Source organism: Biomphalaria glabrata, chromosome 10 (genome assembly GCF_947242115.1).
Source record: "Biomphalaria glabrata chromosome 10, xgBioGlab47.1, whole genome shotgun sequence".
Classification (NCBI taxonomy): Eukaryota; Metazoa; Mollusca; class Gastropoda; family Planorbidae; genus Biomphalaria; species Biomphalaria glabrata.
Genome location: NC_074720.1, coordinates 27,875,103 through 27,925,858, shown reverse-complemented (window position 1 = coordinate 27,925,858; position 50,756 = coordinate 27,875,103). Strand labels below are relative to the sequence as shown.

General features: G+C 36.4%; 1 protein-coding gene across 4 annotated transcripts; it reads left to right on the top strand.

Moving 5' to 3' along the window:
- Positions 1–872: 872 nt before the first annotated feature.
- Positions 873–36,017, top strand: LOC106061521 (adenosine deaminase AGSA-like). 4 transcript variants are annotated; one of them, XM_056044232.1, is made up of 13 exons: positions 877–1,119; positions 15,053–15,270; positions 19,575–19,704; positions 21,199–21,345; positions 24,099–24,165; positions 24,546–24,642; positions 25,650–25,763; positions 27,086–27,213; positions 30,832–31,037; positions 31,543–31,700; positions 32,635–32,837; positions 33,325–33,403; positions 35,889–36,017. In XM_056044232.1, exons 2-13 carry the CDS (start codon positions 15,061–15,063, stop codon positions 35,904–35,906), a joined length of 1,557 nt encoding a protein of 518 aa, XP_055900207.1. In that variant the 5' UTR covers positions 877–1,119; positions 15,053–15,060; the 3' UTR covers positions 35,907–36,017. The 4 variants fall into 4 exon arrangements, with proteins under 4 accessions (XP_055900206.1, XP_055900205.1, XP_055900208.1 ...); XM_056044231.1 differs by having other exon boundaries at positions 873–1,119; positions 15,016–15,270; positions 33,325–36,017; XM_056044230.1 differs by having other exon boundaries at positions 874–1,119; positions 33,325–36,017.
- Positions 36,018–50,756: the final 14,739 nt, after the last annotated feature.

The window sequence follows — 50,756 nt, the reverse complement described above, 5'->3', positions numbered from 1 at the left end:
AGATGCCAGACATTAAAAATGTTCAAGAAAATAAAGTTTATAAGATTACTATTCGTTCTAAATTAGGTTTAACTAAAAATGCATACTAATTAGTTTGTTCTCTTTAAAAAACTGCTTGCATAACTGATTTTAAAAATTAGATTTTTCGCTTTCAGGAAAAAAAATAGTAGCCGTTGCATCAGAACTTTGAATGGTCTAAAATATTGTGATGTTGGATTTTCAATATCTTTTCTAGTTTACGAGATCTAAACGGGACGGACGGACAGACATTTCGCACAAAACTAATAGCGTCTTTTCCCCTTTAGGGGGCCGCTAAAAATTAACCGATTGGCTAAACAATTAGTCGTAATTAATTAATTGTTTTATACTGGCTTAGTTTTTGAAAAAGGGAGTCAAAACATACAAACTCTAATAGGGTTTAAAAAGAATTATAACCTCCCTTAATAGTAATATTATTTTTAAAAAAAAAAAAAACTACTGGCACAAGACATGTTAATTGCAAGTCAATAAAAAATTAATTACATTATTGATGGATGTAAACATTTCACTCAGTGTGATGTTTTTTAAAATAATAAAAGTATTACTTATATTTCACTTGTTGTTATTTAATTGTTATATATTTTTTTTTAATTTGACAAAGTCAATACCGAAAATCCAAAATGTTCTTGTCACGTGTGAATCCACCCAATGCTTACCTCTAGGTTCGTCTCAGCAAACAAGTCAAACTGTCGCCATAAATCAAGGAGAAGTTTATTTACGGGTAACCACTGACTTGACCTCACAGAGAAAGACGTAACCAACAATCATCCACCTTTAGGTCACATCCTGGAGAGGTAAACATTCGACACTCTAGACTGTCACATCCATGGCTTGAGTTCTCCTTGTCTATCAACCGAGATCTAAAGTGTTTTGCTAAGAGAGACGTCTTTTGAGTATTCCCGATTCTTTAAATAGAAAAACAAAACACTACAGGGCTATTCTTACCTGTCCGCTGCAATATTAAATGCCTTGGCCTACAAAAAAAAAGTATTTCAAACATTTTTGTCAATTCAAGCAGGAGTCTTTATAAATATCTGGTTCATATTTGAGATTTCTTACGTCCGTAACAAAGTTAACTAGGTAAGTTTTAAAGTAATACATTTGAAATTATAGACACAAATTAAGTAAATGAGTGTTAACATGTAAAATATATGTCAGCTTTTAGTTAAGGAAGTGATCCGTTCCGAAATGGAACAAATCGATAAGGCAAAGTGGAGATTTTGTTAGACATGGCTGAATAGTTATATTGGTGTATCCGGTGACCAAAATATAAAGGAGGAGAGGATAAGCTGGTTTTTGTTTTTAAAGGAATAGGATCAGTATTTGATCATTATTTGATCATTATTTGCGTGTAATTTTTAGCACTGCACACTCAACGCATTGATGCTGTTTCGTTTAACGCATCAAATAGTTTCGCTCTGGAGGAAGCATTAGACCTTCATTCATCCTAGGACTTACAATTGATTTCGAAACAAATGGGCTTGTAACTAGCAGCAAGAAAGTAAATCTGATACAAACATCAACTGCTGCTCATCAAGATAGTGTTAAGACTATGGCTCAATTCTTTTTTGTTTACTTTGCAACGGTGAAGTTTAATTTAGTTTCCTTGACCTAGTTTATCACAAAAATCTCCAATAAATTGTATTTGTTATGTTTAAACGTTCATAAACTCAACGCAAATTTTATCACCTAATTTTCCAAAGTACTACTTGTTAAAAAGAAAAGAAAAGCCAAAACAAAAACAAAAGAAAAAAAAAACATCAACAAGAAAATATTTAAAAAATACTTTTAAACAAATAGTTTGGATCAGTCGTGTAATTAAATTTTTAATACATCTAGAGTATTCTAGACAAACAATAGAAAAAGCATTTATAAAAAAAACAACAACTTATGACTCAAGCCTTTTCAGGCTTCTAAGGCCAACACGTTAACCACTTGGCTAGCGGAGATTCTAGAGTTATAATTGTAAGCAAGATGGTCTGTGATCACATATGACTCTAACAGCCCTGATTGTCTCTTGTATGACTACTGGTAAAGAAATAATGTATGATTCTCAACAGGTAGACAACGAACTTATAAATTACAGACTTACTTTAAAAAAAAATTTACATCCTGGGCGCATACATGACCTACGGTAATCATCTAACGTATACATGACCTATGCTAATCATCTAACGTAGACATGACCTATGCTAATCATCTAACGTATACATGACCTATGCTAATCATCTAACGTATACATGACCTATGCTAATCATCTAACGTAGACATGACCTATGGTCTTACATGTATTACAAATCACTGCCTATGAAATACAATTTGTTTATTGTTAGATCTGTATACACAAATAAAGATGTTAAGTAAACCGCTAATAAATAATGCACTTCAAACACAAGATAACTAACAAAGTATTTTCCCCTCAGATCTTACCCGAATCTAGGAAAATCGGATCTTTTCTGTCTTAGAAAAGTAATGATCTTTAGTTTTCAAAGTTTAGAAATAATGCAATAGCGTTTTGCGAATTTTAAATAGAAATCAAAGAATTATTTTCTATATCGAATTAATTCACGTCTGTTGATTGAAGTCTTATATCTACCTGCTCCTGGGAAAGCCTACTCGGATCAAGCATCACTATAAATGGACAGGATATAAACGCAGTGGACAAATTCACATATCTTGGCAGCACACTCTCCAGAAATGGAAAAATCGATAGTGAAATCGACCTGCGTATAGCCAAGGCCAGTGCATCCTATGGCAGACTGTCTATAAATGTCTGGAACAGACGTGGTATCACCACAAACACAAAGCTAGGGGTCTATAGAGCCGTCATCCTCCCTACATTGCTCTATGCCTCAGAAACATGGACAGTGTACAGTAAACATGCAAAGAAACTAAACCACTTCCACATGACATGTCTGAGAAAAATACTAAATATCAAACGGCAATACAAAATACCAGATACCGTAGTCCTTCAAAGAGCGGGTCTGCAAACATCCACACAATCCTGATGCAGTCCCAGCTGCGATGGGCAGGTCACGTCTACAGAATGGAAGACCACCGCATCCCTAAACGACTCTTGTATGGCCAACTAAGCGAAGGAAAGCGCTCGCAAGGTGGTCAAAGAAAGCGCTTCAGGGACACCCTCAAAGATTCTCTGAATGCGTTCAGAGGCACATGACAGAGCATCATGGCGTCGCGCTGTGAAAACTGGCGCACAGGTTGCTGAGGAAAAAAGAACAACGCTGGCAGAAGAAAAACGCTAGAAAAGAAAAGCAAGACAAACGACACTAGCTCCAGCTGGAATAACCTGCCCAGTGTGCGTTCGAACATTCCGGGCTCACATAGGTCTCACCAGCCACATGAGGAGGCATAAAACCCCAGTGCAAAGCCCTCAGCCCCCTGGATGACAAAGTGGTCATCATCGAACCACGATGGACGAACTATATATATATACATTTCAATAGATTGATTACAAAAATCTTTCTAAATTATGTATCTAAAAAACTGCAAAATAATAATTATGTGACGAGAATGCTCTTATTTTCGATTTTTAATTACTAGATCTAGATCTAAACCATACGCTTTATATATTATATCTAGACAGGAAATCGGAAACACATTCTTATCCGCGATTGATCGATTCACAGACATATATATATATATATATATAGATTTTTTATGTAGGTAACTCTTATTCAAGCACTAAGGGGAGTCGCCCCAATCAATCTTTTCTGTCTTAGAAAAGTAATGATCTTTAGTTTTCAAAGTTTAGAAATAATGCAAAATCATTTCTGGGATTTCCTTTAGAATGGGCTATTAATCACAGAACTAAATATTCACGCAAATATCTGAAACAAAGCCATTTCCTGTTAGTTTCCATTAAGATAATGTTTTAAAAATCCTAGATCGAAATAATTCATGTCTGTTGATTTGAATCATCTTATGTACATTTAAATAGATTGATTACCTAGATCTTTCTAGATTATGTATCTAGAAATTACAAAATAAATGAGACTAGAGTTGGCCCACTCTTATTTTTGATGTTCAATTACTAGATCTAGATCTAAAAATTAAATTATATTTTACATAGATTAGGGTTGAAAAAACAACAACAAAAAATAACTTTACTTCTTATAACTACTTAACAAAACAATGCCTTGTTTCAACTTTAAAAAAAAAATTCACATTTTTTTGTGTTAAAAGATCTCCATATATAGTAGAGTCACTATTGCGGAACAGTTTGCTGCTACGTTTAGTTTTAAATTTTTTGCTCCGTAATGGTTAGACCTATGGAAAAACTAAAAGTATCTAGACATTGCCCATCCGTTTTCCGATAAAAGTAGACGCATTGTTAAGTTTTTCAACAGATATTTAAATTTTACATTCAAATCGACTGAGATGTGGTCAGTCACAATTACGGAACAGGATTTTTAAAGAATTCACAATTGCTGAACACGGTAAAAATGTTTGAACAGAGCCTATATAAGGCACGTATTTTATTAGTCTTGTCTAATACTTGACCTCCTTGTAACACACACATTGTAACCTTTAGATTCTTTACCTCTTCTTTAATTGTAATTGACGCAACACTACCCTGACATTTTACTTACAAGGTTTTATTTTCACTATTCTTTAATTCTTTTTTGTAATATTAATATAATATATATGATATTTGATATTATGATTTGTCCTCTTTTTGATGGACGTCTGGTAATCATAAATTCTATATTAAGCCTATATGTAATATTATTCTCTAATTGTTTTTAAATTTATGTATACTAATACAAACTCATATTTAAATTCCGATAATCCAAATCACTATCTAAATATTAAGCTAAATGCGCAGGTCAAATAAATAACATCTATAGTGTTCCACAATTGTTATTATAATTAAAAAGGTAAAAACTGGGTGAACACCTCCATTTTTTTTTTTAATTCAATTCCTGGTAGATGGCTATGAAATGACGTTTTTTTCACATCCATTTATAAACCGAAAATTAGGTGTATCATGCAGGTGATGTGTCATTATCATTTTAAAAAGCCTTAAGGTCTGGCCTATGCCTTTCTCCTGGTACGTGAATAATAATGGAGGATTCCACACCTGTCAACTTTAACCTGGAGTCAAAATTAATTTTCTGCTGTGAAAAGAAAACCCTTATATTGGAAATGTAGAGAAATGGACCATGCGCACTACCGTTACAGTAGTTTAGGAGAAATTTTCAAAATAAAGTAGATTTTAACTACTTTCGACGAGCTATTCCGCAAACATGCTTGATCTGCAATAGTGGCTCTATTCTATAAGTCTCTGATCTAAACATTATATTATATGTTACATAGGTCATGATAGGTTAGGGTTGAAGAAAAACCTTTACTTCTTAAAACTACTTTACAAAACTTTAAAAAATAACGCCTTGTCTCGCTTTTTGAAGTTTTTCAATTTTTTTTTGGTAGTGTTCAAAGATCTCCATGCCCAGTCTAGATATAAGATATATATTAGTCTGTGGTACAAGATGAAACTCCATGCCCAGTCTAGATATTAGATATATATTAGTCTGTTAGTACAAGATGAAACTCCATGCCCAGTCTAGATATAAGATATATATTAGTCTGTGGTACAAGATGAAACTTTCTTACGTTTTGAAGCACTAGTTAAACTTTTTTTTTTGTGTGCGTACATTTCTCCTTGGCGCGAAACTTGCTTTGCAGACTTTGTATAAAATATTTTTTTTTTGTCCTATGCAGCCGACATTGACTAATTACGTGCTTTTGTGTGTGCAAATATAAAAAAAGAAAGAATAAATGTCGGTATAACTTGATTATTTGGTGTGTTGATGGTGGAAGTAAAAAAAAAAGATAATTTTCTAAATCGTATCTTACACTCGAATATACTGGCTCACAAAAGGGTTGATGAACGGTGGACATTTTTTGTAGGTATAAAAAAAAAATAATGGTGGGGGTGCGGTGAAAGTATTATATGAGGATTATGCTTAGAGGGTTTTAAAGAATTACGCTTAGAGGGTTTTAAAGAATTACGCTTAGAGGGTTTTAAAGAATTACGCTTAGAGGGTTTTAAAGAATTACGCTTAGAGGGTTTTAAAGAATTACGCTTAGAGGGTTTTAAAGAATTACGCTTAGAGGGTTTTAAAGAGTTACGCTTAGAGGGTTTTAAAAAGTAAAAAGTGCCCAGGCCAAACAATGTCATAGAGTCTATACATATTTGGATATAAAAACTGTAAAGCAAAAGAATAGTCCATATTTGGATATAAAAACTGTAAAGCAAAAGAATAGTCCAACAGTGTAATTCAGACTATTTGTTAAGGTGGAGAGTTAGGTTTCGATGTTATAAGTAAAAAAAAAAAGCAAAATAAACTATATAGTCTGGGAAATATTTAAACTCAAATATGGGTGTAAAGATCTCTCCAGATTCAAGACATTCTTTTGCATTTGAAAACAACAACGACCACCTACGTCATTAAGTCGTGTCTCTTGAAAAGGTTTGGAGGGGGGGGGGAGACTCAAAGTTTTAAAAACGCTGATCAATTGCAAATCCCAAGTCGTCCATTAGAAGTACAATAATGTAAACACACACACACCATGATACCGACACCTCCCCATTTCTCATCTTGATAGTCGAAAAACAAAACAAAAACATATTTACCTCGATTTGAACCCACACCTTCTAGATTCAGTGTTAACTCAAAATAACATCAGACAATCGTGAATCAATAAGCTACACTCTTAATCAAAATGACCATCCGTAGTCTTATTTCACCATGTGGACGAGTCCAGGTTTTGCTAGAACTGGGCCAGAGGCAGTTTGTTTGATCTACCAGACACTTGAATACAAGAGTAACATCTGCACTAGGAGCAAACAGAAACTGTTTGTTTTATTATTAATTTGAAATGTGTCTTTAGTAAACATTGGCCTAGCGCTGTCTGCATCATTACATTTGTAAACATTGGCCTAGCGCTGTCTGCATCATTACATTTGTAAACATTGGCCTAGCGCTGTCTGCATCATTACATTTGTAAACATTGGCCTAGTGCTGTCTGCATCTTTACATTTGTAAACATTGGCCTAGTGCTGTCTGCATCATTACATTTGTAAACATTGGCCTAGCGCTGTCTGCATCATTACATTTGTAAACATTGGCCTAGCGCTGTCTGCATCATTACATTTGTAAACATTGGCCTAGCGCTGTCTGCATCATTACATTTGTAAACATTGGCCTAGTGCTGTCTGCATCTTTACATTTGTAAACATTGGCCTAGCGCTGTCTGCATCATTACATTTGTAAACATTGGCCTAGTGCTGTCTGCATCTTTACATTTGTAAACATTGGCCTAGTGCTGTCTGCATCATTACATTTGTAAACATTGGCCTAGTACTGTCTGCATCTTTACATTTGTAAACATTGGCCTAGTGCTGTCTGCATCATTACATTTGTAAACATTGGCCTAGTGCTGTCTGCATCATTACATTTGTAAACATTGGCCTAGTGCTGTCTGCATCTTTACATTTGTAAACATTGGCAGAGTGCTGTCTGCATCTTTATATTTGTAAACATTGGCAGAGTGCTGTCTGCATCTTTACATTTGTAAACATTGGCCTAGTCCTGTCTGCATCTTTACATTTGTAAACATTGGCCTAGTGCTGTCTGCATCTTTACATTTGTAAACATTGGCCTAGTGATGTCTGCATCTTTACATTTGTAAACATTGGCCTAGTGCTGTCTGCATCTTTACATTTGTAAACATTGGCAGAGTGCTGTCTGCATCTTTACATTTGTAAACATTGGCCTAGTGCTGTCTGCATCTTTACATTTGTAAACATTGGCCTAGTGCTGTCTGCATCTTTACATTTGTAAACATTGGCCTAGTGCTGTCTGCATCTTTACATTTGTAAACATTGAAGTTGTACTTTCCATAAACTTTGTCAATTTTGTTTTTCTACAAAGCTTTTATAAACTCCCTGTCTGTTTGTCAGTCTGTTTGTCAGTCTGGTCAAAAGTTTGAACACGTTATTTCTACATTCTCGGATGATGTTGAAACTTTGCACTCAACTATTCACTGGCTTAGGAGATTCATGGATCAATACACACTAAAAATCAATAAATCAACTAATTACTGGTTACTAATTATTTTGTTCTATACTAATTAATCCGTCATTATTCAGAAATATATCAGCATAGTCCCCTTAAATGATTGTACACTTTATTTCTTCCACATCTATTTGTGATAGTCAATGTGATTGTTTTGTCAGCCCCGTCCTGTTAGTGTAACCCAGTAACCCACATTGCTGGCAGGTCGATAGAATGTGCTAATTAACAGATAGGGGGGATAATTGAATTCCTTTTAGGCCTATATATATGGACGATCTAACATGAATAAAACAGCATTTAAACAGACAAGAAAGTGTTAGTCTCTACTAACCTACTATGACATGGTGTCCAACTAGATAAGAGCTGTACAGATCTGACAACGTTCAACACACCATTTGGTAGATATACGTTTGTACGACTACCCTTTGGACTAAACTCTTCTGCGGAAGTATTTGCAAAACGATTTCAACAAATGTTTGAAAATATTCAAGGTGTTGAAACCTACATGGACGAAATATTGATAGCTGGTAGAACTACAAAAGAACATGACGAGAAACTTCAGAAAGTCCTTGCCATAGCAAGAAAAGAAGGGATTAAATTGAAACTATCAAAATGCAGCCTTAGCGTAAAAGAAGTAACATTTGTTGGACACGTCATTACAGATAGTGGAATCAAGCCTGACAATTCCAAGATTGAAGCAATACACTCTATGCCATGCCCTTCAAACCGCAAAGAACTAGAAAGATTTCTGGGCATGATAAATTATCTTGGCAAATTCATACAAAATCTGTCTGATGTTACTGCCCCCTTGAGGGAGCTACTTAAACAAGATAATGAATGGATGTGGTTGGAACAACATCAGAATGCCGTTGATTACTTAAAAAGCATGATCACAACTGCCCCTGTTCTAGCTTTTTAATGATGTTTCACAACCAGTCAAGTTGTCAGTAAATGCTTCACAAGAGGGACTTGGAGCTGTGTTAATTCAAAATGAGAGGCCAGTGGCTTACGCATCAAGATCTCTTGCAGACTGTGAAAAACGTTATGCACAAATAGAAAAAGAAATGCTTGCAATAGTGTTTGGAGTTGAACATTTCCATTATTATGTGTATGGGCGTCAAATAACAGTTGAAACAGATCACACACCATTAGAAGTGATCATCAAAAAGCCTTTGTCATCCACACCACCAAGACTTCAGAGAATGCTTCTTCGTCTTATGAAGTATGAAATCCTGCTGAAATATAAGCCAGGAAAAGAAATGTCTATTTCAGATACACTTTCACGAGCATCGCTGCCAGTAAAACATCCATCAAGTGATGACTGGGACGCACAAGTTCATCTTATTGCCTGCCTGTGTCAGATGAAAATATGAAACATTTTCAGCACGAGACTGCAAACGATGCCATTCTAAGACTGTTAAAAGATCAAATTTTGATAGGATGGCCAAACTCAAGAAATAAAATTCCTCAAGAAATACTAGCTTACTATGGATTTAAAGAAGAGCTTAGTGAAAGCAATGGTCTACTTTTAAAAGGAGAAAGAATAATAGTATCAAAAGCATTACAAAAAGAAATGTTGCAAAGACTCCATCAAGGTCACCTTGGACGTGATAGATGTCTGGGTACAGCCAAGGAGGTGTTCTTCTGGCCTGGAATGTCAAAACAAATTATAGAGATGGTATCTAGTGGTGCAGTATGCAATGAACACCAGAAGTCCAAGAAGGAGCCAATGTTACCACATGATACACCTCAACTTCCCTGGGAAAAGATTGGAGCTGACCTTTTCGAGCATTTTGGTAAGAACTATTTACTTCTTGTTGACTACTACAGTAGATTCTTTGAGATTAATCTCATTCCAACACTTAAAGCTTCAGTTACAATTTGCTCGTCATGGCATCCCCAAAGAAGTAATTACTGATAATGGACCTAAGTTCAGTTGCGAAGAGTTTCTCAAATTCTCTAAAAGCTGGGGTTTTCGACATATTACTTCGTCCCAGATTTCCACAGTTCAATGGGATGGCTGAACGCGCAATACAGACAGTAAAGAAAATTATGAATAAAGCTAAAACATCTGGTAAAGACCCATATTTAGCCATTCTACAGTTCAGAAATGCCCCAAGTCCAGATGGACCTTCACCAGCAAGGCTGCTCATGGGCAGACGTATGAGAACTAATCTTCCGACAACAAATACTTATCTCAGACCACAAGTTCCAGACCAGAAAGAAATGGCAGATGTATGGAGGAAGAGAAAAAATGGTCAAAGAAAATATTATGACAGAACGGCTAGACGCACTGAAAGACAACAGTTTCATCCTGGAAACAAGGTCTTTATGCAAAAGTATCCTGGAAGTCAATGGAAGCCACCCACTGTCATCTCAGAAGCTTCAACGCCAAGATCACATTTTGTACAGACACCTGAAGGGGCCACATACAGAAGAAATAGAAAAATGTTAAGAAAGACATTTTCTAGACCACACGAAACTCCAGATGTATTTGTATGGGACAATTCTGATACATCCTACGAAACGCAAGTTACAGAACCTGAGTCTGCGATAGCTAGTACAGCACCTGTTGAAACACAATACGGCCCAGCCCCAGTAGTTACACGCTATGGCAGACCAGTAAGACCACCAAAACGCTTTTCTGATGTAGATATTTAGACATTCATTATGTCAAATGCAGCCTATTGTGTAAAAGGCTTTTTGATGTTTTCTTACATTATATATTATAATGTTATATTATATAAATATTTAAACACAACTGTAAATCATTATCTGTAGCTTGTAAACATAATAGCAATGTTATAATTTTATAATGTAAATGTTTTCACTTTGAATAGTTACATTGAAATGTCTATTGATTATCTATGTTAGATGTCAATATTTAGTACCATGATGTAGATATAGTTTTATAGATGTTTTATCATTGAATGTTTGTAAGAAGGGAGATGTGATAGTAAATGTTATTGTTTTGTCAGGCCCGTAATGTTATTGTAACCCAGTAACCCACATTGCTGGCATGTCGATAGAATGTGCTAATTAACAGATAAGGGGGATAATTGAATTCCTTTTGCGCCTATATATATGGACGATCTAACATGAATAAAACAGCATTTAAACAGACAAGAAAGTGTTTGTTAGTCTCTACTAGCCTACTATTAAACTATTCTCAGATCAAGTTAAAACTTTAAACAATTATTTATTGCACCTAACATAAATCTATTAGACAATTAACAAATTAGTTATTTAATTATTGGTCTTTAATCATTTTGTTTGAGATCGAAAATTAGGAATAACTTCTACATTCTTGAGTGATATCGTTGTAAGTGCGGAGTTATTTCCCTTAGATAAACTTTGTTATTTAAAAAATATTTTCTTCTATTTTGTTTGCAATGAACGTGTGTCCGGTAACACACACACACATGTATTTGATTCTATGGAGCAAACACACACACACATGTATTTGATTCTATGGAGCAAACACACACACACATGTATTTTATTCTATGGAGCAAACACACACACACATGTATTTGATTCTATGCAGCAAACACACACACACATGTATTTTATTCTATGGAGCAAACACACACACACACATGTATTTGATTCTATGTAACAAAGACACACACATGTATTTGATTCTATGGAGCAAACACACACACACATGTATTTGATTCTATGCAGCAAACACACACACACACACATGTATTTGATTCTATGGAGCAAACACACACACACATGTATTTGATTCTATGGAGCAAACACACACACACACATGTATTTGATTCTATGGAGCAAACACACACACACATGTATTTGATTCTATGGAGCAAACACACACACACACATGTATTTGATTCTATGGAGCAAACACACACACACATGTATTTGATTCTATGGAGCAAACACACACACACACATGTATTTGATTCTATGGAGCAAACACACACACACACACACATGTATTTGATTCTATGGAGCAAACACACACACACATGTATTTGATTCTATGGAGCAAACACACACACAAACATGTATTTGATTCTATGGAGAAAACACACACACAAATGTATTTGATTCTATGGAGCAAACACACACACATGTATTTGATTCTATGGAGCAAACACACACACACACACATGTATTTGATTCTATGGAGCAAACACACACACACACACATGTATTTGATTCTATGGAGCAAACGCACACACAAATGTATTTTATTCTATGGAGCAAACACACACACATGTATTTGATTCTATGGAGCAAACACACACACACATGTATTTGATTCTATGGAGCAAACACACACACACACACGTATTTGATTCTATGGAGCAAACACACACACACATGTATTTGATTCTATGGAGCAAACACACACACACACATGTATTTGATTCTATGGAGCAAACACACACACACACATGTATTTGATTCTATGGAGCAAACACACATACACATGTATTTGATTCTATGGAGCAAACACACACACACACATGTATTTGATTCTATGGAGCAAACACACACACACACACATGTATTTGATTCTATGGAGCAAACACACACACACACATGTATTTGATTCTATGGAGCAAACACACACACACATGTATTTGATTCTATGGAGCAAACACACACACACACACATGTATTTGATTCTATGAAGCAAACACACACACACACACATGTATTTGATTCTATGGAGCAAACACACACACACACACATGTATTTGATTCTATGGAGCAAACACACACACATGTATTTGATTCTATGGAGCAAACACACACACACATGTATTTGATTCTATGGAGTAAACACACACACACACACATGTATTTGATTCTATGGAGCAAACACACACACACATGTATTTGATTCTTTGGAGCAAACACACACACACACATGTATTTGATTCTATGGAGCAAACACACACACACACATGTATTTGATTCTATGGAGCAAACACACACACACATGTATTTGATTCTATGGAGCAAACACACACACACACAAATGTATTTTATTCTATGGAGCAAACACACACACATGTATTTGATTCTATGGAGCAAACACACACACACATGTATTTGATTCTATGGAGCAAACACACACACACACATGTATATGATTCTATGGAGCAAACACACACACAAATGTATTTTATTCTATGGAGCAAACACACACACACACACATGTATTTGATTCTATGGAGCAAACACACACACACATGTATTTGATTCTATGGAGCAAACACACACACACACATGTATTTGATTCTATGGAGCAAACACACACACACACATGTATTTTATTCTATGGAGCAAACACACACACACATGTATTTTATTCTATGGAGCAAACACACACACACATGTATTTGATTCTATGGAGCAAACACACACACACACATGTATTTTATTCTATGGAGCAAACACACACACACATGTATTTTATTCTATGTAGCAAACACACACACACACACACATGGATTTGATTCTATGGAGCAAACACACAAATGTATTGATTACTTCACAAGTTTTGTGTGACTCTTCTCGTGTTTGGACAATTCTAATGATTGGCTGTCATGTTGTCTACACGCTTGGTTAAATACATCTTCACAGTCTCGAGACTTGAGGGAGTTACTTGTTTATATAGAGTACAGCACAATTGTGAAATGAACAAAGAAGTAAGTCAGTATTAGAAACTACATTACGAATAATGAAATGAATAACTCAAACAAGATTAATATTTTACAATAGAACCACACAACAATGAATTCAAATAGATCTGTCAATCCAATCCATTAATTTATGTACGTTAAATAAATCAGGTAAATCCTTGAATGAACGAACTGGGCCGCATGCTTGCGTCTCCTTATGTAGTCCTTCAAAAGATGTATGAGTGTCTTATAGAGCTGAAGGCCAAGAGTGTCATGTAACAATCTTTTTGTTTCCTCTGTCTAGACATGTTCATTGCCTTCTATTTGTTGCAGGTTTCCGCGCAGTGCCAACTATTTTGTAATGTAACATTTTTGTCTTTGTGTTGTATAGTTCCAATAAACTCATGCCACAGTAAACTCAAATCATAATATACTCATATCACAATAAACCCATATCACAATAAACCCATATCACAATAAACCCATATCACAATAAACCCATATCACAATAAACCCATATCACAATAAACCCATATCACAATAAACCCATATCACAATAAACCCATATCACAATAAACTCATATCACAATAAACCCATATCACAATAAACTAATGTCACAATAAACCAGTGGCGTATCTAGAAATTTGGGGGGTTAGGAGCCTTGTATTTTGACATTTGACATCATAGCATGAGTTAATGGCAAACTACTTAATGTAAAAACAAATTTCGGACACTCATTTATGGGCCCTCCTCAAGAGGGGATTAGGGTTAGGAGTTAGATTTTAAAATTTGGACCCTCCCCCCCCCAACCTTAGCTACTGTACTGATAAACTCAAGTCACAATAAATTCATGTCACAATAAACTCATGTCACAATAAACTCATGTCACAATAAACTCATGTCACAATAAACTCATGTCACAATAAACTCATGTCACAATAAACTCATGTCACAATAAACTCATGTCACAATAAACTCATGTCACAATAAACTCATGTCACAATAAACTCATGTCACAATAAACTCATGTCACAATAAACTCATGTCACAATAAACTCAAGTCACAATAAACTCATGTCACAATAAACTCATGTCACAATAAACTCATGTCACAATAAACTCAAGTCACAATAAACTCATGTCACAATAAACTCATGTCACAATAAACTCATGTCACAATAAACTCATGTCACAATAAACTCCACAGGTCGACTAGAAGTTATTGTCAGATTTATTTTTCACAGCTAGTGAAATGCTGACTTCTGCTATCTTCATGAACATCTTCCAGACTCTAGTGGTCAGCTTTATACTACTGTCCACTCTCTCGATAGCACTGCCTCAGAATAAATTGGAATACATGAGGATGAGGGCAGAGTTGATAAATACCGATGAAAACATGAGGATAGGTTCGAATCTCGTCCTCACAGCATCGGAACATTTCGTCAATGAAATATTTATGAAGGTATTTTCAAGTTGAGCATGATCTTTATTTCATTAGCGTCTGAGAGACACACGTCAGTCGCGTAGAGTTTCTTTCTTAATACTTCTTTATTTAATGGGCTAGTGTCCTTGATCTCTGTGAGCTGGTGTAAGATAGTCTAGATACATGTGTATGTGTGTGTATGTGTGTGTGTATTCAACTGAGTGCAAAGCCCTCAGTTCCCTGTCTGACAGCAGTGGTCATCATCGAACCACGATGGACGGACTAGATAGATATATTCATGTGAGTGCAAAGCCCTCAGTCCCCTGGCTGACAGCAGTGGTCATCATCGAACCACGATGGACGGACTAGATAGATATATTCATGTGAGTGCAAAGCCCTCAGTCCCCTGGCTGACAGCAGTGGTCATCATCGAACCACGATGGACGGACTAGATAGATATATTCATGTGAGTGCAAAGCCCTCAGTCCCCTGGCTGACAGCAGTGGTCACCATAGAACCACGATGGACGGACTAGATAGATATTCATGTGAGTGCAAAGCCTCAGTCCCCTGGCTGACAGCAGTGGTCATCATCGAACCACGATGGACGGACTAGATAGATATATTCATGTGAGTGCAAAGCCCTCAGTCCCCTGGCTGACAGCAGTGGTCACCATAGAACCACGATGGACGGACTAGATAGATATTCATGTGAGTGCAAAGCCTCAGTCCCCTGGCTGACAGCAGTGGTCATCATAGAACCACGACGGACGAACTATAGATATAGATATTCATGTGAGTTTGTCAGCGTGCTAAGAAAGTAATTGCTAGAGAAGGGTGAACTAATGAAATGTCCAGTAAAACAAATGTACAACTGAAAAAAGTTGAAGAGCAAGCGAATGATAGTGAACTAAAAATGAAGTAAAAATAGTGAACAAATATAAATGAACTAAACAAAGTAAACTGATAATAGTGAATAAATAAGGTTGAACTTAAGTATGTCAATTATTGATGGAACATGGATTATAGAAAACGAAAAGTCCTCTAATATATATACTAGTAAACTCATGATAGGAAACTAGAACAAGAGATATTTAATTTACATAAGGGAAACAAGTGATAGTAAACTAATGTACTTTAATGATAGTGAACTAAAATTAGTAAATTTATATGACTCAACTAGAGATGATGGTATTGCCTACTAATGATAGTTAAGTAATGGTTGTGAACATACGATAGTGAAGGTGTTATAGTGAACATGGGCGTAGCCAGGATTTTTTTTCGGGGGGGGGGGGTGCCCTAGAATAAGTTCTTCCATGAGTTACATTACTAGCAAAGGGGTCTGGGGAAGCGCTAGGAGCATATTCTGAGGTATCTACAGTGCATTTTCCTGCTATTAAAAAGTTCTATTTCAAAAAGCTAATGTGCTATTCTTACTGACTTAGACCCTCCCTCGTCGTTCGGCGCATTTGCCATCCAACTGTTTCCATAAAATTGTAGACTCCCCGCCATTACTAGCAAGGGGGTCTGGGGGAGCGTCAGGAGCTCCCCAGCGCGGGGCGAAGCCCAGGCCAAGCACTATTTCTGGTATGGAAAGCCAACAAAATGCATATTCTGAGGTATCTACAGTCCATTTTAATGCTATTAAAAAGTTTTATTTTAAAAACCTAATGTGCTATTCTTACTGACTTAGACCCTCCCACGCCGTTCGGAGCATTTGACGTCAAACAGTTTCCATAAAAATCTGTCACTGGTAATGTCTGAAGCCTCTTCCCACCTACCATGAGGACTTCCATGAATGAGTGGCGTCAAGTTTAACTAGGATATCATTGCAACTCTTCTTATGTGTAATTCATTTTGTCGGAGAACATGTCCCGCAAACCTCATGCGTCGTTCTCTCACAATCTTACTAAGGGGTCGACTCCCAGTTCGGCATAGGATTTCCTTGATTTAGATCCGATCTCTATAACTGACTCCTAAAATCTGTCTTAGCCATCTTTGTTGAGCTATATTTAGTGTTTTTCGATTTCGGTAGATGACTATTCACTGCAGTTTATTAATGGAGCCCTGCCACTGGTAAAAATGTGTAACCTCTCTTGAATACGCTCTTGGAATTAAGTGACTTTAGTTTGCTTTAGATTTTATATCGAAAAGAGAAGTTTTATCGTCAAAATCTTCTGTTGGGGGTTTTCCACCTCAAAATGCTCTGTAGGGGGATCTTAGACTCAAAACCATCTGGAGGGGTTTTAAACTTTAAAAAAAAAAAGCCATCTGTAGAAGAAACTCAAAACCCCCGATTGGCTTGGCTACGCTCAAATAATTTTAGTGTGTAATTTGCTTTTTTTTTATATTGAAGATGTATTTTTAGCACCAAACCCCTCTGAATGGGGGTTTAAACCCCTTTCGGCATCGCTCATAGCATTTTGAGTGCGTAATTTGCTTTTTTTCTTACGCTGAAGATGGCGGGGGGTTTAAACTCAAAACCCCTTTGACTACGCTCATAGATTTTAGAGGGAGTAATTTTCTTTTATTTATATTGAAGAGGTACTTTTTAGCTTCAAACTCCACTGGATGGGAGTTTAAACTCAAAACCCCATAGACTACACTCATAACATTTTTAGTGTATAATTAGCTTTTTTTTATTATTAAAAAGAGGTAAAACCCATTTATCTACGCTCATAACATTTTGAGTGCGTAATTAGCTTTTTTTTATATTAAAGAGGGGGTTTATCGTAAATTTTAGACGGGGTTTTAAAATCAAAATCTTCCTTAACTGTGCTCTTGGAATTAGGGGATTTTCGTTTGCATTTTTTTTGTTTTGTTTTATAGAAGAGGGGGAGTTAACTGCAAAAACCCCAGGTAGGGGGTTTAAAACTCAAAACCCCTGGTAGGGGGTTTTAAACTCAAAACCCCTAGTAGGGGTTTTTAAACTCGAATCGCTCTGGTAGGGGTTTTAAACTCGAACCCCCCTGGTAGGGGTTTTTAAACTCGAACCCCCCCTGGTAGGGGTTTTTAAACTCGAACCCCCCTGGTAGGGAGTTTTAAACTCAAAACCCCTAGTAGGGTTTTTTAAACTCGAATCGCTCTGGTAGGGGTTTTAAACTCGAACCCCCCTGGTAGGGGTTTTTAAACTCGAACCCCCCCTGGTAGGGGTTTTTAAACTCGAACCCCCCTGGTAGGGGGTTTTAAACTTAAAACCCCTTTGGTTTTGTTAGGGCAAGTGATGGTTTAGTATTAAAATCTCAACTAAAATAAACAAAATCAAAGCAAAAAATCAGTCACTAAATTCCGACTCCCCCCCCCCCCCCACAGGGGGGGGGGGGTTATTTCGGGGGGGGGGGGTTTGAACCCCAAGAACCCCCCCTGGCTACGCCCATGATAGTGAATGTGTAATAGTGAACATATGATAGTGAAGATATGATAGTAATCTTACGATAGAAAACCAATTATTGTGAACCGATGATAATAAAGTGTGTTCAGATGTGAGTGAACTAATGAAAATGAACTCATGTGTACAATTCGTACATCAACTTCATAGATTTATATTTATAGTTCAAATAAACTTCTAAACAGCTTTTCTGTGATTCATCAATATGTATTGTTTTAAAGTTCTAATTATCCCAAGAATTTGGTTTCTTGGCTTATGTTCAACCAGGTCAAATTAATTACAATGTGTATTATGTATCTCACTATGTACCATAAGCCAGCAGTCGATTGACGTTAAAAAAAAATATTTTTTTTTATGCTAATGATTGTCACACGTTCTTGTTTGATGAAGATATTTTCTTTATTTGCTGACATCTGGAGACGGATACGGACACTCGCCATGAGATTACTTCCCTTTTACTTGACATACTTATGGGATCAATGATAAGCTTTACCTTGAAGTCTGACCTGATACTTAGCCAGTTAATGATTTCTTTAGTAGGATCAAGGCCAAAAAGTTCCTGGAGTATAGATGAACTGTTAGTAAACTTAAAATGAGTAAGAGTGTTAGCTGTAATAGTTTAGCTCTCGGGAGATTCCCGAGATCCTAGGAGTTTCCAGTATAAAATAATTACAAAGGATGTTATTTCTCATAAAACTAAGGGGCCTCGTGTTAGACACAGCGGGGCCGACGCATAACAAGATCCAATTTTATTATTAAAATATAAAAAATCTAGAATTCAACTCGACACTCAGTAAAATCCCATTCCCTTTTGCAAGTAAAAAAAAACAAAACAATACAAAAAGTGATTTACAAGTGAATATAATATTTCATCTCTAGCATTATTAAAAAATGTCATATATATATATATATGTCTGCCATATTGATATGTGATTGATAACTTTGAATACACGCAGGAAAAACGAAACCTGATAGAAAGTAGTCGTTTGAACAGGACAGTCTTCTTTCCGTCCGCAAGTTTTTTCCAATCAAGGCCTTTAATAGAACAATCTCTTTTATATCAACTTATTCACACAATGCCTAAAGGTGAGTAGAGACATAGTGTAAGTACTCGTATCAGTTAGTAGAGACATAGTGTAAGTACTCGTATCAGTTAGTAGAGACATAGTGTAAGTACTCGTATCAGTTAGTAGAGACATAGTGTAAGTACTCGTCTCAGTTAGTAGAGACATAGTGTAAGTACTCGTCTCAGTTAGGGGATACATAGTGTTAGTACTCGTCTCAGTGAGTAGAGACATAGTGTAGGTACTCGTCTCAGTTAGTAGAGACATAGTGTAAGTACTCGTCTCAGTTAGTGGAGACATAGTGTAAGTACTCGTCTCAGTTAGTAGAGACATAGTGTAAGTACTCGTCTCAGTTAGTTGAAGGTGAAGGTGATAAAAATGGTGAACGACCTGAATTCGAAGAGGACTAAAGCCTCCTCATGCCGATGCACTAACCACTATGTCAGGGAAGCGCTTATGAAAATAGAAGATTAATCTTTTATTAGTTTCAAACATTAAAGTAAAATATATAGGGGAATAATTCAACTTGTGCCACCTTATCAGCCAAGCACTATTTCTTGCCATTGTTCTGGATACCAAAGAAAATAATTTATTATCACTATGTAATTTTTTTTAATGATTTTTTTTTGTCAGGTAAAAGAAATAATTTTGACTAAGTTCACTTTGATTCAAAATAGGGTGTGGGAAAAATAACGACAGACATAGAGTTGATATAAGCTTTGTAATAAAACAACAGTAGAATGGTTCATCTGGTAAAAACTTCTCTAAAATAGCCTAAATACTCTATTTAAAGTTCTTGTGCTCAATAATAAAGATTTAAAAATGATATTTATTTTACAAAGCTTCTATCAACTTGCTCTCTTTGGTATTACAAAGCTTCTATCAACTGACTCTGCTGTCTGGTATTACAAAGCTTCTATCAACTTACTATGTCTAGTATTACAAAGCTTCTATCAACTTAGTATGTCTAGTATTACAAAGCTTCTATCAACTTACTATGTCTGGTATTACAAAGCTTCTATCAACTTACTATGTCTAGTATTACAAAGCTTCTATCAACTTACTATGTCTTGTATTACAAAGCTTCTATCAACTTACTATGTCTGGTATTACAAAGCTTCTATCAACTTACTATGTCTAGTATTACAAAGCTTCTATCAACTTACTATGTCTGGTATTACAAAGCTTCTATCAACTTACTCTGTCTGATATTACAAAGCTTCTATCAACTTACTATGTCTTGTATTACAAAGCTTCTATCAACTTACTCTGTTTTGTATTACAAAGCTTCTATCAACTTACTCTGTCTGATATTACAAAGCTTCTATCAACTTACTCTGTTTTGTATTACAAAGCTTCTATCAACTTACTCTGTCTGATATTACAAAGCTTCTATCAACTTACTATGTTTGGTATTATTCTCCCATTTTCCATTCTCCGATCAAGTTGGAACTTAGAACAAGTATGTATAGTCGACTCAATCCTAATATCTAACCCAACTTATATGTTTCTCAAGGAGCGTCACTTCACATCCATGACCAGTCAATGGTCAGTCTCGACTGGATCATCAAAAATGTCACGTACAGAGACAACGTTTACATGTGTCTATGGCAACAGAGTTATCTTATCTTTCAAGTCTTCAAAACTATGCCTCTAAATCCTGGTGAGTTATCTTTTGTGTCTTCAAAAATGTTCCCCATACATCCTTGTGAGTTATCTTCTCATGTAGGTTCATCTATATATATCTAATTCTCTTCTTCCCTCAACAGTTTGGACGAGCAAGAAGTAAAGGAAAGATCACTCTCTTATTTCTGCGGATAGTCACCCCACGAAATAACAAGAAAAGGGGATGGGGGGGAAGTATTGACAAACTAGCAGGGCCGGACCGTTGTGACCAAGAAAGATCACTCTTTTTTTTTATTTCTACATCACGTAAAAAATAGGGGGGGGGGGGGAGAATCTACTCTGTAGGAACTATCGAGGCGACAGCGAGCACGGCTCAGGAAAAAGAGGGGGGGGGGGGGCGAACAAGTATTTTTTCACCCTTCGCTACGGTTGGCTGCCTGGTCGTACGGTTTGCGCGCTGGACTGTCCCATCCTCCTTCGTCCTGCGGGAGGTTTGGACTAGGAAGTAAACTATCTTCAACTCTGAAGGAAAATCCGAAACATGTAAAACATTTTACAGCAAACATTTTACAAACACTAAATAGCAGCGCCGGACGTAACCATTGTGACCAGGAACTGATGGAGAGAGAACAAGTAATCAACTATGTATATTCACCCGTCACTAAATAGCAGGGCCGGACTTAATCATTGTGGGGTCCTATGCGAAAAGGATTTCGCGGGGCCAAGTTTGGGTAGGGAAGCTGATAATAAGTGAAATTGAGGAGTTTGTATTAGACAGTAAATTCGTCTAAGCATTTTATTCATTCTTTACTACGTACAGAATTACTTTACGAGCCTTGCGTGTAGCAAAGTCATACAGTATATCATAATAATTCTGTTTCCTACATAGATCACGCTCAATAGCAGGAATTACCAAATGTTTCAATCTATCTTTGAGAAATGTTGACCTCAAGTAATTCTTCATTAGTCTGAGGTGCGAGAAGCTTCTTTCACCAGATTCCACAATCACGGCTAATGCATAATGCCGTTTTTATTTATAGCGTGTAGGATTGGCTTTTTCCATATTGAATGACACCCCAAAATGACAATGTCTATATATTTCCGTATATTTTAAGGACTTTTTCGGATATTTTGTAATTTCGGGAGATTTCCAGGAGCTCCTGATAAATCGACAGGAGGGCGCTGAAAGTTATAATATGGTTTAATTTAATAATTTATACATTCAGAATTAGCGCGGGTCCTATGAAAGTGGGCCTAAGGCCGGCCCTGCAAAATAGCGGCGTATGCTACTATTGTTTATTTTAGTTGTATCGTATCACTGCACTTCTAGATCTGAAACCTTCTCACTAAAACCTCAAGTTACGACATTGTCTGTTCCCAGTTACATAGTGATGTTATCAAAGTGTATACGTTTGTTTGAAGTAATTTTTTTTCTAGATATTTTGTGCCATCCGCTGAGCAAACTGTCGAAAATTTGGAAAAGTAACAACCGTTTCCAAGTAAAATTAAAACTGTATTTTTCGCTAGTGGTTACCCGGTACTTATGCGGTTGTGAAAGTTGGACACTTAACGCTGAGGCTGAAAAGAATTCAAGCCTTTGAGAGTAGATGCTACAGAGAAATGTTGGGTATCAGATACCATTAAAAGAAGACAAATGAGTTTGTACTTTTACAAGTCAACACTCTGACTGGCAGATAGGAGAAACTTTTTAATACTGTGAAGTGACAAAAGCTGAGCTGGTTTGGTCATAGTGCAAGACATATGACTCACTGTCTACATCCTTCAGAGTGGAGGAAGCACGAAGATAAGCTGGCTGGAGAATGTAAAAGAACTGACCGACCTCTCTCTAGATATACAGCTAAGAACAGCTGCTGACCGGTCTCTCTCTAGATATACAGCTAAGAACAGCTGCTGACCAGCCTCTCTCTAGATATACAGCTAAGAACAGCTGCTGACCAGCCTCTCTCTTGATATACAGCTAAGAACAGCTGCTGACCAGCCTCTCTCTAGATATACAGCTAAGAACAGCTGCTGACCAGCCTCTCTCTAGATATACAGCTAAGAACAGCTGCTGACCGGTCTCTCTCTAGATATACAGCTAAGAACAGCTGCTGACCGGCCTCTCTCTAGATATACAGCTAAGAACAGCTGCTGACCGGGAAACATGGAAGGATTTCGTTACGAAAACTGTCACAGCACCCCTACGACGAAAGTCAAGGGACAGATGAAATGACATTAGATTGTATCATATCAATGAAGGTTAGAAGGGAAGCAATTAACGTTGTATTGTTACTTCTCATTAGTGAATTCAAAAGTTTGTATAGACAATAAAGTATTTAGAATTCTGGAATCAAAGAGAGCGAATAGAGAGAACGTTATTGTAAATCAATTGCTTAGAGTTCAGTGTAGTACAATAGTTCAAATATTCAACCTGTTATTTACTCAGTTATTCACTCAGTTATTTCACTGTGTTGATATATTATTCTATTCATTAATTCATATCTGGTCTGGATTATTTTATTCTGTGCTTCAAGTTGTGATAGTAACATATTATCATTATTTGTTGGATTCTTAATACATAATGCCCAGTTGATTCCTAATGACCACAGTACAAGATCTATACAATATATTCCTACTTAAACGCTTGTATGACCAAGTTTGTCAGCTAGCCTGTTCCATGTCCTGTGATGATTCTGGACTACATTAAACTGCAAGTCTGTATTTTCAGGTCAAATTGAAACCAATACCTGGCAATAATTTATTGAGTCCATATTTTGATTATTTTGATAGATTGTGATTGGAAGCTGGTGGTACGAGAAAGACAACTGTGTAAAGATGTGGCAGCTTTTGATTTAAAGTAAGTGTGTGTGTGTGTCAGTAGTAAGTCAAGAAATTACTTTTTTTCTACTTTAACTCCATGTTACTTTGTCTATTTCTATGCTATGATATTACACTGAGCAAACAAAAATAGAGAATGTTTCCTTAGTATGATGAAATAATCCATCGAGAAAAATATCTAAAATTTATTTCAATATTTTGATATTATATATTTTAAAGTACTTTCTAAACTTGTAACCCAATGCTACCAGTAGTGATGACAACAAAAGTAATGTATCAGTTTGTATGTACTATGTAAATAACATATTGACACTATTATATTAAAACTTTAAAAAAATATCCTGACATTCAATTTTTTTAGTACTATTTTATTTTTTGATGATGTCTACTTTCTTCCAGTTTACGTAATAATCTGAGTCTTGTGGTCAACGATCCTTTTGTTAATTTCCCGGACAACCAGGCGGCCTGGGTCAAATTTAGTCAATATTTCCGTCAAGTAAGTCCCCTGTATCTATACTTATCTCTGCAAGTCTACGAACATTTGCATTAAGTAAAAACAAGATGGAAAGTAACAACATATTTTAACAGGTGATTAAGTGAAGGTTTCTTTCTGAATGATTATTTAATGTTTTGTTTACTTGAAGTAAAATGTTGCCCTAAACAGTTTTAATTTTATTAACTTACTCTGTCTGTCTGTCTGTCTGTGTGTCAGGATTCTTTTAATCCTATGTTCTCCTACTTAACATTCTGGCATCAAGTTGAAACCTTACACAATTATTGAGTGTCGATGACAAGACTTCAATCAATCCAAAAAATAACAAATAAATAAATTAATTAATTAGTCGTGTAAATAATTAATGGTGTTTTATATTGAAAATGGAACATAAATCTTGCAGTATTGAGAGATATGGCATTAAATGTCTATTTCATTCCCTTATATATATATATATATATATATATATATATATATATATATATATATATATATATATATATATATATATATATATATATATATATATATATATATATATATATATATATATATTTCTGATTCGAATACAAGAGAAGTTCCATATCAATGAGCTTATGGTGTATAGGATCACGTGACATCAAGGGCGAATCCGAAACATTCTAGAGGGTGGGCTAGTTTTTAGGTGGGTGTAATATGTTAGGTATAAATATTCACTGATTGGCGCTTTAGAGACTTTAGTTCAAAGTTTCAGAAAATTGGATTAAGAATTGTTAGTGTCCGAAGGAGAGGGAGGGGTCATTCACTATAAACGTATTTAAAAACAAAACGTATTTCTGTTCATTTGATATTGATGAAACATCGGCTAGATTTTGAAGTCACTGGAGCGCGTTAATGTCAGTAAACTACCTGGAAACACAGTTCTATGTCGAATGGAACTACAAGACATTGACAAATATAAACAGTTACAACAAAAGAACGCCCAACATTTTGTCCAATAAAAACCCCAGTTATTTCTTGTTGATCTTTAGGTTGGCCAGCTCCTTTATTTTATTCCAATCTTTAAAGACATGTTGTGGCAGACGATGATGGAGTTTCGTGAAGCAAATATTTTGTACATGGAAGTTCGTGTCACCTATGCTGGGGTAAGTTTTGTACATAGATGTTTATGTCACTTATGCTGGGGTAAGTTTTGTACATAGATGTTTATGTCACCTATGCTGGGGTAAGTTTTGTACATAGAAGTTTATGTCAGCTGTGCTGGGGTAAGTTTTGTACATAGAAGTTTATGTCAGCTGTGCTGGGGTAAGTTTTGTACATAGATGTTTATGTCACCTATGCTGGGGTAAGTTTTGTACATAGAAGTTTATGTCAGCTATGCTGGGGTAAGTTTTGTACATAGAAGTTTATGTCAGCTATGCTGGAGTAAGTTTTGTACATAGAAGTTTATGTCAGCTATGCAGGGGAAAGTTTTGTACATAGATGTTTATGTCAGCTATGCAGGGGAAAGTTTTGTACATAGATGTTTATGTCAGCTATGCAGGGGAAAGTTTTGTACATAGATGTTTATGTCAGCTGTGCTGGGGAAAGTGGGAAGAAGAACTAATTAGCTTGTATCCCTTCATTAACAAACAATACGTATCAGTATAAATCACTGAATACATGTTGAAAGTTATATCTTTGTTGTTGTCTTGTTGTGATGTTTAACAAATTCATGTACTTCATTTTTGATGTTCTTACTGCTATTATTAGAACTCTAGTACTTTAGCGAATGCTAGAGATCTAATTAGTAAATTTTACTAAATTTTAGTGGCCCCCGAAAGAGGAAAAGACGCTACTAGTTTTGTGTGGAATGCCTGTCCGTCTATCAGTCCGTCCGTCCCGTTTAGATCTCGTAAACTAGAAAAGATAGTGAAAATCTGACACCATTATATTTTAGACCATTCAAAGTCCTGATGCGACGGCTACTTTTTTTCTTTTCTGAAAGCGAAAAATCTAATTTTTTAAATCACTTATGCAGGCAGTCTTTTCATAAAAATACACCACTTTTACAACTATTCACTATTAATAGTAACAAACACGGGGGGCTCTTTATTGTGGAGGGTCTCCATTTAACATACTTTTAACACATTTATACAAACGGTTTTAGATTTTTGTCAAAATTATTTTTTTTTACATTTGTATTGCTAAGTTATATAAGTTCTGTTATACTAAATACAACATTTATAACAAAAAAACTTTTTTTTAAGAGAAAAATCTATTTAGCACGCATATAAGTTTGATCTGTCAACCTTCTTTCTCCATTTTTCTCTGTCATTTGTCTTTGACAGAATTTGATTCTGATGTTTTTTTCTGAAAATATTGAAACCTGCCTTGGTGGACCTCTTCGGGGGCCGATTTTGAGTTTGTGTTTCCACACAAACTGTCTTTTGTAATCTTGTTTCTAAAGTATTTCCTTGTGTGACAGTTGTATGACCTGGAGGGTAACGTGTACAACAGAGAGTACTGCACTCAGCTCGTGAAAGAAGTCAGTGAAGCTTTTAGTCAACACTATCCAGACTTTATTGGTATGAAGATCATCTTCTCTGGGATCAGGTAAACAACATGACAAATGTCATGTCATATATTATTGTAATAATTGTCTCTTGAGATATCTCAATATCAGCTGTCCAAGTAGCACAACAACAGGCAGATAACCTAGAATGTCCTAGAATAATCCATAGTAATAAGTAAATATCATAGAGTTTTATATAAATACTATTGTAATGCTACGAATCCCTATCAGGTTCTTAGTAAACACTGCACAACAAAATACAACACATTCAACTTAAGAACTAGACAACTGGGACTCCTGAGAGCGTGATTCTTTATTGCCTAATAAATTAACAGCCAGTACTGTACAGTGAGTTACACGAAACAAACACTGGCAATACAAATACCTCCCTTCAGATAACCTCTGCTCTATTCTAATGTACAGAACTGGCTTCACTAGGAATTTACTGCACCTCCCTGTCTGTACTGAAGTGAATTGATTTGACTCTGACACTCTTGCTCTTTACATAGGGTATCGAAGGCCTTCTCAAAAGCAATCGAACGCCACGGATTTCTGGCCACTTCTTTCTAGATATACTCATAGCCATTTCACGAGTGATTTGCACTTGGAGTCAGGGGTGTAGCTAGGGATTCGGGGGCTCGGGGGGATTGACCTCTTGGGGGCCCCATGCATTTTGACATTCGACATTATGATATGAGATAAAGTTATTTAATAAATCTATAACCCTACATTCATATTGGTACAATATATCAGTAAAATTAACAATAAATAATCATTAAGAATCTTTTAATGAATAATACCGTTGTAAAAGCAACTATTCCACAATTTTCCACTGCGTGAAGAAGATACTGTGCACTGTTTCCAGTGTCAATTCTTTCAGTTGTTGATTCAGAAAGTTTCTCCAACAGCTTGATGATTTTGTCGAGATGCAATGAAACTGCTGACGTAGCTTTTTCTCTTGCGGACCACCTTGTATTACTCTCCTTTTTTAAACTCCCGCTCCAGCTTCGTTCAGTTTGGCCCATCTCTGGGGTGAATTGGAAAAAAAAAGTTGAACAATTCATGTATAGTTCCCAAAAAATGACAATAGCTGGATCTATCTCAGCAGAAAGAAGAGGTGCCAGGTTGAGAGAGTGATTAACACAGTTCAGAAATGTTGCCTTTGGATTTATGTCTAAGAGATGTTTCTGTAGGCCAGACAGACGGCCACTCTTTGTGGCTGCATTATCATAGGTTTAACCTCTGCACAGATCCAAATCCAGCCCTATGTCTTTAAGAGTTTTCAGAACAAGTTCTTCATAATGTTGCACATCATGTTTCAAAACTTCAAATTAACCAATGAATGACACTTTTTTTTTTCGAAATTATCAACATCCAAGTAACGAACTATTAGGGAGACCTGTTCTTGATGAGAAACATCTGGGGTGGAAGCAAGCATCAGAGAATAGTAACAAACTTGCTTGACTTTCTGTAACACCTCTCTTCGCCAGTGTGATGCCTCTATTGGTGAGAGATGTCTCTGGGTTGTGTTAGGGCCTCTTCAGGCCTTGTCAGAATGTTCTTTGTGTGATTAATAAACATCCTCATACTCTTCAACTTTGTTGATGCGTAGTTTTACTAAGGTCGCTAAGTAATAGAACCACAACATGTATACTTAAAACAGACTCTCTATTAGCAGACGAAATATTTATTCTTCATAATAAAGTATACAATAATTGGCAATCTCAGCCATCAAGAAATATACATAAGACCTAAGTACGTTAGAATCCAATGGAATACTCTTAGATACACCACATAAGCTCCTTACTCTCAGGTGTCCAAAAATCAACTGAGGTGTTCACCCCGTGGTCAGTTACAGACCCAGAAATATATCTCGTGCTAACTGCACGGAATAGTCAAGTGACTACAAGTCACTAAATGCTAGAGGGGTTCTAAAACTGGTGTGTGACACTTTCTCAACAATTAAATCCCTAACTTTATTGCCCATCAAGTTAATGAACTCATTTTGAATTTCTGGTGACAAATAATGTGTCTTCTCATATTCAATTCTATGTAACTGGTGTTTCATAACTTCTTCAAATTCTGCAAGAAATTTTAAAGATGCTAGGAAGTTCCCAGGATTGGGTGAATTCAGTTTTTCGTTGTGACCACGTAAGCTTGAGTTTGTTTTTGCTAATTGCTTAATAGCTGCTGCTACACACTTCAGAATATCTCTCCAATACTGCTGATTTTTCAAAATTTGCGCATGAAACAAATGAGACAGTTCATCTGGTTCTGCCTTAAGCTTTTCTTCTTCTAACTTCCTCTTCAAAAGACGTTGTCTGTGGTGGAATCCTTCTTCATGTTCTTTCAGTCTCTCAAGTTTCTTCCATTTGGTGAAACCAACTCTAGGTTCGCTCAATGCACTAGGTGTCTTTTCTGATGCCTCAGAAAAAAGTACGCATGCAAAACAAAATAGACATCCCAAGTATGGAGAGAAGAGGAGCCAAGATCGGTTGAGAATTTCTCCTGTTGGAAGCTTTCTAGTGACCCATGATGTTAAACTTCGTGATTTATTTTGGGTAAACTCTACTGGAAACAAATACCGTTCATCTTTGTTTTGGAAAAATAAAATCTACCTTTTATACAATTGTTCGCAGTTCCTCAGATAAAATTTCATTTATCCGAAGTCTTTGTACTTAATTACAGCTTCTTCCACTTTTAGAGAAAGTGATTTTTGAAGACCATCACTTGACTCATCATCACTTCAGATGTTTTCTCTGACTGTGGTAAATGGTATACCCCTGGAGTCTCTTCAGCACTACTTCTCTCATCAAGAGACATTGTCTCTTCTTAGACTGCTGTATCTTTGTATGAATCATCTGAATAGTGATACTTCTCTTCCACACGTTCATTGTCTCCTTTGTTTTTAGTGCTTTTATCAGGTTTCTGCTTTAATGATAAGGATAATGAAATAAACTACCCTACATAACAAGTTACTTCCTGAGAGTAACACTAATCAGCGCTAATCCTTGAAATTGAGAGTAACTCCGCACGGAAAGAGTTAATAACCTGTTTGGAATACATGCAACAGGGTCACTGACTTATATAACAACGTGAAAAGGCAGATTACATGATAGTGACGTAATATTTAATTTTTTTAAAAACAAATTTCGGGTTAGGGTTAGGGGTTAGGGTTAGAGGTTAGGGGTTAGTGTTAGGGGGGCCGGGGTGGATCTTCAAATTCTCCCCCATCCTCCCCCACCTTAGCTACGCCAATGCGTGGTGTGTTTATACCAAAAAGAACTTTCCGGAAGTGTCACCCCTTGTTACAGTTGGCTGCTCGCAGTATGCTGACCTGTGTCCTCAGTGTTGACTGACTTACACACACAACTAGGCCTACCCACGTCACCACCACAGTGAGAACAATAATACAAATAATATTTCATTTATAATGATAATTATAATAATAAACGCGTGTCCTAGAATCTAAATTTGATTTTTGTTTCCACATTTTGCATCTTTTGTGAACTGAATCTTGAATGTTGCCAAAGTCTCTGATATAATTTGACATTGATCTTGATTTTGTGACAAATAATGTTTACGATAGTTTGAGTGTTCTTCTTAAAATCACTGAACGATACAAAATCTCTACTATTCTAAATATTTTTCTCGTAAAGATTTCAAAATGAATCCGACATTCTGGACGAGGTCAAAGACGTGATGACGTTACACAAGAAATACCCAGACATCGTGGCTGGCTACGACTTATCTGGGAACGAGGCTTACTTCCGGCCTCTTCATTACTACAGCGACGCCCTGATGTTTCCGTCACAACAAGATCCATCTTATCGTCTGCCCTACTTCCTCCATGCTGGAGAAACAAGTAAGTTTGTATGTTCTAGAGGCGTTCAAGTCAATGTTCTTGTTGATAGAACAAATATAGGAATGTAAAGTACACATATATGAATGTATAGTACACATATAGGAATGTATAGTACACATATAGGAATGTAAAGTACACATATATGAATGTATAGTACACATATAGGAATGTATAGTACACATATAGGAATGTAAAGTACACATATAGGAATGTAAAGAGATATATAGAAAGTGGAAGATTTGTACACAGGGAGACAAACCAATGAATAGCAAGCTTTTTGGTATATCCGATATACGGAATAACGGAGAGATTGATAAGCCAAGTTTTCTTTTTTTTTTTTTTTCCATTTTTCAGTGTTGTTGAATTTGATTGAATTTCTCCGTTGTAATTGTGGTTTAATATCAATTTAATCAATAGTTTAGCTTCAAGCAATTGTGTTCAGTGTTTTTATTGACATTACAATAGGAAACAACTTAAATCACGAAATTGACTTTGCTTTGACTAGACTGGCAGGGAACTGAGACAGGATATAACATTGTAGACGCCCTACTGCTCAACGCCACTCGAGTTGGACACGCCTATGCTCTGAGCAAACATCCACACTTGATGAAGTTGTATAAAGAAAGAGATATACCAATTGAAGTCCAGCCACTGTCCAATCAGGTAACCCTTATGCCTCTGTATATACAGCCGTTACTTATGCACATATGCTATGAGTATGAAATCAGTGAAACAAAACAGGTTCTTGTAGTTGAAACTAGAGATCTATACAATGAATGCAGGAAGTACAAAGTCTGTCAATTATAGGGGCTTGGGGGCTGAGCGGTAAAGCGCTTGGCTTCCGAACCGGAGGTGCTGCGTTTCAATCCTGATAAAGTCTGGGATTTTAAATTTTGTGATCTTTAGTCGCCTCAGATTCCACCCAGCTCTACTAGGTACCTGACATTTGTTGGGGAAAAGTAAAGGCGGTTGGTCGTTGTGCTGACCACATGACACCCTTGTTAACCGTAGGCCACAGAAACAGTTGACCTTTACATCATCTGCCCTATACACCATAAGGTCTGAAAAAGGAACTTAAAAAAAAAATATAATAGTAATTTCATTTTTAATTCAAAGAACGATCTATTTCTTTTAGCGCATGCATGCGGTGCAATGATACAAAAACAACAATATATTTGTTCTGAGTAACTTATCACGTGAAAGATGTATTTATTTTAAATTAAAATCTGCATGTATTGGTGGTGTGACTCACAAAATGTGGAAGGCTTATAAGATAATGAATCTTGGTTCTATATACCTGGTAACATAATGCTTGATCATTGTGTTGCAGGAATTTAGAAATAACAAAATTCTCTCATATCTTTTTTTCCCCTGCTAAATCTCAGAATATGTGTGTTACGTCCGTCCGTCGATAAGAAATTGTATATCCTGCCGCCGTAACTCTCCTGACAAAAAGTTATCAAAGAACTTCTGTAGCAGAAACCTCAAGGTCGCCATGGTCGAGTGAACACATACAAAACTTCTCGAGTATGAAAGTGAAATTTTTATTTTTAATTTGGTCAAATGAACTTAGATTATATCAATCACTGTCTTTCAGGTTCTGAGGTTGATAAGTGATTTTCGCAACCACCCGATGGTGTCACTAATCGCCGACAACTTCTCCATAGTTATCAGCTGCGACGACCGCACCACCATGGACTCTGCACCCCTGTCGCACGATTTCTATATTGTGTTTACAGCCATGTCCAGTGACAAGGCTGACATCACGTTACTGAAACAGCTAGCTCTCAACTCCATCAGGTTAGACCACTCTATTTAAACAACAATCTATCAGGCTTTCCCAATATTTTGTTTTGAAAAGAAATGTAAAAGTATATGTTGTTGTTGTCTTTGAAACGTAACATATTGTGAGAGTTTTATTGTGAGATAGAAATAAGAAATCCATTCCATACTCAAATAGTTGTGACTTCACATTAGCAAACCCTAATGTCACAATACACTGAGTTTACCGATAGCTTAAATAGACTGATACAGGCAACACTTGCAAATGGAACAACGACCCAAACACCTAAACCCATTTATTACTAATTAACTGTTACTGGCTTCATTGACTCGTCATACAGTTCAATGTTTCATTGGTCTTTAACCGAAATCATTAGTACACGCAGTAAGAAGTAATACTACAAGAAACTGTAACAGACCATTTTATAACACGCTTTCTTATCGGAATGAATAAGAGAAGGCTCCCATCATGTCATCCTCCTAAAGTCAAGTCTTGTTTCTTCAGATTCAGCACTTTGAATGACTCTGAGAAAGAAAGAGCCCAGCGACTCTGGCAGACTAAATGGGACAAGTTTATCAATGAGGTACCCTCAGTGACAAGTATACCCACCATAAACACATCGCCTAAACCGACCAATCCATCCAATAATTTGGCAACACTTGATCAGCCCTGGACTGCTTGGTGCACTATCCTTGTATTAATCAGCATGCTTGAATTATCTCATTTTGATATTGGTGTTGGAAGCATAATATAATATCTATGTATAAGCATATTATTTAGTATTATTATTATGGAGGCTAATCTAATAATCCTATAACATTGCTTAGTTCTGTTGTTGGGCTGCCAAGCTATGTATTTTACACGTGTACAACATATACTTTCAATGCATTATTTAGCAACATTTAGCACCACAGTGTGAACTTAGACAACATTGCTGCAGTCAAATGGCTAGCTCTTCTGCAGCCATTGCGTGTTTTCATTGATCCGATGTAGACAATAAGATGTTTAACGTGGTATTGACCGTTTGTTGACTTCACTGGCCTGACTTGACCCTTTCTAGTCTTATAATAGTTTGTCGGTTGGTTTCTTTACCAAAAGTTAAAATTCTAAACCAACTACCAGCAAATATGGCAATGTATTTATTTAGACTTTAAAAATCTAAGTAGCAAATTGATTTTGCATTGTGGCAATGTTTAACATGTACTAGACACTAAAACTTGCTGCCTAAAGCTAATGTGATTCGCTCACTTGTTCTGGCATATTCCAGTCTCCTCTTAAGACTCTTTTTTTTTAAGTTTACAAACAAACTAGAAGTCTAAATTATACTTTAAAAAAAATCTTTTTAAATAGTAAGAAATAGTTTGCTATCTATAATTACAACCTCTGTCTTAGGAAACACTAGATGACCTTGACATCTGCCTTTAATATAAATGCCATGTTCGCAGACGCCTGAAAGGTGACTAAATGACAACAAACTGTATGACATGTGTAAAGTGAAAACATTTGGCTACCGGAAGTGATAATATAAATATTTCTTTTGATGATTTATTACAAAGTTTATATCAACTCACTCTGTCTGTCTGTCTGTCTGGTAAAAAGTGTGTTCACATTATTTCTCCCACACCCATTCTTGGATCAAGTTCAAACTTCGTACAATTAACCATTGGCACAGACAATACATAAATGAAAAAAAGGTAAATAATTAGTCAATTAATTACTGGTAATTAATTATTTTTGTTTGATAACAACATAGGAAACTAATCCTTCAGTATTCGCATATACAGCTAAATGTGTTGGGTTTAGTCCCTTGAAATAATTGTTCTCGCTATTTCTCCATCACGCAATCTCCGATCAAATTCAGACTTTAAACCATTATTTACTGTACCTAACAAAACATGATTCAATTAAAAAACAATAAGTCAATTAATTATTGGTAATTAATGATTCTTTTTTTGATATCGAATAAGGGAAATAGTTTGTAAATTAATTGTATATATAGTTTTAAGGGCGAAGTTCTTCCCCTTTAGATAAGCTTCTGTTGTTTGTTTTTAAAATATTTTATATATTTTGCTTGTGATTTTGTTATTGTAAGTGTAAATATCTTGAAACCTCTCTCTCTCTCTCTCTCTCTCCCTCTCTCTCCTTGTCTATCTATCTTTTTATCCGTAGCCTTATACGTCTACAGAGAGACTCCACCTTTTCTTTGCAATGTTCACGTGACTAAAGAGACCAATCTTTGATACCAACCTGCAGATACAGGTTAGGCATCTGTAATCAGCAGACGATGTAACTCTTTCATCTCTCCTTTTACTTCACGTTGTACCATCCCCAACCCAGAACACTTCCTTTAAGCAAGCTCTGCTCTCCATGTGGATCTATCCAGTGCTTCTTTTTACAATGTACAAATGTATATGTTTTTCTCATATATTACAATCCAATACTAAAGGCCATAAATGCATGCATGTATTGTTGAAATACTTAAAAATTTATTTCAGCCTTTGTTTACAGAGTTTTACCCAAAAATTTTAGACTTTTTTTTTTTTACCTTTTTTGTATATTAGTTATCCTTGAGAAGTGCTTTAAAAAAAAAGCATGATTAGACTAAGTGATGAATTTTTTTCAAAATTTAAAATACAAACTAGTTCGTCAAATATGTCCACACTTTGTTACTAAGGCTGTTTATAAATGCCCATTAAATTTTAGTCACTGAACTGAAGTCTGTATTACATACGTCAATGTAGGTTCAAGAAAAAGTCGAATATACATTAAGTTAGGGTTTTACGGTTAAAGTCTTGTACATAACAATTTCATTTGTATCAAACTAAAGTTTCACAAGAAAACAAAAAGAAAGAACCTGAGACTGTCTGTTTGACCTGTAGTGTTTAAAGTATCTGTCTTTATGTTTGTTTGACCTGTAGTGTTTAAAGTATCTGTCTTTATGTCAGTTTGACCTGTAGTGTTTAAAGTATCTGTCTTTATGTTTGTTTGACCTGTAGTGTTTAAAGTATCTGTCTTTATGTCAGTTTCACCTGTAGTGTTTAAAGTATCTGTCTTTATGTTTGTTGTAGGTGATACAGAGGAGGTAGTCGTCACTTTGATCTAGGCTCACAAGTCATGCTTCCAATTGTTTGAAAGATAAAATTTATATTTCTAGTGTACAGGAGGTCATATTACAAATAAACTGGTTTCAAAGAGTTCTCTCTTCTCTCAACATTCATTCCATAGTTGGTGTTGTCACAAATGTTGTTGCTGTTTGCGCCAATGTTACCACTGTTTCTGTTGTCCTTTTTGTCGTCGGTGACAATGCGGGAGAGTGTAAGTGTTGATGCCGCGGTGTGTGTCCTCCGTAACATGTCCCAAGGTTTGAACCTTATGAGAAACAAAAACGATCGTGTAAAAGGTTTTCATCGAAATGTTTTCTGAGTTCAGTTCAATGTGGAATCTTTTATCCCAAGAGTACATTGATGAGTATAGCCACTGTACTACTACAGACAAATCACTTTATTCCAAGAGTACATGAGTATAGCCACTGTACTACTACAGACAAATCACTTTATTCCAAGAGTACATGAATGAGTATAGCCACTGTACTACTACAGACAAATCACTTTATTCCAAGAGTACATTGATGAGTATAGCCACTGTGTACTACTACAGACAAATCACTTTATTCCAAGAGTACATTGATGAGTATAGCCACTGTACTACTACAGACAAATCACTTTATTCCAAGAGTACATTGATGAGTATAGCCACTGTACTACTACAGACAAATCACTTTATTCCAAGAGTACATTGATGAGTATAGCCACTGTACTACTACAGACAAATCACTTTATTCCAAGAGTACATTGATGAGTATAGCCACTGTACTGATACAGACAAATCACTTTATTCCAAGAGTACATTGATGAGTATAGCCACTGTGTACTACTACAGACAAATCACTTTATTCCAAGAGTACATTGATGAGTATAGCCACTGTACTACTACAGACAAATCACTTTATTCCAAGAGTACATTGATGAGTATAGCCACTGTGTACTACTACAGACAAATCACTTTATTCCAAGAGTACATTGATGAGTATAGCCACTGTACTGCTACAGACAAATCACTTTATTCCAAGAGTACATTGATGAGTATAGCCACTGTGTACTACTACAGACAAATCACTTTATTCCAAGAGTACATGAGTATAGCCACTGTACTACTACAGACAAATCACTTTATTCCAAGAGTACATTGATGAGTATAGCCACTGTACTACTACAGACAAATCACTTTATTTGTTGCTAGACCTTAAATGTTTATATTACAGGTTTTTTTTTTTTTCTAATCAATAAAATAAAATATTTATTTTAGAAACCTAACACAATGAATCAATGAAACTGTCATTTCACTAGGAAATATGTACAATTAGAATAGAAAAGATTGAACATTATCTATATATATATAATTCTCTTCATGGCTCAAGAGTTTGGATGAGAAGAAGTAAAGGAAATATCACTCTTTTATTTCTGCGGATAGAGTTACCCCACGAAAAAACAAGAGAGGGAGAGAACAAGTAGTTTTCCCCCGTCACTAAGGATGGCTGCCAGGTCGTGCGGTTTGCGCGCTGGACTGTCGTTTGGATTTATCGATAGTCCCGGGTTCAAACCCTGCCCGCTCCCATCCCCCTTCGTCCTGCGGGAGGTTTGGACTAGGAATTAAACTATCTTTAACTCTGAACGAACATCCGAAACATGTAAAACATTTTACAAACACTAAATAGCAGCGCCGGACGTAACCATTGTGACCAAGAAGTCATGGAAAGAGAACAAGTAATGTACTATGTATATTCACCCGTCACTAAATAGCAGGGCCGGACTTAACCATTGTGGGGCCCTATGCGAAACGGATTTCGCGGGGCCAAGTTTGGGTAGGGAAGCGGATAATAAGTGAAATTTAAGAGTTTGTATTAGAAAAAAAATTCGTCTATGCATTTTATTCATTCTTTAATATGTACAGAATTACTTTACGAGCCTTGCGTGTAGCAAAGTCATACAGTATATCATTATAATTCTGTTTCCTACATAGATCACGCTCAATAGCAAGAATTACCAAATGTTTCAATCTATCTTTGAGAATTTTTGACCTCAAGTTAGTTAGTTTGAGGCGCGAGAAGCTTCTTTCACCAGATTCCACAATTACGGCTAATGCATAATGCAGTTGCAGAACTCAACTGTTGACTTCAAGTAATGAAACTGACCAAGGTAATCTGTCTTTCCAGAACTCAAATGTTTTTCTGGTTTTATTTCATTTTTAAAGATTCAATGATAGAAAAGAAAAACAGAGAGAAAGTCAAAAATGTCAGGGGTGGAATGGAACAAATATTTAATTTTTCAGAATCCATATTTGTCTTATAACTTTCTGAATTTTACCTATAAGTACTATATGAATAAGTTAGTCTAGTTGTGGCTCATTGACTTGCAACAACTTCCTGTCAGGCGTGTTGACTTCAAACGTTTCTTTTCCCAGGTCTCTTGACACTGAACTCTCACCCTTCTGTTGACGTAGAGACTAGTCAATGGTTGACCTACATTGACCTACATTATTTAAAGACTACTTAGTTTGTAATTGTAAGCTCAACACTTCAAGGCCATTAGTACTTTTATTTTATTAAAAGCATAAAAAAAAATTGGCAAAGAAAGTAAAACAAAACAAAACAAAAACATTTTTTAAAAATCTATTCTTTATGAAGTTGAAGGTGGCCTTTCATTTCTCAATCTATGTATTTCTTGCAATGTTTCTCAATAGCGAAGAGTATATCCGCTGAGCATGCACAATCTAGCTCTTCCACTATAGTCTAGCTAATTATAAGATGGAGCACAAAATGCACAGGTAGGTTTATTTATTTTGTAAGCTCCTTATTGAATACAAAGACACATTTGAGGGGATTGCGGACATTCCATCTGAAGCGTGTTAGGAATAAAAAGATGTAAGCAAAATTGAATTTCTAGATGATTTCAACCTGAGACATTTTAACGATCAAATCAGAATTTTCATCTTGTAAGCAATCAACTAGTAATTTTTTAAAGATATATATAAACTGTCAGATTTCTAGGAAAATCATTTTAAGCCACCCACCCTGAATCCATCAAGAGTTTGCAAACTAATAGGATTAATTGTAAATTTTATTTATATTTTTTTAAAATTAAACTGCTTTCGCAATAATTCTTCATTACATTGCGAAGATCTTTGTTAGCGTTGTATGCAATGCACACTTATGAACAAAGTGAGTTCTAGACCGCTTGCGCTCCATCATGGACATACTGTGGTAAGACTGCACTACAAACAGCGATGTCCTTGCGAACGCGGGTATGGACATACTGTGGTAAGACTGCACTACAAACAGCGATGTCCTTTCGAACGCGGGTATGGACATACTGTGGCAAGACTGCACTACAAACAGCGATGTCCTTGCGAACGCGGGTATGGGCAGTATAGAGAGACTTCTTATGGTCCGGCAGTTACATTGTGAGGGGACGTATCCCGTATGGGAGACGAACGTATGCCAAAGACAGTCTTTTATGGTGAGCTAAAAGGTGGTCGACGTAACAGAGGCGCCCCACGGAAACGCTTCAAAGACCAGCTTAGGCGTCAACTTTTCTTGGCTGGCATAGAAGAGAGCACCTGGTTGCATGCGGCCTCAGAACGAAACAACTGGAGGTCACTCACGAATCCGCGGGATACTCATTCGAGACCAAAAGAAAATCCGCTGCCGAGGACAAACGCAGACGGCGAAAAGAAAATCTAAATCGACCACCTGCGGACAATGGTTATGCTTGCTCTGGGTGTGGCAAAATATGTAGGTCAAAGCTGGAGCTGCGCAGCCACGGGAAATACTGTACTCCTCACTAATCTTCGGACTCGAAGACAAGCCTTAATATTATTATTAAGTTTAAAGATGACAGGAATTCTCCCAGGGTATACAAATACATGAGGTGAAAAAACAACGATAAAAAAAAAACAGCGATTATTTGACAACACCCCAGATGTGCAATCAACCATTAGGCCAAAAACATGTTTTTGTATACTGACCTCTATTGATGGAATAGAATTTTATTTTTAGACAAAATGCAACAAAACAAAAAGTGAACCATGTGCACATCAGTCAGAACTGTGTGGTCTTGTACTGTGTGATCTTTACTGTGTGGTCTTGTATTGTGTTTGTATGTCGGGCAAGAGGTGGTGACACACGTTTAGTGGTTCAGGTGTGGTCTTTGGCTGCTTCTGTTTGTTGTCTTTCCCACCTCCCTTCCTTTTAGCTGCCACAAACCAATCGATGGGAACACATTAGCGCAGCGTTTCTCAAACTGTGGAGCGCACCCCCTCGGAGGGGGGAGCAACATCTCAAGGGTGTCGCTACGTCCTGACAAAGGAGAGGAGGAGGGGCCAAGCCGGTGAATGTTTTATACAAGGGTGAAACTTAAAAAAAAAATTATTATCCATCCATGTTTAAATATTAACTAAGTATATTTAACGTTTTCTCGGGAGTCGTCTGATACAAAATAGACTAAAAACTAAAAAAATACATAATTTTTTAATTTAATTAAAATGAGCAGTGTCTTCATTTTGTCATAGGAAGCAAATGGTAGTGGAAAATCAAATTGCTTTGTAACAGATAAGAGATTCACATAGAGGACGCAATTATGGAAAACTGGGACCAAACTTGAATTGCAGACTCTAGAGTCTAGAAGACCACGGACTACCTCTTGAAGGACTAACTTGTTTATAAAGCTTTGATAACTAGGTGAGCGGAAAGGAGCGTCCAAAAAGCTCAATTGGTCAATTAGAGAAAAAGGTCAGGAAAAGATAACCTTAACGTTTTATTAGGTCGCTTGTGATCAATTGATAAACATGCTGGTTATATGAAGTAGCCAACGGCAAGTTGAAGTCTCGATCTCGCGTGGGACGTCCGTCAACGTGGTTAGCAAAAGGGAAAGAATCAGTCGAGTAAAATAGGTCAGCTAGGAGAGCGTACCGTCAACTACAAAGACGTTTGTTATATTCCAGAAGGAATCATTCATTTATGACGCTAGAATAGAAATCTTGAAACACTGAATGAATGGAACATAGACATAGTGTGAAGAATTGTGTGAAACATTAAAAGCTGAAACAATAAAAGTTCCCCTTTCAGACCTTGCGATCTATACATGATGTAAAGGTCATTTGTTTTTGTGACCTACGGTTAACGAGGGTGTCATGTGGCCAGCACAATGACCAACTGCCTTTACTTTTCCCCAACTAATGTCAGGTATCCATTAGAGCTGGGTGGACTTAGAGGCTCCCAAAGATCCCGAAATTTAAAATCCAAGTCTTCACCAGAATTCGAACCCGGGACCCCCGGTTCGGAAGTCAAGCGCCTTATCTCTCAGCCAACGCGCCTCCTATGAAACGACAGACAACCTCAAGTGGTCACTATTTTGTATTTTCATTGGAAAAGTTGGGCTTTTTTTTTATGTCATTCCAAAATTTGTACATTGCTGCTGTTGACATTTCATCATTGCAACATTTCATCATTAGAGCAATTCATCTTTTAGGGTTAGGGTTAAGGTTAGGGTTAAGGCTAGGGTTAAAGCTAGGGTTAAGGCTAGGGTTAAATTTAGGGTTAAGGTTAGGGTTAAGGTTAGGGTTAAGGTTAGGGTTAAGGTTAGTGTTAGGGTTAAGGTTAGGGTAAAGTTTAGGGTTAAGTTTAGGGTTAAGGTTAGGGTTAAGGTTAGAGTTAAGGTTAGGGTTAATGTTAGGGTTCATGTTAAGGTTAGTGTTAAGGTTAGGGTTAAGTTAGTGTTAAGGTTAGGGTTAAGGTTAGGGTTTACCTGCTTTGTATGTTAATTACTTAATTACACCTACATGTACTTGTGTTTACACAATGCACTTTATACAATGATAAAATGTTATGGTGATGAAATGTTGCAATGATGAAATGTCTCGTATGCTGAAATGTCAGGGAACCATACTTAACATATTAGGTAACATTGCGAATACAAAAAAAAAATTTTTCAATCTAACCTCTGCAGTGCCGATCATGAATAGGACTTTGTTGTTCTAGCTGAAAAGTAAAAAACGTTAAATTTGTGTAGTCCGTCGTCCACGCAAACAGGAGAAGTAGTTGATGGACAGGAGGGAAGGAATCATCAGGGACAAGAATTTTATGTTGCAGGTTTAAACAATTTTATTTTCAAAGCAAAACGTTGAGCCGAGAATGTATTAAAAGTAAGGGAAACAATAAATACAATCAGCAAGTAGATGTAACATTGTAACAGTGAAGTCCCTTTGAGCAAGTAGTTCATTTAATTTCCCATCACTTTCTGCCTGTGTACAGCTGTCAAATGTCGACTATTAAGACCCAGTTTTGTCGTAGTTACAACTGAAATGATTCATTTTGACAACGTTTCATTTTCCAGTTGAGCTGAATTTCAGGTTACACCTGCCTCGTTAGATACATTAAAGCTTGAGAAAGATTCAACTCTGAACTTTATTTGTGTGTTGGAGGAAGAGATCTCTTTAGGAGGCTATGTTAAAATTTAGATCTATATATTTATCATTGACTGATAGCTGTATAGACGGTGTGATCGATCGATCCCTTGCTGGACAAGTAACCAAATTGTTTCAATTCAGGGATTTGTATACAATTGTAAACATCGAAGTGTACTACGTGGTAGATGTTGTTGTTGGACATTTGATCACACTAGTAGTTGTTATGGTCTAGAATGGTTCCACTATATGAGTATATTAAACAGTTGTGGGATAGAGCATGGACGAGAAAAGACTGCAATAAATGGTCAATTGTTAATTTTGTCTTTGTTAATTGTTATATTTTATACCATTTTGATTTTGAACTCAAGGGGGAGACATAATTGAAAATTGAAATACAACAATATAGGGGAATGACTTAGGGAATAGCGGGGCAACAACATATGCAATAACAATAAATTCTTTTCCTTTTTTTTTATTATCAAGAACGCTTGTCTAACCATTCTGTTGGGGGATGGGTGTACAATACTGGCTGCAGTATTACGCATAATGTCTAATATTAAGTTATATTGTGAACATTTCTAAAATTCAGAAGTCTGACAAGTAAATTTTCACAGTAATTCGACATTTGAAAAGCAGGTTTAAAAGCGCTGGCTGAGAGAGATCTTACAAATAACATACCGAGATCCATGTCACTAATAGAGAAACTCCTTCCTGCATGGGCACTCGTCCCCTAAGTGAAATGTTGACAATACGCCGTAAAACATCCATGAATCATATTGTAGAATATTTGTATTACACAAATAACAAACTAGTGTTTAAGAGGGAAGACATATTAGGAACTCCATTTATTACGTAAACACAAGCGGTGTTGCACTGACGCGCTAGTGTGCAAATGTACATATAATACTATTATGTTACATCTCTCTTCTTTAATTTAGAAAATCTATTTATCAGAATAACTAACAAACTAGTCAACTAAAAAGTCAAATCAGTTCATCACAAATCAAGTCTCTTGGGTTTGTTAACTATTCTGCCTGAGCGTGTTACATAAGGTTCATTTGGTCTAGAGGTGTTAGAAGAAGCAGTGTGTAGTGGAGGCTCTACATCTAGCGTAGTTTGTAATCTTGGACTCTCTAGATATTGTGGTTCTGGTTGTTCTGAGATGTCATCTGGAAAGTCATAATTGTTGTCAAATCTGTTTGCTTTCTCAGAAGACTTTCTGATGTGTTTTCTGTTTCTTCTGTAGACCTTATTTCCACTTTTGACATTATATGATCTAGGCTTAGAATGCTTCGAAACTACTGTTCCTGTTTTCCACTTAGAATTAAGTTGCATTCTGACTGTCGTTCCGTCTTGTAGTGGATTATGACTCTTAACTCCTTTCCTCTTATCAAAATAATGTTTCTGAGACTGTTTCTCGGAGTCAAAGTGTTTCTTCACCATCTTGAGATCTGGTGTCTTGGTAGGTATTAGCGGTTCTGACACATTTTGATTCTGATGTTCAGCACACCTGCTACAATCCCTAACTGTCACTTCAATGTCTGCATTCATGCCTGGCCAATACATGACTTCTCTGGCTCTCTGCTTACACTTGACTATTCCTAAGTGAGACTTGTGAAACAGATTTAACATGTATTTACGTAAGCTTGGTGGCATGACTATTCTCAGACCTTTGTATATAATACCATCCGAAGTTGATAACTGGTCTCTTGAATCCCAATATGGCCTGACTTCAATTGGAGTCTCGCTTCTTGTGTCTGGCCAACCAGTCATAATTACTTTCAGAAGCATTGAAAGTTCCTTGCTTGTACAGTCTTTAATCTCACTGTATTTCGAATCACTTACAGAGATCATATGCACTGAATCATCTGTAAATTCACATGTCTGTGTATCAGTATTTGGTAGATGTGCACGAGAAAGTGTATCAGAGATAAACATTTCCTTACCTTTTCTATAACAGACTTTCAGATCATACCACTGCAGTCTTATTAGCATCTTCTGTATTCTCATTGGTGCTGACAATAGAGGTTTCTTGAAGATTTGCTCCAGAGGTTTGTGATCATTATAAACTGTTACTTCTTTACCAAATATGTAGCAGTGAAATTTGCTTGTACTATACACAATTGAGAGCATTTCCTTCTCAATTTGAGAGCTCTTGATGCGTATGCAATTATACGACCTTCCTGGAGTAATACTGCTCCCAGTCCATCTTTACTTGCATCACATTCTATCTCTACGTTCTTGTTGACATCATAATATGCTAAAACTGGAGGGTTTGTACAAAGATGTTTCAATTCTTTGAAACTCTTGTTTTGTTCATGATTCCATTGAAATTCTATTTCATCTTTTAGAAGCTTTCGTATGGGAGCATCTGTTTGACTTAGATTAGGAATAAATTTTGCTAGGTACTGAATTAAACCTAGAAATCTTCTGATTCCATCTTTGCCTTGAGGAGCTGGCATGTCAATAATTGCCTTTATCTTTGCTGGATCTGGTTCTAAACCTTTCTCTGACAAGATATGGCCCATATAAGGTACTCTGTTTTGCCTTATCTTGCACTTGTCATAGTTCAGCTTTAGATTGTACTCCGTTGCTCTTTGCATGACTTGTTTCAAAATGTGATCATGATGCTCAACATCTCTACCAGCTACTAGAATGTCGTCTATGATGACATATGCTCCTTCAATTCCTTGAAGCATTTCATCCATAATTCTTTGGTAAATTTCTGGCGCTGATTTGATTCCAAAAGGTAATCGTAACCATCTATATCTTCCCAGAGGTGTGTTGAAAGTTGTGAGAAATGAAGATTCTCTTTCAAGCTTTATTTGCATAAACCCTGACTTGGCATCGAGAACTGAGAATATCTTCGAATCTGGAATATTAGTGATCACATCTTCAATAGTTTTCATCGGGTGATGTTCCCGTCTGATTGCTTTATTGAGATCTTTTGGATCAATACATATTCTCACTTTGTCATTCCTGAACGAAACAACCATGGAGCTAACCCATTCAGTAGGTTCATGTACTGGAGTAATAAATCCATCAGCTTGCATTTCTTTAAGTTTTTCTTCAACTTTATTGCGTAGTGATGCTGCTAAGCGACGTGGTGGATGGATAACTCCTTTAGCATTTTCCTGTAACTGAATCTTGTATTCTCCTGGCAGTGTTCCAGTTGTTTTAAGCATTTCAGGAAATTCTCTTTGTAACTCGTCTTCTGCCTTGGATTCTATGCTGTCTATCCGTTGTAGTAGTCCTAAACATTCTGCTGTGTCACCACTCAAAATGTTCTCTTGGCTAATGTCTACTACCTCAAATCTTGCTTTCACCTCTTGGATATTATTTTTCAAAGGTAGCACTACTGCTCCTAAAGTCTTAATAACATGATTAGAGTAAGACTTGAGCGACTTTGCTGAATAAGCAAGTTTTACTTCGTCTTTGAGCTTTTCAAACTCTGACTTGACAAGAATGTTACATCTTGCACCAGTGTCGATACGAAAAATTAATGTCTTGCCATGCACGACTAGTTTTACAGTCCACTTGTCTTCAACGACATTGATATTCTCAATATTACCCTTTTTATACTGGCTACTTGCAGTGCTAACAGGTATAATATTTTCATCATTGTGACTGTCATCTTCTACTAGATTGACGTTGCGTCTTTTTCTGCACATTTGAAACCAGTGGTTTTTCTTCTTGCAGAAATTGCATGTGGTTCCTATTGCTGGACATTTTCCCTTTTCGTGGTTCTTGCCGCATTTACTACATAATTTATCTGAGTTGTCTTTAGACTTCTGCTTTAGTACATTGTGTGACTGTCTCTTGATTGCTAGAACTTCTTGGCCCCTAAACATTTTCACTTGGCTTTGTGACAATTCATATTGTTGTCCAATTTCTATAGCTTTGCTAAGGGTCAACTTCTGTCCCTGATCAAGAAGTCTTAATTGTACCTTTTCGTGTATGACTCCACTAATAATCAAATCAATAAGCATATCGTCTGGATTGTCATACTCACAGTCCATAATGAGAAGCTTTAGGTCTTTAACGAAGTTATCAAAACTTTCTCCTTCTACCTGCTTTCTCTGATGTGCTCTAAATCTAGACACTCTTTTATTTTGTCTTGGCCTTATGTAGTCTTCTATTTTCTTTAATAGCAATTGCGGATCTCCCTCTTCACTATCAGTAATATTTAGAGTTTTGTAAACTTCTCGGCCCTGTTGACCTATCCACATTCCCAGCCATCCGGCTTTTTGTTTACTATCGGCACCAGCTAACGGTCCTTTGAAACAAAAGCTCACCTGCTGTTGAAACCTTAAAAACTCTTGATACAGATCTTTAGCATTCCAATTCAAGATTGGTTGCTCAAAATAAAAAGAAGCCATTATTAGATTAATAAAAACCTTTGTCTGGACAGCTTTTTAAGTTTTATTCTGACACCATGTAGAATATTTGTATTACACAAATAACAAACTAGTGTTTAAGAGGGAAGACATATTAGGAACTCCATTTATTACGTAAACACAAGCGGTGTTGCACTGACGCGCTAGTGTGCAAATGTACATATAATACTATTATGTTACACATATCCTTAGTCAAACCGAAACACGTTTACCAAATTCAGCCATAATATATACTTTAAATTTTAATTTGCATAACCTCAAACAACATACATCGGCAACCAGTTTGATTGCTTCCAGTCTGAGTTGGAGATCAACATAAACACCAATCCTGCCCTTACACACTGACACCTTGTTCTCTTCTTCAATCTTCAGTTCAGCAACCTGTACATTTTTTTTTACACTTTTCCTGATATTTTTTCGTTTCTCTAGATTTTCTATATAAAAATACCAAGCTGGTTTGTTGTAAGATGGACCCCATTTTTAACTAACGTGTTACGTGCCTATAACTAACCCATTTTTTACAAAGATACATCAACTCACTCTGTCTGTCTTGTAAAAAGTGTGTACACCTTATTTCTTCCACACCCAGTCTCAGATCAAGTTGAAACTTCCCTCAATTATTAATTGACATAGACAAGACATAGACAAGACATGAATCAATAAAAAACAGTAACCAATTAGATAATTAATTACTGTTAATTAATTATTTTGTTTAATAGCAAAAAGAAAAACTAATACTTCAGTATTCACTGATGTGGCTAAATTTGTTGGGTTAAGTCTGTCAGGGTTCAAATTCTTGGTTTGTCTTGTGTTTCTTGTGGCTCACTAGGGGTTTCACTTATACGAACAATTATTTATTACTTTGCTACACAAATAAAAACACTTAACACTTAATATACATGAATGAATAATAATAATGTTATGACTTTTCCATGCGCACCACCATCCAGGCTAGTGCAGAGATGCGCACTTCTAGTAACCAGACTAGAACAGGATGTTGACATTAAGAGACTAACGATTTCTGCCCAAGTAGAGAGCCAATATGGAGAGATTGTGCCTAAGAAAGATGATGTTTTATGAACTTGTGATGTCTTGTAAATAAATATATATGTGCCTCGTTGAGTTGCCTCACTTTTGGTGTCAGAAGTGGGATTTTAGGCAATTCAACGAGAGGAGGTAGGCTTCGATTACAATGACATATTTGAAGCTATTACATCAGCTCTCAATTAAAGAGATAAGACAAGAGCTTCGGGACCGAGGTTTAAAATCCCTCGGTAGCAGGGAAACGCTCACGGCTCGTCTGAGGCAAGCTCTGATCAATGAAGAAGAAGATCCGGAGACCTACACATTTGAAATTGAACTTGGGATTGTTGAGTTCATTGGCAAGATCCAGGACTTTTTGGATGCATTTGATGAACAACTGAACATGAGCAGGAACATAATGTTGAACAAAGTTGATGAAAGTGTATTACAAGTAGAAGGCCAAATAGACCAAAGTGATAAAATTGTGTCGCAAGCAAAAGGAGGAATAAACTCGTTAGGGAAGGAGCAGTTGCCTGGTCAGAACTGTGGCTGCACAAACAGTGGTGATGAAGGCGCTGGGGATTGGAGCGCTGTCTGTGACTGTGTTGTGGGCAAGTCTGGCGGGGATGACTTTCATGGCGAGAAACGTGACAACGATTGCTGCGGCGATATCAATGGGATATAGTTCAATCTTGAGTATAGAAGTACTCTTGTGTATCACTTCTTGTACATGTATCCAAAAGAAAAAAGTGCAAAGAAAAGTAAAATCAGCCAGCGTCACTGGTGTCTTCATTTATAGAACAATCATAAAGAACTTCAAGGCTATCAAATTTTCATTACATTACTTTTTCACGGGTCCCTCAATGAGAGTTCCAGTGAGTCATTGATACTTTGCAGCAAGGAATATTTTAATACTATTATTGGAAGCAAATAGACAAATTTGAAACCTACAAGAGGATGAGTATGTTACCGGCAAAGAGCGAAATCTGGCATTCTATAGAATGTCTGAAACGTCCCGGCAAAGTGAGAATAGCTGTTAAATGATGATTTAAAGTAATTTTTGAAATAATATAAATTTCTTGGGTTAATATTTCTATTAGCCAGTAATCTAAATAATTTAGTTTTGTTCTTTAAAGTGTGGTGTATGTTTAGTTACCACTGTGTAAGTGTGCATAATTTGTGCAGCTTAATTGTACTAGGTCAAAATGTAATACATAAAACCGCTAGCTGTTATGCTCCAATCAGAACTATGCTATAACATGCGAGTTCCCACAGCTGCTCGGCTTTATATCCCACAGCTGCTCGGCTTTATATCCCACAGCTGCTCGGCTTTATATCCCACAGCTGCTCGGCTTTACAGACGCCCTTGAAGTAACTAAGATACGCTTTTCAAACCTTTAAAACGTTTATTTACAAGGGAGAATGGTCATCGAGTCTTCTCTCTAAGCGAAGATTTTCATATTGTGATGTATGAAAGGCGAAAGAAAATAGTTCTATTATGTAATCATGGCTCATAAAACTACTGTCACAGCCTCATTTGACATGGGGTGTTATCTGTTCACCTTGAGTCAAAAAGGTAAAAACACGATAAAACCTCTGAGTGGAAAAAAGAAGTGAGAATTACAAAACTCATTTTCAGCCTGGACTGTCGTTTAAATTTATGAAACTCTGCCTGCTCCCATCCCCCTTTGTCCAGCGGGAGGTTTGGACTAGGAACAAATCTAAGTAATCTACTATATATATATATATAAATAGCAGGGCCGGACTTGCCTATTGTGGGGCCCTATGTGAAACGGATTTCGCAGGGCCAAGTTAGGGAAGCGGATAATAATTGAAATGTAAGAGTTTGTATTAGAAAAAATTCGTCTATGCATTTTATTTATTCTTTACTATGTACAAAAATAATTTACGAGCCTTGTGTGTAGCGAAGTCATACAGTATATCATAATAATTCTGTTTCCTACATAGATCACGCTCAATAGCAAGAATTACCAAATGTTTTAATCTATCTTTTTTAGAATTGTTGACCTGAAGTAATTCTTCATTAGTTTGAGGCGCAAGAAGCGTAAGATTGGCGTTTTCCATATTGAATGACACCCCAAAATAACAATTTTCGTGTATATATTTCTGTATATTTTAAGAACTTTTTCGTATATTTTGCAATTTCAGGAGATTTCCAGGAGCTCCTGGTAAATCGCCAGGAGGGCGCGAGAAATCTGCTTTGAGTTGTAAAATGGTCTAATTAATTAATTTTTGCACCTTGAATTAGCGCGGGTCCTATGAAAGTGCGGGTCTTATGAAAGCGCGGGTCCTATGAAAGTGCTCTTGGTAAATCGACAGTAGTGCACGGGAAATCTCTTTTAAGTTATAAAATGGTTTAATTTAATAATTTTTACACATTGAATTAGAGCGGGCCCTATGAAAGTGCGGGGCCCACTGCGGTCGCATAGGCTGCAGGCGCCTAAGGCCGGCACTGCAAAAAAGGCGTATGCTACTCCGCCAGTCGACTAGTATTGAGAAAATTGGCTTCCACAGCTAGTTAAAGTAGCTTACCTCAGGTTTCCATACAATTTTGGAATAAAATGTACATTTCGATAACTCTTATTCTACTAATCTACATTTTTTTTCTTTAAACAACGAGCTGCAACAAAGATACGTTTCAGTACCAACACTTTCCGATATTTTTGTTTCATTTGTTCTATTGCAAGTAGTGGTCATAAATTTTTGTACCATTAAAGTGAACTTCTTCAGCAAATCTCAAGAAAATCGTAGTTATACCCGGATGTAAGCAAGAGAAGTCCAGGGGCAGTATTTTCTTCGATCATTTCGATGAAATCTCAATAAACTGCATTTATCATTTCTCTTCAGACTTGAAGACAAGCTTTATGTAAGTCTTATAAAAGGAGGTATCGTATTTTTTTACAAGTATTTTTTCCTTTTCTTTTTTTTTGGTTAATTTTTCTTCTAGTAAGAAGGGCACATGTTAAAAGTAAT

Coding starts and splice junctions, on each gene's coding strand:
- LOC106061521 (XM_056044231.1), top strand. CDS start 15,061: ATGCTGACTTCTGCTATCTTCATGAACATCTTCCAGACTCTAGTGGTC. Junction 31,701..32,634: donor TCCAGCCACTGTCCAATCAG/GTAACCCTTATG, acceptor ACTGTCTTTCAG/GTTCTGAGGTTGATAAGTGA. Junction 32,838..33,324: donor CTAGCTCTCAACTCCATCAG/GTTAGACCACTC, acceptor TTGTTTCTTCAG/ATTCAGCACTTTGAATGACT.